At 47.3% G+C, this 61,461-nt stretch overlaps 2 protein-coding genes, 2 long non-coding RNA genes and 1 other non-coding gene across 8 annotated transcripts in view; 3 read left to right on the top strand and 2 right to left on the bottom strand.

Annotated features, from left to right (window-relative positions):
* Positions 1-6,421: 6,421 nt before the first annotated feature.
* Positions 6,422-8,295, bottom strand: LOC140418448 (uncharacterized). Its single transcript, XM_072501923.1, has 2 exons — positions 8,243-8,295; positions 6,422-7,945 (listed from the first exon to the last, which is right to left on the bottom strand). The coding sequence occupies exon 2, from the start codon at positions 7,638-7,640 to the stop codon at positions 6,570-6,572; it is 1,071 nt and encodes a 356-aa protein (XP_072358024.1). The 5' UTR covers positions 7,641-7,945; positions 8,243-8,295; the 3' UTR covers positions 6,422-6,569.
* A 141-nt stretch (positions 8,296-8,436) lies between these two features.
* Positions 8,437-32,459, top strand: LOC140418447 (uncharacterized). Of its 3 annotated transcripts, XR_011945046.1 has the most exons (5): positions 8,437-8,815; positions 20,637-20,743; positions 21,226-21,349; positions 24,246-25,025; positions 30,406-32,459. It is a non-coding gene; the product is annotated as an uncharacterized lncRNA (long non-coding RNA). The 3 variants fall into 3 exon arrangements; XR_011945044.1 differs by lacking the exon at positions 30,406-32,459 and having other exon boundaries at positions 8,440-8,815; positions 24,246-29,618; XR_011945045.1 differs by lacking the exons at positions 21,226-21,349; positions 30,406-32,459 and having other exon boundaries at positions 8,445-8,815; positions 24,246-29,618.
* Positions 18,514-18,586, bottom strand: trnak-cuu (transfer RNA lysine (anticodon CUU)). The gene has a single exon. It is a non-coding gene; the product is annotated as a tRNA-Lys (tRNA).
* A 5,425-nt stretch (positions 32,460-37,884) lies between the features above and the next one.
* Positions 37,885-40,680, top strand: LOC140418445 (uncharacterized). Its single transcript, XM_072501921.1, has 2 exons — positions 37,885-38,033; positions 39,658-40,680. Exons 1-2 carry the CDS (start codon positions 37,970-37,972, stop codon positions 40,557-40,559), a joined length of 966 nt encoding a protein of 321 aa, XP_072358022.1. The 5' UTR covers positions 37,885-37,969; the 3' UTR covers positions 40,560-40,680.
* Positions 40,681-51,314: 10,634 nt separating this feature from the next.
* Positions 51,315-61,461, top strand: part of LOC140418446 (uncharacterized) — an 11,784-nt gene continuing 1,637 nt past the window's right edge. The window contains exons 1-2 of one of the 2 annotated variants that reach the window (XR_011945043.1): positions 51,315-52,491; positions 60,148-61,461. The exon at positions 60,148-61,461 is cut by the window's right edge and continues 1,637 nt beyond it. This is a non-coding gene — a long non-coding RNA (uncharacterized lncRNA). Of the gene's footprint in view, positions 52,492-56,235; positions 57,337-60,147 lie in introns of those variants that run through there. The other variant, XR_011945042.1, reaches the window with a different exon arrangement.

Genomic DNA, 61,461 nt, shown 5'->3' with positions numbered 1-61,461 from the left:
TTCGACAGGGTGGGGCACGAGTATTTGCTCGGGACTTTGCGAGCTTTCAGGTTCGGACGCACTTTGTTGCCCTTATCCGATTACTGTACGCTGCCTCGGAGTGTCTGATTAAGGTTAACGGGTCCCTGACGGTGCCCCTTCGCTTTGGGAGAGGAGTGCATCATGGCTGCGCCTTGTCCGGCCAGTTTTATTCTATTTGCGTGGAGCCTTTCCTGCGCCTCCTGCGGAGGAGGTTGTCGGAGCTGATTCTGCATGAACCGGGCATTGGGGTGGTCCTTTCGGCTTATGCTGAGGACGTGCTCCTTATGTTCACTGATCCTGGTGACCTGCGGAGGATGCGAGAGTGCCTGTGTACTTTGCCGCGTCTTCTGCTGGGATTAACTGGGCTAAATGTTCCGGACTCCTGGTCGGTCCATGGCAAATGGACCCCCTCCCAGAGGAGCTCAGGCCCTTCAGCTGGAGCCGGACCAACATCCTCTACCTGGGAGTCCATCTTTGCCTGGCAGAGGAAGCCTGGCCGGTGAACTGGCAGGAGTTGGAGACCGAGGTCACCGCTCGCATGGGACGCTGGACAGGACTGCTCCGAGTGCTGTCCCACAGGGGTCGAGTTCTCGTCATAAACCAGCTGGTTGCCTCCATGTTGTGGTACCGGCTGGTCACTTTGACTCCTCCCCCTGACTTTGTCACACGCATCCAGAGAATTCTGATTCGGTTCTTCTGGAACAGTGGATTGCACTGGGTCGCTGCGGAGGTGTTGCATCTCCTGATTGCGGAGGGCAGTTTGGCGCTGGTGTGCCTTCGCACCCAGGGAGCGACTTTCCGCCTTCAGAGTCTGCAGCGTTACCTGTACGTTGAGCCTCCTCCACGATGGTGTGCCCTGGCGACGTATTTCTTCTGCCAGGTGTATGGCCTGAACTACCATGTGTAGCTCCTGTTCGTTGACCAGCTAAGTTTTCAGAGTTCTTTGTTGGCACTGCCCATCTTGCACCAGGACCTTCTCAAAGTCTGGAACATGGTCACCATGCACCGCAGCTCTCCCCCGTTAGGAGTAGTGGCTAACGTAAGGGAGCCGCTGTTCAGGAATCCGCACCTCCGCCAATATCCATTCTGGTGACTGGCAGAGCGGAGGGCTGTGGATGCCGGGGTGACCAGGATTGGGACGTGCTGGGTGGTGGAGGTGTGGGCTGGATAATGCCCTACAAGCTCGCCGAGCACAGAGCAGTGTCCGTCCAGCGCGCGGCCAAAGGCATCCGAGGCCTCAAATCAGTCGTGCTTGGCCCCATGGGCACACTTGGACTCGAGACGGCGCAGTTGTGCAGTGGCATCCCGTCTGGGCGGATGCCAGCTTGGATGGAATTCTACACTTGTCCCAGGCACCGGGACCCGCCCCCCCCTCCGCAGGCGCCGGTGCCCCACAATCCCAGCCGCCTTGCGAAAATACCCTCCTTTTCGCACCGCGCGGAGGGGTTTCCTGTATGGCCTGCAATTGCACAATTTCCACCTCCTTGCCCTCACCCGCCATCCGGACACGCCTTGGCATGCCTTGTTGTCATCCGGCGGTGGAGGTCCCTCTACGGACGCATACTCCCCATAAAACATAGGGACCTGGGGTGGAGGGTGTTGCACAGGGCAGTGCCGTTCAACCGGAGTATATCCTGCATCCGCCACTTAGTCTGGTGTGATACGCGGTGTGAAAACTAAGTAAAGTTAAGCCACCACACGGCCTCCCCAGAGACCTCACACTTCTGTGGCCTGGTGGAGACCATGGGCCGTGTATGTTGTCTGTCCTAGGCTGCACTTCCTTTTTGCTTTCCTTACAATGTTGTTGTTGGAATTTTGTTTGCACTTCAGCCCCACGCTCCTGATCTACGGACGTCCGGTGCGGAGGGGGGCGGGGAAGGCGGAGGACCTCCTTGTGAACCTGCTCCTGGGCCTGGCCAAACTTGCCATTAATAGGTCCAAGCAGCGGCGACCAAGAGGGTCATCCGACCTGACTGTCTGACCTTCTTCCGCAGCCTTGTTCGCCGCCGGGTGTCCCTGGAGCATGCGGTGTCCATGGGCACGCTCGAGGCCTTCCGTGCTCGGTGGGCGCCCCAGGGGTTGGGCTGCCTTATAGACCCTGATTTCGGCACTTTGATTTGACGGGTTTTGTTAAGTTTCCGTTTCCTTTCCAGTTCTTTTTGGGCTGTGCTCCATTCGTTGTTTGGGAGCAGCCCCCTTTGTTTTGTCCATAAGTTAATTTTTGTTCCTTTACATAGTTTTCACACAGTGTATCACGCCAGATTAAGTGGCGGATGCTGTGTGGTGATAAACGCAGCAGGTTATCACTCACAAATCTCAAAAAACAAAAAATAAAAAAGTTATAATTATCTGCCCTTCTCATATGAAATTGTTAAACCCTGTAAAACCACAGGGTCTCAGACAATAATAGTGGAGATGAGGCCCAGAGGAGAAACAGCAAAGGATTCATTCACTTTGAGAGTAACAAACACAGTGTCTGTTCCAATAATAAGAGGCAGGCTGTAGTGTGAGAGTGAACACATCATTGGATCCAATATAATGATAATACAGTCAGTATCTAGAGAACCATAACTAAAGTTTGGTTTTCACAGTGAGTTAGTCATGGTTTGTTGACAACATAACACAATCTGCTTCTGGTGTCTGTTACTCTACCACTGTTAGACCATAACCTTTAAAAAAAAAAATTAGAGTACCCAATTCATTTTTTTCCAATTAAGGGGAAATTTAGTGTGGTCAATCCACCTACCCTGCACATCTTTGTGTTGTGGGGTGAGACCCATGCAGACACGGAGAATGTGCAAACTCCACACGGACAGTGACCCTGGGCCGGGATCGAACCCGGGACCTTGGCACCGTGAGACAGCAGTGCTAAGCACTGTGCCACCGTGCTGCCCCCTTTATTAGACAATAACCTGCCTTTTATTCCAATTCTGGTGTATGTTACCACTGCAGGTCCTGGGCTGACTGGAGTCTGGTATAACAATCAGAGTGTGGTTCCAGTGTCTCTGAGGTAATTTCAACTGCAGATAATCTGATGTTAATGGAGACAAAAGGCCCAATAAACATCAAATTGTAATAGGAGGACAAGGTGAAAGGAAGCAATGATATTTTGAGGTTTCTGTGTTGTGGTGAGTGTCGCTGGGAGGTGTGGGATAAAACAGGAATGGAAACGTGTGACTGACTCCACCTGACTGAGAGCTGTTATACCCAAGGAGACAGCAATGAGGACATGGGGAACTCCAGAGATTTCTGATATCTGAGGTACATCTGTTAGAGGAACTGAACATTTTCAGATCCTTCTCATAGTTCTCGAGTTACACAGTCACACAGGAAATGTATCTGACAGCTCATCAAAACCAAAGTTTTAATCTTCTCTTTGAGATACTTTGTGATTAAAAAGGTCAAATGTTAAAACATCAGTTTGAGCAAAATTCAGAATGTCACAAAGATGAGTGAACTGTCCAATTAACCCCATTCACCATAACTCTGCCAATTTACCCTCTGCAAATGTTTATCCAATTCCCTTTGAAAGTTACTGTGAAATCTGCTTCCAGCAGCCGGTCGGTGTGAATTCCAGATCACATCACATCACTGTGTAAAAACAATTCTCCTCATCACCCACTTGGGTTCTGTTGTCAAATACCTTAAATCTCTGTGTCCTCTGGTTACAAACCCTCCTGCTCTTGGGAAACAGTTTCTCCCCATCGACACTATCACAAATCCTTCCTCATTTTAAACACCTCTATTACATCTCCTCTTCACCTTCCCTGATATCAGAGGGACAATCCCGGTTTACCCTGCACTGAAGAGTCACAAGGCAGCTCGAAGCATAGTGGTTAGTACAATTGCGTCACGGCTCCAGGGTCCCAGGTTCGATTCCCGGCTTGGGTCACTGTCTGTGTGGAGTCTGCACGTTCTCCCGGTGCGTGCGTGGGTTTCCTCCGGGTACTCCGGTTTCCTCCCACAGTCCAAAGATGTGCAGGTTAGGTGGATTGGCCATGCTAAATTTCCCTTAGTGTTGGGTGGGGTTACTGGGTTATGGGGATAGGGTGGAGGTGTGGGCTTGGGAAGGGTGGTCTTTCCAAGAGCCGGTGCAGACTCGATGGGCTGAATGGACTCCTGCACTGTAAATTCTATGATTTCTAAGGACTCAAAATGTTAACTCTGTTTCTCTCTGTACCGATGCTGCCAGAACTGCTGAGTTTTTCCGACAGACAAAAGAAGGAAAAAAAAGTTTTTTCCAACATTTCATGTTTTTCTCCCTCTTTTTCTTTCTTCAATCTATCACAAACACTTCATGATTTGAACACCTCAATTGAATAGGAACAGACAAAGATCAAGAGAGATACAGAGGAAAGGAGAGAGACTGACTGAGAGATGAACTGAGAGATTTAAAAAAACAGAAAGATGAGGTGGCGAGAGATAAAAACTGAGAAATGGAGGAAACAAGTAACACAGAAAGAATGATATAAAATATAAGGGAGCAGGTTATCAGTTCTCAGCTACAGAGAGCAGAGGGAACTCAGTGACTGATTCACAGACACAGCCGGTTCTGTCCGGGAATGGAGACTCTGAATGGAAATAACCGGCTCATTTGTAAATGTCACCACAATGTGATCTGTGTGACTCTGCCCTGACTCTGTGGGCAGATAGAGGCCACACTGACAGATGTTCTCACCAGATTGTGGTCCCTGGATTTATTTTCTGCTCAGAAGTGAGATGTGCGGTTTGGAACCGGCAGCACAAAAACAGGAAGTTGTGTTACCTGAGAATGAAACAGCAGGCATCAGTTTCATGTTATCACAGTGAACAGTCTTTCTGCCTATGAGGGTGAACTCACTCTGACAGCATCAAGAACACCCACACAGATTGCTGCTGGTCTCAGCATTACAGTCACCTCACTTCCCATTTTAAACATCAAAATATGAGGTTATTTAATTTTTTTACATATTCACTGAATTGGAAGATGGACTGAGGATTATCACTGGGAGAAATAAGGGGACATTATACAAAATTACATTTTCCTCAAAGAGGGTTATTAGAAAATAGGAGATATAAAGTGAGTCAGGGCCAATCAGAGGGAGAGAGAGAGAAAGTGAGAGGTGGAGAGAGAAAGGATGGAGTCTCCATTAATGAGATGTTCACTCAGAAAACAGAGTGGTTCAGTGTGTTCGGTGCTTCTTCAGAGAGAGATAATGAGAGAAATGTTTAGTGAATTTAGGCGCTCTGTGAAATAGAAAGGTTAAAGGAGTGAGTGTCAGAGAGAAAGACAGAGAGAGGTGGGAGGTATGTGAAATGAGTGCGTGTGAGAGCGGAGAGAGGTTAAGTGAGAATCTGAGAGAGAAGAGAATGAGAGACAGGAGAGCAGGTTCACATACCCGAGGATCACTGAGAACGATCAGAATAAGGAGACAACCCAGAAAACGGCCAATAGGAATCTTCAGCTGAAAACACCACACATTCTTAAAGGGACAGTCGGAGCTCTGACACTGTTCAGCTCCCAGTTAAAGGGGCAGGCACAGCTTCGCCCTTTTCTCTGTTATGTTTATGATTGTTAAAGGCTGGTAGGGGTGAGGTTTATTTAAAAGGACAGAATGTGGGAAGCACAGATCAGTGAAACTGGGAATTCTTGGACACAAGCTGCAGCTCCTTCTTTATCTGGGAATGAAACTATTGTCTAATTCTCCCTGCTGTTACCAGGTTCCTGTGATGACCTCCTGCTGGTTTTTAATGCAAACGTCAACCAATCTATTTTAAGTAGGTTTCAATTCAATGAATTCATTGTGACTGTCACACAAACACATTAAAATGTTTGAGACGATTCCGATGCATTTTCAGCCTGGAAACTGAAACCAGCTGCTTTACATTCAATCGGGAACATCAGTTTTACACCAATCGCTGATTTGACAGCACAGTGGGCTAAACAGCAGGCTTGTAATGCAGATCAAGGCTAGCAGCGCGGGTTTAATTCCCGTACCGGCCTCCTCGAATAGGCGCTGGAATGCAGCGACTAGGGGCTTTTCACAGGAACTTCATTGAAGCCTACATGTATAAGCAATTATTATTATTACATTTCCAGCATTCACCATTGTTCTTCCCGACTCTGAACACAGTTGTAAAGAAGACTGCTGTTCCATGTCTAGGGGTTCTGAGATTTGGAGGAGAGCGGATGGAACATATTTCTTACACATCTCAGGATTAAGTCCACACGGGGACTTTGCTGACAGTGAAGAGTGATGAGAAAGACCAAAGTGTCATTTGTTCCTCCCAGTGTGAGCCTGGAGGACTGTGTCCAGGCTGAAGTTCTGTTCCTGCCAAATGATCCTCCCCCAGATTGTCCTTTCGCAGCTCCAGACAGGTGATGTTCAACACTCAGGTGGGAAAGACAAAAATCTGCAACAACGTTTCAAACACATTTATTCAGAATAATAAACCTCATCAGCAGATTAAGACTGTCAGAGTGAACATTATTCAGTGCTGGACATGATTAACAGCATCAATCAGGGTATAATCTAAACCTTGTAGTCGCTTGTGAAATCGCTGGTGTGTTAACAGGTGGGATGAGTGAGTAAACCCCTTTTCTTAGACATTGCAGTTGAATGGCCGCTCCCAGTGTGAACTCGATGATGTTTCAGAAGATAAGATAAATGAGAAAATTCCTTCCCACATATGGAGCAAGTGAACGGCCTCTCCCCACTGTGAACTCTCTGGTGTGTCAGCAGGTTGGATGACTGACTGAATCCCTTCCCACACATAGAGCAGGTGAACGGCCTCTCCCCAGTGTGAATTCGCTGGTGATTCAATAGGTTGGATGAACGAGTGAATCCCTTCCCACACACTGAGCAAGTGAACGGCCTCTCCTCACTGTGAACCTGCTGATGTGTCAGAAGGTTGTATGAACGTGTGAATCCCTTCCCACATTCAGAGCAGGTGAACGGTCTATCCCCTGTATGAAGTTGCTGGTGTATCAGAAGGTTGGATGAATTAATGAATCCTTTCCCACAGTCAGAGCAGGTGAATGGCCTCTCCCCAGTGTGAATTCTCTGGTGGCTCAGTAGGGCAGATGGACGGCTGAATCCTTTCCCACACACAGAGCAGGTGAATGGTCTCTCCCCAGTGTGAGCGTATTGGTGTGTTAGTAAATCCTTTTTGTTTTTAAAGCTCTTCTCACAGTCAGGACAGTTAAAAAATTTGTTATCAGTGTGAACAAGTTGATGTGTCTGCAGGTGGGATGACTGAATGAATCTTTTCCCACACAAGGAGCACGAAAACGGTCTCTCCCCAGTGTGAATACGTTGATGTGTCAGCAGATCCTTTTTACATTTAAAACTCTTCTCACAGTCAGGACATGTAAACGGTCTTTTATCAGTGTGAACAAGTTGATGAGTCACAATGTGGGATGACCGAGTGAATCCCTTCCCACACACAGGGCAGGTGAATGGCCTCTCCTCAGTGTGAACTCGCTGGTGTGTCAGAAGGTTGTATGAATGGGTGAATCCCTTCCCACAAATGGAGCAGAGGAACGGTCTCTCCCCAGTGTGACTGCGACGATGAACTTCCAGTTGTGATGGGTAACTGAATACCTTCCCACAGTCCGCACATTTCCACAGTTTCTCCATGGTGAGGGGTCTTTATGTCTCTCCCGGTTGAAGCTTTGTCCACACACAAACATGCGTTTAATGTCTCCCTGCCGTGAATGATGTGATACTTTTTTTGAGGTTGTGTAACTGGTTAAAACTCTCTCCACAGTCAGTGGACTGGAAAACTCTCATTGGGGGTGGGTCTCGGTGCTTTTGCAGTCACACTTCTCCTTCCAAATTCAAAGCCTGATGATATTCAGCTCTCAATGAATTGAGTGACTGTCAGATTTCGATGTGATGTTTGGTTTGAATTTTCTGTCGGCCAATCCTCCACTTCCAATATCCTGTAAAAGGAGTTTACAACAGTCATCACTGTCAATCCAGGGTATAAATTCTGAACAGACAATTCTAGTTTCTCTGGAACATTTTTCCCTCTCTTGTTCCCCCAAAGCTGTAAATCCCCGTCCCACACACTCTCCCTCCTCCCTGGGCTGAAATCCAAACCCATCTCACCATTTCTTTCCTCCACTCCCAGTTTTCTCCCTCCCTCTCCTCTGCCTGGGTTCAGTTCTCCAGCTCCTGTCTGCAGACTGACACTAAAACCAATGGGTCTTATTGGGGGCGGGGGGTTGGGTTCTCACCATTGTCCCCGCTCGCGACGGCTCTCACTCAGCCTCTGGAAGCCGCACTCACTGTCACTGCGGCTGCGCTCAGCCCGGAGCAGCACCGCGCATGCTCCGCACAGAGAGGCGACTTCCGGGGCGCGTTCTGGCTCCTGTGACGAAAATAGGGCGTATTCATTCTCGCCCGGCATTGCGGGTAGTCTTACCCGCCATTATTTCATTACGTTCCTCAGGGTGAGAAATTGGTTCCGGCACTTTTCATACAGTTCGGTGTTTGTACCGAATGGGGCGGCCGCATCGGTGCTCTTCTCTCTGATCGGCCCCTGTTAACGGCTGTCATCTGTTTAGGGGGCGATATGCCACAGGGCGCCTGCGCGGCCGCCATCTTTCTCAGGTGCAGCAGAGCGCATGTGCGGCCGTCGTTCACCCGGAAGCCGGAAGAGAGAATCTTGTGAATTTCTCTCCTGGATTGAGAGTGGAGTTTCTTTGGAAACTCCTTTAGAAAGAGGAGGATTTACTCACGGGAACTTCAAACCAAACATCACATCATCATCATCACTCAATTCATCAGGACCTGAATATCATTGGGAGGTAAAATGGTTTGTCTGTTCTGTCCGTGGATAAAGATTTCAGAGTGACTGGGAAATTTTAAATGACCATTCCAGGGTAAATTTGAGACTAATTATACATCACATTGGGGAAGTTAAATAATTTGCTGTTGTACTCTTATGTATGCAGGTACATTTTGAAATTACCGAATTAGCATACTTGGCAGGTCAACTGGGCAAACTGCTGACCTTCTTAGTAGTGAGAGTTACGATCCGGGATTTTGTTAGGTTTGTTGTTCCTGTTGCATTTCATTCCGCTCATCGTGTTTACAAAGTAGGTATTCGTAGAACATAGAACATTACAGCGCAGTACAGGCCCTTCGGCCCTCGATGTTGCGCCGACCTGTGAATCCACTCTAAAGCCCATCTACACTATTCCCTTATCATCCATATGTCTATCCAATGACCATTTGAATGCCCTTAGTATTGGCGAGTCCACTACTGTTGCAGGCAGGGCATTCCACGCCCTTACTACTCTGAGTAAAGAACCTACCTCTGACATCTGTCCTATATCTATCTCCCCTCAATTTAAAGCTATGTCCCCTCATGTGAGACATCACCATCCGAAGAAAAAGGCTCTCTCTGTCCACCCTATCCAATCCTCTGATCATCTTGTGTGCCTCAATTAAGTCACCTCTTAACCTTCTTCTCTCTAACGGAAACAGCTTCAAGTCCCTCAGCCTTTCCTCATAAGATCTTCCCTCCATACCAGGCAACATTCTGGTAAATCTCCTCTGCACCCTTTCCATTGCTTCCACATCCTTCCTATAATGCGGCGACCAGAATTGCACACAATACTCCAAATGCGGCCGCCCCAGAGTTTTGTACAGCTGCAACATGACCTCATGGCTCTGAAACTCAATCCCTCTACCATTAAAAGCTAACACACCGTATGCCTTCTTAACAACCCTCTCAACCTAGGTGGCAACTTTCAGGGATCTATGTACATGGACACCGAGATCGCTCTGCTCATCCACACTGCCAAGAATTTTACCATTAGCCCAATACTCTGTCTTCCTGTTATTCCTTCCAAAATGAATCACCTCACACTTTTCTGCATTAAACTCCATTTGCCACCCCTCAGCTCAGTGCTGCAGGTTACCTATGTCCCTCTGTAACTTGTAACATCCTTCCGCACGGTCCACAACTACACCGACTTTAGTGTCATCTGCAAATTTACTCACCCATCCTTCTACGCCCTCTTCACAGGTCATTTATAAAAGTGACAAACAGCAGTGGCCCCAAAACAGATCCTGATGGTACACCACTAGTAACTGGACTCCAGTCTGAAGAGTTCCCACCAACCACCATCCTTTGTCTTCTTCCAGCTAGCCGATTTCTAATCCAAACTGCTAAATCACCCTGAATCCCATGCCACCATATTTTCTGCAGTAGCCTACCATGGGGAACCTTATCAAACGCTTTACTGAAATCCATGTATACCACATCAACTGCTTTTCCCTCATCCACCTGTTTGGTCACCTTCTCAAAGAACTTAATAAGGTTTGTGAGGCACGACCTACCCTTCACAAAACCTTGTTGACTATCTCTAATCAAATTATTCCTTTCCAGATGATTATACATCCAATCTCTTATAAACCTGAGATACCCTCAATTATGACTCCGGAGAGGAGTTTGATAATACAAAGGCTTTAATTACCAGAGAACCAGACAGCTGCCGAGAAGTGTGCTCACTGCACGCTGCCTACTGAACATAACCTTATATACAGCTTCCTGGGGGCAGAGGTGGAGTCCCCCAGGGTTCCAAACCCGGTCTTAAAGGGGCCTACGCATTAAAGGTACATGTGTATACAGATATCATTCATCACAATCACCCCCTGTTTAAAAAAAATGCATAGTTCATCGGGGGTGAAGTGGAATGAAAAGTTCAGTCTTTTGGGTGGCCTGATTGCCCGTGTCGACCTTCTCAGCTCCGGCGGTGGTGCGACAGATACGGTCGTCCTCGGTGGTGGTATATCCGGGAGCACGGTTGTCTGAGCCTTTTCCCGCGTTGGAGCAGGGGGGGTATCCGCGGTGTCTAGGGTGATTGGTGCCGGCGCCGGCTGGGGGAGGGGAGGGGGGGGCGCTGTCGGAGTCGACTGCTGGTGCTGGGAGGGGAGCATCGGTGGAAGGGGGGGGCGAACCAGCGGGTGCCAGGTCTCGCAGGGAAACGGTGTCCTGCCTGCCATCGAGGTGCTCGACGTAGGCGTATTGAGGGTTTGCGTGTAGTAGTTGGACCCTCTCGACCAGTGGATCTGTCTTATGGCTCCTCGCGTGCCTCCGGAGTAGAACTGGCCCCGGAGTCGTCAGCCAACGTGGAAGCGAGACCCCAGAGGTGGACCTCCTGGGGAAGACAAACAAACGGTTGTGAGGGGTCTCGTTTGTGGCCATACAGAGGAGCGAGTGTAATGGAGTGTAGGGCATCGGGTAGGACCTCCTGCCAGCAGGCGATTGGGAGACTTCTTGACCATAGGGCTAGAAGAACAGCCTTCCAAACTGTCACGTTCTCCCTCTACACCTGCCCGTTTCCCCGCGGGTTATAGCTGGTCGTTCTGCTCGAGGCAATGCCCTTGTTTAGCAGATCTCGATGCAGCTCATCGCTCATGAACGATGTACCCCGGTCGCTGTGGATATAAGCGGGGAAACCAAACAGCGTGAAGATGCTGTGCAGTGCCTTGATTACGGAGGCCGAGGTCATATCGGGGCGGGGGACAGCGAAGGGGAAGCGGGAGAATTAATCGATGACAGTGAGGAAATAACTGTTGCGGTTGGTGGAAGGGAAGGGCCCTTTGAAGTCCACGCTTAATTGCTCAAAGGGCCCAGAGACTCGGTGAGCCTTGTCTGGCCGATAAAAGTGCGGTCTGCACTTCGCACAGATCTGGCAAGCCATGGTCATGGCCTTGACCTCCTTGGTGGAGTAAGGCAGGCTGCGGGACTTGATGAAATGGGCAAGCCGGGTGACCCCCGGGTGGCAGAGGTCATCGTGGATGGCCCGCGGACGGTCTTTCTGCGCGTTGGCGCATCTGTGGCGGGACAGGGCATCTGGGGACTCGTTGAGCTTTCCCGGATGATATGTAATATCGTACGTGTAGGTGGAGAGTTCGATCCTGCACCTCAGAATGTTATCATTCTTTATTTTGCCCCGTTATACGTTATCGAACATAAAGGCGACCGACCGTTGGTCGGTGACGAGGTCGAACCTCCTACTGGCTCGGTAGTGCCTCCAGTGCCGCACGGCCTCCACTATGGCTTGTGCCTCCTTCCCGACTGCAGAGTGTCGAATTTCCGAGGCGGTGAGCGTTCGGGAGAAGAACACTACAGGTCTGCCCGCCTGGTTGAGGGTAGCAGCCAGAGCGACGTCTGATGCGTCGCTTTCTACCTGGAAGGGAATAGTTTTGTCCACCGCGTGCATGGCGGCCTTGATGATATTGGCCTTGATACGACTGAAAGCTGACTGAGCCTCAGCCGTCAGGGGAAAAACCGTGGTCTTAATGAGTGGACGGGCTTTGTCCGCATATCTGGGGACCCACTGGGCATAATAGGAAAAGAGCCCCAGGCAACGTTTGAGTGCCTTGAGGCTACGGGGGAGGGGAAGTTCCTTCAGGGGGCGCATGCGGCCGGGGTCTGGCCCTCGGACCCCATTTTCCACGACATAGCCGAGGGTGGCTAGCTGGGTTGTGTGGAACACGCATTTCTCTTCATTGTATGTCAGATTGAGGGCCCGGGCGATCTGGAGGAACTTCCTCAGGTTTTCGTCATGGTCCTGCTGATCATGGCCACAGATGGTGACGTTGTCCAAGTACGAGTATGTAGCCCGTAAGCCGTACTGGTCCACCATTTGATCCATTGCCCTTTGTAAAACGGAGACTCCGTTTGTGACACCAAGAGGGACCCCGAGGAAGTGGAAGAGCCGACCGGCTGCTTCGAAGGCTGTATAGGGGCCGTCCTCTGGGCGGATAGGGAGTTGATGATCGGCCGATTTTAGGTCGACTGTGGAGAATACGCGATACTGGGCGACTTGGTTCACCATTTCTGCAATGCGGGGAAGTGGGTACGCATCGAGTTGCGTAACGCGGTTTATGGTCTGGCTGTAGTCCACCACCATACATTGTTTTTCTCCGGAGCGGACTACCAGTACTTGTGCCCTCCAAGAGCTGTTGCTAGCCTCTATGACCCCTTTTAGTAGCCGCTGAACCTCTGACTTGATGAAAGTCATGTCTTGGGAACTGTACCGTCGACTCCTGGTGGCGACGGGCTTACAGTCAGGGGTGAGGTCCGCGAAGAGGGGGGGGGTTGCAACTGTGAATGTCGCCAGGCTACATACCGTGAGCATGGGCAGGGGTCCGCCGAACTTCAGGGTCAGGCTTCGGTGGCTGCACTGAAAGTCCAGACCGAGCAGCAGGGCGGCGCAGAGGTGAGGGAGGGCATAAAGTTTAAAACGGGCGTATTTGGCGCCTTGGATAGCGAGGTTCGCGAAACAATACTCAGTGATTTGGACCGAATGAGACCCAGATGCGAGGGCGATAGTTTGGGAGGTGGGATTAGGTGCGCAGGGAGCAGCGTCTTACCGTGTCTGGATGGATAAAACTCTCCGTGCTCCCGGAGTCAAAAAGGCAAGGGGTGTCGCGGCCGTTGATTTGAACCTGCATCATTGAGTTTCGCAGGTGCTTTGGCCAAGATTGATAGAGCGTGATCGCTCCTAGTTGCGGGCAGTCAGAGTCCTCGGTTGAATCGGACTTGCAAAATGGCCGCCGCCGTCGGTCGCATGTTTTGAGTTTTGAAGATGGCTGCCGCCAAGATGGCCACCCCATGACTCGCACGAGTCCTACGGTGCGTCGGAAGTAGGCGTGTCTAGCCACCGCGCGGCCGCGTTGCGGGGCCTGTGGTCCCGGGAGTTCGATTTCTGGGTCCGATGAGACCTTTGGGCCCAGCCAGGCAGACCTTTGCGAAGTGCCCCTTCTTTCCGCATTCGCCGCAGATAGCGGAGCGGGCCGGGCAATGCTGGCGTGAGTGCTGGCCTTGCCCACAGAAATGGCATTGGGGGCCCCCCGGTGTGAGCGGGTCGCCACGCGGCGCAGGCCTGAAGCGTGGCCGAGTCTGGAGGGGTTCGCAAGTTCCGCGGAGTACGTGCAGAGATTTTGGTGGGCCGCTTCCAGGGAAGAGGCGAGCGTTACCGTGCCTTGGAGTTCCTTCGCTCCGTCTTCTAGGAGCCACTGCCGGATGTACGTGGATCGGATACCGGACATGAAAGCATCACGAATATGGAAGTTCATGTGGACTTTTGCCGTCACCTCTTTATGGTCGCAGTTCCTGGCGAGCTCGTTTCCCCAGAGCCCTGGCAGCAGGGCGAGAGCAAATGTCTGCCGTTTCGTACGTCGTAGCTTTCTCGATCACGGAGGATAGTGGGTGGCCCACCAGGGCATGTAGTAAGCTCAGCTTGCGAGGTCCGTCAACTTCAGTCTCTGAGGAATTCAGACAGGCCTCAAAGCACCGGAGCAGTTTTTAAAAATTTCAGTGGCTTCCGGCGACCGAGCGTCCAAATTGAGCTTCTATGGCTTTAGACCGCTGTCCATCTTGATGTAATCTGGTAATTAAATTGAGATACCCTCAATTACGACTCGGGAGAGGAGTTTGATAATACAAAGGCTTTAATTACCAGAAAACCAGACAGCTGCCGAGAAGTGTGCTCACTGCACGCTGCCTACTGAACGTAACCTTACATACAGCTTCCTGGGGGCGGAGCCGGAGTCCCCCAGGGTTCCAAACCCGGTCTTAAAGGGGCCTACGCATTAAAGGTACATGTGTATACAGATATCATTCATCACAAAACCTTTCCAAGACTTTGCCCTCAACAGAAGTAAGGCTCACTGGTCTATTGTTACCAGGGTTGTCTCTACTCCCCTTCTTGAACAAGGGGACAACATTTGCTATCCACGAATCTTCTGCCACTATTCCTGCAGACAAAGATGACTTGAAGATCAAAGCCAAAGGCTCATCAATCTCCTCCCTAGCTTCCCAGAGAATCCTAGGATAAATCCCATCCGGCCCAGGGGACTTATCTATTTTCACACTTTCCAGAATTGTTAACATCTCCTCCTTAAGAACCTCAAGTCTTTCTAGTCTAGTAGCTTGAATCTCCGTATTCTCCTCGACAACATTGTCTTTTTCCTGTGTGAATACTGCCGAAAATTATTCATTTAGCACCTCTCCTATCTCCTCGGACTCCACGCACAACTTCCCACTACTGTCCTTGACTGGCCCTACTCTTACCCTAGTCATTCTTTTATTCCTGACATATCTATAGAAAGCTTTATGGTTATCCTTGATCCTACCTGCCAAAGACTTCTCATGTCCCCTCCTGGCTCTTCTTAGCTCTCTCTTTAAGTCCTTCCTAGCTAACTTGTAACTCTCGAGCGCCCTAACTGAACCTTCATGTCTCATCTTTACATAAGCCGCCTCCTTCCTCTTGACAAGTGTTTTGACTGCTTTAGTAAACCACGGTTCCCTCACTTGACCACTTCCTCCCTGCCTGACAGGTACATACATATCAAGGACACGCAGTAGCTGTTCCTTGAACAAGCTCCACATTTGAATTGTGCCCATCCCCTGCAGTTTTCCACTCCATCCCATGCATCCTAAGTCTTGTCTCATCGCATCATAATTGCCTTTCCCCCAGATATAACTCTTGCCCTGCGGCATATACCTATCCCTTTCCAGCACTAAAGTAAACGTAATCGAATTGTGGTCACTATCACCAAAGTGCTCACCTACCTCCAAATCTAACACCTGTCCTGGTTCATTACCCAGTACCAAATCCAATATGGCCTCGCCTCTCGTTGGCCTATCTACATGCTGTGTCAGGAAACCCTCCTGCACACATTGGACAAAAACTGACCCATCTAAAGTACTTGAACGATAGCGTTTCTAGTCAATATTTGGAAAGTTAAAGTCCCCCATAACAACTACCCTGTTGCTTTCGCTCCTATCCAGAATCATCTTTGCAATCCTTTCCTCTACATCTCTGGAACTTTTTGGAGGCCTATAGAAAACCCCTAACAGGGTGACCTCTCCTTTCCTGTTTCTAACCTCAGCCCATACTACCTCAGTAGACGAGTCCTCATCAAACGCCGTTTCTGCCACCGTAATACTGTCCTTGACTAACAATGCCACCCCTCCCCCTCTTTTACCACCTTCCCTGAGCTTACTGAAATATCTAAACCCCGGCACCTGCAACAACCATTCCTGTTCCTGCTCTATCCATGTCTCCGAAATGGCCACAACATCGAAGTCCCAGGTACCAACCCATGCAGCAAGTTCACCCACCTTATTCCGGATGCTCCTGGCATTGAAGGAGACACACTTTAAACCAGCTTCCTGCCTGCTGGTACACTCCTGCAACTTTGAAACCTTACTCATGACCTCACTACTCTCAACCTCCTGTAAACTGGAGCTACAATTCAGGTTCCCAATCCCCTGCTGAACTAGTTTAAACCCTCCCGAAGAACATTAGCAAATTTCTCCCCAGGATATTGGTACCCCTCTGGTCCAGGTGTAGACCATCTCGTTTGTAGAGGTCCCACCGACCCCAGAATGAGCCCCAATTATCCAGAAATCTGAAACCCTCCCTCCTGCACCATGCCTGTAGCCACGTGTTCAACTCCTCTCTCTCCCTATTCCTCGTCTCGCTTGCACGTGGCACGGGTAACAACCCAGAGATAATAACTCTGTTTGCCTTAGATCTAAGTTTCCATCCTAGCTCCCTGAATTCCTGCCTTACATCCCTATCCCTTTTCCTACCTATGTCGTTGGTACCTATGTGGACCACGACTTGGGGCTGCTCCCCCTCCCCCTTAAGGATCCCGAAAACACGATCCGAGACATCACGGACCCTGCCACCTGGGAGCCGACACAAATCACGAGTCTCTCTCGTTCCCACAGAATCTCCTATCTATCCCCCTAACTATGGAATCTCCAATGACTAATGCTCTATTCCTCTCCCCCCTTCCCTTCTGAGCAACAGGGGCAGACTCTGTGCCAGAGACCTCTACCCCATGGCTTACCCCTGGTACGTCTCCCCCCCCCCCCCCCCAACAGTATCCAAAGCGGTATACTTGTTACTAAGGGGAACGACCACAGGGGATCCCTGTACTGACTGCTTCTTCCCAGCCCCTCTCACCATCACCCATCTATCTTTATTCTTTGGAGTATCTACATCCCTGAAGCTTCTATCTCTAACCACCTCTGCCTCCCGAATAATACGAAGTTCATCCAGCTCCAGTTCCCTAACGTGGTTTCTGAGGAGCTGGAGATGAGTGCCCAGATGAAATCAGCAGGGACACTGACGGCATCCCTCACCTCAAACATTCTGCAGGAGGAACATTGCACTGCCTTCCCTGCCATCCCCTCTAGATAAAAAAAGAAAAAGAAAGAAAGTGCTTACCTGTTATTCACTCTGCCCCTTAGTTTAAAGGAGGTGGAAGGGTGGGGTCACTACAAGTGTAGTGTCTAGGGTTTAGAAACTGCCCAACTTAAATACAGGTAAAAATAAAACACTTAACCAGCACCCACTGCGCCCCACACAAAAACAGCAATCAGCTGTTATGGGCCTGCGCAAACAATTTAAATCTTTACTACTTACCCAGCAGTCACTCAGTCCTCACTCCGACTGGGTTCAGCTGGAAACTCCCTACAGTAAGTTTTTAAAAAAAAAAATTACTTCCCTTCTCAGGAAGCACTCACTCAGTGAAGGTCTACTGCCCTCTGCTGGATGCTTGCCTTCACTTGAACAGCTAGGGTCTCTTGCACAGGTACACCTTCAAGTTACAGTGACCACAATGCACGTATGTAAATTTCCCCCACAACAGCCAATCAGCAGCTCCACTCTACTGCCCTCTGCAGATTGTGGTCTGTAGATTTTTAAGTTATATCAATTCAAATGTCTATCTAAATACTTTTTAAATGTTATGAGGGTTTGTCCCATTATTTCAGGCAGCATGTCACAGATCCTCACCACCCTCTAAACCTCCTAGTCCTTCACTAAATCTCTGCCTCCTTTTATATGTATCCCTTAATCAAAGGGATTCGGACCTTCCTATCCAATCTATTTAGATCCCTCAGAAATTTTAAAAATATATAAATTTATATTTTTTTCCAATTGAGGGGCAATTTAATTTTGCCAAGCCTCCTACCCTGCACATATTTGGGTTGTGGGGGTGAAACCCACGCACACAATGGGAGAATGTGCAAACTCCTTACAGACTGTGACCCAGGGCCAGGATCGACCCCGCGTCCCCAGCACGCACGCACACAACCACTGTGCCACCATGATCCCCCAGAATTTTATACCTTTAGAATAATCTTTACTATTATCACAAGTAGGTTTACATTAACACTGCAATGAAGTTACTGTAAAAATCCCCGGAACCACAATCGAGCACCTATTCAGGTACACAGAGGGAGAAATCAGAATATCCAATTCACCTAACAAGCACGTCGATCGGGACTTGTGGGAGGGAACCCATACAGAGACTGGGAGAATGTGTAGACTCTGCGCAGACAGTGTCCCAAGTGGGAATTGAACCCCGGGACCCTGGCACTGTGAAGCAACAGTGCTAGCCACTGTGCTACCGTGCCGTCCATAAAACAGTTGAGCTCAATGTTCTCAGATTAAAGAAGCTGAAGCGCCCAACGTGGGTCTTGAACCCACGGCCCTGGGATTAAGACTCCCATGCTCTGCCGACTGAGCCAGCCAGGCTGCTTTCCATAATTTCATTTTGGTCTCCCCTCAGCCTTTTCTGTTCCAAAGAAAACAGCCCCAGTTTATCCAAACTTTCCTCTGAGCAAACATTGTCAATTTCAGGTCAATGATCTTAAATCCCCTCTGTGCTCTCTCTGGTGCAATCTTCCTCTACAGGAATCTAGCTCTGGCCTAACTAGTCCTGTCCTGCCATTTATCATGTAATCCTTTGCCTTGTTTTCCCTCCAGCTTTCTTCCTCACTATCAAGTGTTCAATCATTTTTGTGTCACAGGTAAACTTCTTCCACATGTTCCTACATTTACTTTCAAATCAATGATGTAAACCAGGAGTGAAGGGCCCAGTACTGATTCCTTTGAAACCGGCACTGGAAACAGCCCTTTTATTTTCTCTATTCTTTATGGGATGTGAGTGTCACGGGCAAACCAGCTTGGTTGCCCATTTCTAATTGTCCTTAAACTGAGTGGCTTGCTAGGCAATTCAGAATTAACCACATTTCAGTGAGTTGGCCAAATCCGGTAACGCCGGTGCAGACTCGATGGGCCGAATGGTCTCCTTCTGCACTGTAGATTCTATGATTAATTCCGACCTTGGGTCACTGTCTCTGTGGAGTTTGCCTGCGCCTGCATAGATTTCCTTTCTGGGTGCTCTGGTTTCCTCCCACAGTCCAAAAATGTGCAGATTAGGTGGATTGGCTGTGCTAAATTGTCCCCTGCAAGTGTTACGTGGATAGGGTGGGGAATTCGCCATGGTAGCGTGCTCTTTCAGAGGGTTGCCACAGACTCGATGGGCCGAATGGCCTCCTGCTACACTGAGGGGATTCTATGATTCTCCATTGGACCCAATGATATATTCACTCACACACTGCAGCCTGACTCTTATTATTGGAACAGACACTGTGTTTGTTCCTCTCAAAGTGAGTGAACACTTTGCTGTTTCTCCTCTGGGCCCCATCTCCACTATTATTGTCTGATTGTCCCACTGAGACTCTCACTGTTATTATTGGACAATCAGCGAGTCAGCCTGAGCCTGTGGCCGCTCTCACCATCTGTAACCGTCACAATGTCCGGGTGATTGACGGCAGCTCTGGACCAATAGAAGGTGGAGGGGCAGGACTGGAGGACGAGAGCGCTGGTCCTCCAACCAATGAATGAGTGGCGGGGCCCGCTGCGATTGAAGCATGCGCTGTGTGGGTAATGGCAATGCAGAAGGGCTGTGTCTTCAGATCCGAAATTGGTGCGAGGCGATTAACAATATGGAGGGAGCGAGAGATCGTGGGGGTGGGCGGAAACGTCGTGTAAAGCTGTTGTAAGCCGCAAACCTCGGAAAAGAGTTTAAGATTGTTTATAAATATGAGAAATGCCAATAAAAAGTTTTTTTTTTTAAAAGGAAAAGAGTTTAAGGTACCCAGTTTGTACTGAGCGGAGCTACGGCTCCTCATGTTCGGCTCGGGTTAACGGCCGCCATCTTTATTGGATGTGCATCAGGGCGCACGCGCGTTTGTCATCTTTGTAGGGGGCGATGTTTCAGTGAGTGGGAGGAGCTTGTTCCTCATTGTTCAGAATGGAGGCAACTTGTCCATCAAACTGGATTAGTCTTTGAGTCCCAATGTCTTATTGATGATGCAAAGCGGTGGCAGAGATGGAAAGGAAGCCAATCCTGGTCTCTGGATGTCACTGTCTCATTGGATGTCCTGTCCCATGTGTCGAAAGCTCTGAGGCTCTGTTCAGTCACACAAAGACCCAGGGCAGAAACTCACAACCCTGAGTCAACATCACCCTAAAATCAGGGGACTGCTGATGATGAGGGCAGTGTGCAGCGGTGAGGGGGAGCGGGAGGGCATGAGCGGTCATCCTGGACCAGGGAGCAGGAGGAGAGAATGTGGTGAATTTCTATCCTGGACTGATAGTGATTAATTTTGGAAACTCCTTTTACAGGGATTAGTCGGGGTAGATTTACACACCGCAAATTCAAACCGGGAGAAATATTTATCTTTCCAGAATTTTATTTCTGGACTGACAGTGATGCCTTTGTAAACTTCTTTCACAGGGGCTTAGAAAGGGATTCGCAGACAGGAAACTCACAACCTATCCTCACATCAAATTCTGACAGCACCATTCGAGTTATCAGGACCTGGAGGTTATCAACCTTTGTGTGTAAGCATTGAGTTCAGATCATTATCACTCACTGTGTAAAATTTCTTCCTCATATCCCCCCTGTAGATCTTGCTCATAATCTTAAATCTGTGTCCCATAATCCTTTTACAATCTACTGATGGGAACAGATTTCTTTATCCTTTGCCGGGTTTGCTGTGGTCGTTTCCGGTGCCTGGGTCGTGCTGGGTGGTTCGTCCAGATTTCACTCCATTTTTCTGTGTTTATAGTGGCCGAATGGGCTTGTACCAGTCCATTTTTGGATCCAGTTCACAATTGAAGTTCGCTCCAAGAATTAATTGATGTGTATCCCGGTCTGAGATAGGTCCCAACAATTTAATTTTAAAATGACACATCGTCCCAGTTAGGGGCATAGACATTCACCAGCACCACCAATGTACCCGCCAGTAACCCACTGACCACCATGTATCTCCCATTAGTGTCCGCAATGACCCTAGTGACCCCTTTATTGATTAAAATTGCAGCATATCGAGCCCTTCCGTCAAAGCCCGAGTGAAACACTTGGCTCACCCCTCCGCATCTGGTCGGATCTCTAACCTGCAAGTGAGTCTCCTGCAAGAACACCACACCAGCATTTAGAATCTTCAGGTGAGTGAAAACCCTTGACCTTCACTGGTTCACCCAATTCCTTTACGGTCCAGGTGACCAGCCCTGAATTAGGGGATCACCCCCCCCGCCCCTCCCATCACGGTAGCATTGTGGATAGCACAATTGCTTCACAGCTCCAGGGTCCCAGGTTCGATTCGGCACTGTCTGTGCGGAGTCTGCACATCCTCCCCGTGGGTTTCCTCCGGGTGCTCCGGTTTCCTCCCACAGTCCAAAGATGTGCAGGTTAGGTGGAGTGGCCATGCTAAATTGCCCTTAGTGTCCAAAATTGTCCTTAGTGTTGGGTGGGGTTACTGGGTTGTGGGGATAGGGTGGAGGTGTTGACCTTGGGTAGGGTGCTCTTTCCAAGAGCCGGTGCAGACTTGATGGGCCGAATGACCTCCTTCTGCACTGTAAAATTCTATGAAAATCACGGAATCAGCCATTTCCACTGTGAGGGACTATCCAGCAAATCTTCAAAAAGTACAGGCATAGGGTCCACCCAAGATGACTGCCATACCCCTATCCTCAGAGTAAATCAAAAACAGTTCTATAGTCATCATCAGTGAGCTACCACATTCCCCCCATGCCCCCATTTCCCACCAACGCCCCAGCTAGACACACAAATTGAAATCAAACCCACTCCCCAGGCTCTGACCCAGAAGCTAAGCTTGCCGAACCAGCCAAAACTGGTTCACCGGCTGCAGCTTTACCCACCCCCCCTTCTCACTCTCATTCACCAGCTTACTGCTGCCGGGGCAGCTCTCTTAGGACACCAAGAAAAGCAAAACAACAATATTACCCACTTCGAGGGTAAAACATATTTCGGAATGCAGTCCCTTACTAGATCTAGTTTCCAACGGGCCCGTCTCTCTCTCTCCTCTCTCTCCCTCCTATCTCTCTTGCCCCATAAGTGGAAAAAAATAATTGGGTACTCTAGATTTATTTTAAAAAAGAAAATCTTTACCTACGGACAGAACAGACAAACATTTTGTCTTCCACATTCACAGGCCAATGATATTCAGGTCCTGATGAATGAAGTGACTTAAGTCTTGATGTGAAGTTTGATTTGAGTTTCCATCTGGTTAACCGAGGACCGGGGTTTGATCCCGGCCCGGGTCACTGCCCGTACAGAGTTTGCATATTCTCCCCGTGTCTGTGTGGGACTCACCCCTACAATCCAAAAAGATGTGCAGGTCGATGAATTGGCCTCGCAAAGATTACGCCTCAATTGGGGGAAAAATATTGGGTACTCTTTTTTTTAAAAAAACAACAACTTTTAATTAAAAATAAACAAAAGACATCACTGTCAATCCAGGGTAGAAATTCTAAACAGACAATTCTAGTTTCTCTTGAACATTTGTTCCTCTCTTGTTCCCCCAAAGCTGTAAATCCCCGTCCCACACACTCTCCCTCCTCCCTGGGCTGAAATCCAAACCCATCTCACCATCTGCACCATTTCTTTCCTCCACTCCCAGTTTTCTCCCTCCCTCTCCTCTGCCTGGGTTCAGTTCTCCAGCTCCTGTCTGCAGACTGACAATAAAATCAATGGGTGTTATTGGGGGGTTTGGGGTCTCCAGGGGGTGTTTGTGAATTCTTCCCTCCCGCCTGCCAGGGTTTCCTTCCTTGCCAGAGATCAGAGTCCTCATTGATGCTTTGAGCCCAACCTGGAACCACGCTAAATTGCCCCTTAATTGGGGAAAAGAATTACATGAAGGTTAGCGGCTGCACAAAGTGTTTCCATCTCCTCCCACCCATCTCCTTAACAGGTTGACGCATTTATTTGACTGACTAAAAGGATGGTCTCTGGCAGCACAGTGGTTAGCACTGCTGCCTCACAACACCAAGGACCCGGTTCGATCCTGGCCCCAGGTCACTGTCTGTGCGGAGTTTGCACATTCTCCCCGTGTTTGTGTGGGTCTCAGCTCCACAACCCAAAGATGTGCAGGGTAGGTGGAATGGCGACGCTAAATTGCACCTTAATTGCAAAAAAAAAATTGGTTATTCTAAATTTATTTCAAAAAAGGGTTGTCTCTTTCCTCATGTTCACAATTAAAGGGGTGGGTTCCCCAGGAGATGGCTGGCATTTCAGGGCAATTAAATTAATAATGGACAGGGATATGTCCAGTGTTGTTACATGGTACAGATTAGATATATTATTTACCGTTGTGTAATAAAGTAAATGTAATATTTTTCACTTTGTAATATAAGACTGTAGCTACGTTATAGATTTCCAGTCGTCTCTTCCCTCAGGGGGTTGTTAGTCTTTGGATTTCTCTTCCATAGGGACCAGTTGTATCTGGGGGTCATTGAATATATTGAAGCACAAGTTTGACAGATATTTTATTGACAATGGAGTTAAGGGTTATGGGGAACAGGTAGGAAAATAGAGAGAAAGCTGAGATGAGGAGGGATTTCTTCACTCGAGGATGTGGTGAAGCTTTGGAATTCTCTACCCCAGAGGAATGTGCAGCCTCAGTCATCAGGTATGTTCAAGACAAATATTGCTAGGATTCTAGATATTGAAGATATCGAGGGATATGGGGACCATGTGGGAAAATGGTGCTGAAGTAGATCGGCCAAGGATCTCAATGAATGGTTGAGTAGACTTGGTGGGCCGAATGGCCTACTCTTGCTCCTATTATAATCTCTGTGTCCTGGTCAGGAAGCAGTGAGCTGAGCTCTGATCTGTCAATCAACATGAATCAGCACCTGCAGGAGAGTTGGGAGGGTGAATATTAGATACAGCAGAGTGAGAATGGAGTGAGATTGTGCGGGATGGAGATTTACAGCTTTTGGAGAACAATAGAGGAAATTACATTTCATACGAACTAGAATTGTCTGTTCTGAGTTTCTATCCTGTACTAACAATGATGACTTTTGCTAATTGTTTTCAAAGGATATTGGAAGAGGAGGAATTATAGACAGAAATCTCAAAGGTCACGTCTCGATGTGACAAACTCAATCGATTCCTCCTGAACTGAATATCCTCAGCGAGAAGGCAAAATATTTGTCCGATCTGTTGGCTTCAAAAGATTTTAAACGTGAGTGTGACTGGAAAAGCACCGAGACCCACAGAACACACACCCGAGTGAGAGTGTTCCATTGAACTGACTGTGGAAAGAGCTTTAACTAGTTACACAGCCTGAAAAAACATCGCACCATTCACAGTGAGGAGAGACAGTGCACATGTTCTGTGTGTGGACAAGGCTTCCACTGATTGTTCAATCTGGAGAGACACCAGGAGACCCAAAACATGGAGAAACCGTGGAAATGTGGGGACTGTGGGAAGGGATTCAGAGTCCCATCTCGGCTGGAGTCTCATCGACGCAGTCACACTGGGGAGAGGCCATTCACCTGCTCTGTGTGTGGGAAGGGATTTGCTCAGTTATCCACCCTCCAGTCACACCAGCGAGTTCACACTGAAGAGAGGCCATTCACCTGCTCTCAGTGTGGGAAGGGATTCAGTGATTCAGCCGCCCTGCAGAGACACCAGCGAATTCACACTGGCGAGCGGCCGTTCATCTGTTCTGTGTGTGGGAAGGGATTCAGTGATTCATCCAACCTGCGGGAACATCAGCGAATTCACACTGGGGAGAGGCCATTCACCTGCTCCCTCTGTGGGAAGGGATTCACACATTCATCCAATCTGCAGAAACATCAGCGAGTTCACACTGGGGTGAGACCATTCCCCTGCTCCCTCTGTGGGAAGGGATTCACACAGCTATCCAGCATGCAGAAACATCAGCGAGTTCACACTGGGGAGAGGCCATTCACCTGCTGTCAGTGTGGGAAGGGATTCACACAGTTATCCAGTCTGCAGAGACATCAGCGAGTTCACACTGGGGAGAAGCCATTCACCTGCTCCCTCTGTGGGAATGGATTCACACAGTTATCCATCCTGCAGACACACCAGCGAGTTCACACTGGGGAGAGGCCATTCACCTGCTCTTAGTGTGGGAAGGGATGACATAGAAAATAGGAGCAGGAAGAGGCCATTTGTCCCTTCGCGCCTGCTCTGCCATTCATTATGATCATGGCTTATCATCCAACTCTTTTCACAGCAACTTCATTGCAGTGTGAATGCAAGCCTACTTGTGACAATAAAGATTATTCTTCTTAAGATGTGCAGCGTAGGTGAAATGGCCACGCTAAATTGCCTCTTAATTGGAAAAAAGAATTGGGTATTTTAAATTTTTAAAAAAATCATTAATCTGTCTTCTGAACATCTGGGCTCCTAGCACCGATCCCTGCAGTACCCCACTAGTCAGTGCCTGCCACTTTGAAAAAGACCATTAATTCCTACTCTTTGTTTCCTGTCTGCCAACCAGTTTCTTGTGCATCTCAATGCACTACCCGTAATCCCGTGTGCTTTAATTTTACACACTAATCTCTTGTGAGTGATTTTGTCAAACGCCACCTGAAAGTCCAAATATACCACATCCACTTGCTCCCCCTTGTCAACTCTACCAGTTACACCCTCAAAGAATTCCAGTCAATTTCGTCAAGCATGATTTCCCCTTCATAAATCCATGCTGACTCTGTCCGATCCTGCCACTGGTTTCTAAGTGCTTTGCTATAAAATCTTTGATAATGGATTCTAGAATTTTTCCCACTGCTGATGTCAGGCTTACTGATCTATAATTCCCTGTTTTCTCTCTCATTTTAAATAGTGGTGTTACATAAGCCACCCTCCAATCTGCAGGAACTGCTTCAGAGTCTATAGAAGGTGACACCAATGCATCCATTATTTCTAGAGCCACTTCCCTCAGTACTTTGGGATGCAGATTATCAGGCCCTGGGGATTTATCGGCCTTCAATCCCATAAATTTCCCCAACACCATTTCTTTACTAATATTGATCTCCTTCAGTTCCTCCCTCTCACTAAATCCTGCGTTCCCCAACATTTCTGGTATCTGATTTGTGCCCTCATTTGTGAAGACAGAACCAAATTATGTATTTATTTGCTCACCCATTTCTTTGTCCCCTATTATACATTCCACTGTTTCTGGCTGAAAGGAACCTAAATGTGTCTTCACCAATCTTTTTCTCTTCATGTACCCATAGGAACTTTTACAATCAGCCTAATTTCCTGTATTCGGCCATTCCCAACATCACCACTGCAGTTTTGGGGTCTCTTTACTAATTTATTTCCCCCTTAGTGTTTCTGAGCTCTACCCATACAGATTCCACATTGTCGGAGCTAATATCCTTCCTCACTATTGCATTAATTTCCTCTTTAACCAGCACTGCCTCACCACTTCCTTTTCCTTTTTGTCTGTCCTTCCTAAATACTGAATATATTCAATTCCCATCCCTGGTCATCCTGCAGCCATGTCTCCATAATCCCGATTATCTCACACCCGTTTATGTCTATTTGCGCGATTCACTCGGTTATGCCATCTGCAGTCACACCAGGGAGTTCATACTGGGAGAGGCCGTTCACCTGCTCTCAATGTGCAAAGGGATTTTGTAATTCATCGCACTCCCTGAGACACCAACAAGTTCACAACTGATTACAGGGATTGGATTCTGCTGTTATTGTTTCTGTTCTCAATTACATCCAGGACTGCAGTTTGTTCATTCTGTTGGTCAATGGGGATGGTCAGAGGGTTTCTTTCTGCTGGACTGGCCGGTCTCACAACTTCGCCTCTAGTGGGCTGATTCTCTCTGAGCCTTCTTGCGAATATCTGGTTGCACATTTCATAGATCATAGAATTTACAGTGCAGAAGGAGGCCATTCGGCCCATCGAGTCGAGTCTGCACCGGCTCTTGGAAAGAGCACCCTACCCAAGGTCCACAGCTCCACCCTATCCCCAGAACCCAGTAACCCCACCCAACTCTAAGGGCAATTTTGGACACTATGGGCAATTTAGTATGACCAATCCACCTAACCCGCACATCTTTGGACTGTGGGAGGAAACCCAAGCACCCGGAGGAAACCCACGCGCACACTGGGAGGATGTGCAGACTCCGCACAGACAGTGACCCAAGTCAGGAATCGAACCTGGGACCCTGGAGCTGTAAAGCAATTGTGCTAACCATAATGCTACCGTGCTGCCCTTTCACAAGGGGTGAAAGGGGGTTTGGAGGTTGGAAGATGTTTCATTGCCATTTCTGTTTAGAAACCCCAAAAAGCATGCCACATTGCCATGACGATGGGCTATGGTGGTTACATGGTTCTTTTTTTTTTAATGTAGAGTACCCAATTCATTTTTTCCAATTAAGGGGCAATTTAGCGTGGCCAATCCACCTAGCCTGCACATCTTTGGGTTGTAGGGGTGAACCCACGCAAATACGAGGAGAATGTGCAAACTCCACACAGACAATGACCCAGAGCTGGGATTGAACCTGGGACCTCGGCTCCGTGAGGCAGCAGGGCTAACCCACTGCGCCACCGTGATGCCCGATGGTTCTTTTGTTTAAGTTATCTTGATGCTTCTCACAGAATATCAGGGTCTGAGGGGCATGTTGTCTGAGGTGCACTGGGAAACTACATTAAATAGTATGGTGGGAGACAGGCAATCACTAATATTTAAGGAATTATTACAGATTTACACGGGGATCGGTTAGCTCAGTTGGCTGGATGGCTGGTTTGTGCTGCGTGACACCAACAGCACACGTTAAATTCCCATACCGGCTGAGATTATCCATGGTCGGTGTCAGTATTTATATTCCACATGATCCTCCACCCACCCCTCTATATTTCCCCCATCAGCATCTCCTATTCTTTCTCCCTCATGTATGTATCTAGGTTTCCGTTCAATGTATTCATGCTGTTCACCTCAACCACTCGCTGTGGAGTGAGTTCCACATTCTCACCACTCGCTGGGTAAAGAGGTTTCTGCTGAAAGTCCTATTGGATTATTGAATCCCTTCATAATCTTAAAGATAACATCAGGTCACCCATCAGTCTTCTCTTTTCCAGAAAAAAGCAGCCCCAGCCTTTCCTGAGTGTTAAATGCTCTCAGTTCTGTATATTATGAATCTTGCACTTTATCCAATGCCTTTATTTCCTTTTTCTAAATGGAGATCACCAATGTTGACAGTGCTCCCAGTGTAGTCTAACCCTGGTTCTAAACAAGTTGAACATTTCGTCCGTACTTTTCAATTCTATCCCTCTAGAATGGAACCCTATAGATGAACCCCACACTTTATGAAGGATGTGAAGTTCTTAGAGGGGGTGTAGAGGACATTTACAATAAAAATAATGTCACAAGTAGGCTTACATTAACGCTCTATTGAAGTTACTGTGAAAATCCCCTAGTTGCCACACTCCGGAGCCTGTTCTGGTTCACCGAGAGAGAATTCAGAATGTCCAATTCACCTAACCACATCTTTCGGGACTTGTGGGAGAAAATTGGAGCACCCGGAGGAAACTCACCCAAACACGGGGACACTCAGACTCCGCACCGACAGTGACCCAAACCGGGAATCGAACCTGTGTAGAAGCCAGGTATTTCTAATACAACTAGTATAGGTAAAAGATAGCTGTTTAAACATAAATATTTAGCCCCAGTTTTAAATACCCATTTAAAAATGAGAATTTCAGCACCCATAACCTCAGGTCATCTCAAAACATATAGCTTCAATAGATACATGAAACAGCATAATTCCATCATAGATTAAAACAGCACAGTTGCAAGACAATTTGACACTATGCTTGTGCTGCTGTCAAGGACAAGGGCTGAATTCCATGGCAACGAGGTGACAAGACTCCAGTAACTAAAGCTCTATAGTTCTCTTTTCAGGCCATTAGTGATTACAGCGTGAACCACATTCCATAGCTTATAAGGCCGAAACATTTTAATGGATAAAACATTGAATCAAATATATATTTGATTCCAGCTTTCTCGACATGAAGTCTCCATTGTTACATTAGCCAAGCTAGCTTAATTAGATGATTTAAGACAGATATGGAAGGGTATAACTGAAACGTTTCCCCCCGCCATTTTAGTCTGTCTGTCTGTCTTTGTAGTGATGTAGTGTTTTAGTGTGTTTCTGTAGTAGTGTTTAGTGTGTTTTTGGAGTGTAGTTTTGGAGAGTGTTTTTGAAGTCTTGACGTTTAGTTTTAGTTTAGCTCTCTCTCTCTCTTTTTCATGCTTCATTTCCAGACTTTGACCTTTTAAAAGTTACTTTCGAGCTGTCTGCCTAAGCAAGAAGATAATGTCTTGATTCTCTGAAAGCTTCAAATTGTCTACGAATTGCCTTTTAAATGACTTTCAAATTGTAATCAATAGAAGAAAAATAAAACAATTTTTTTTAACTTACATTTCTGCTGAGTCCCAGTAATCGCAAAGTGCTACTGGTAACCGAATAGTAGGAATACTATAAATTCCTTCAACTTTACACAGTCGAATAATACTAGGAATCTAACAACTTGTCGTAGTTCGGCAGGATAAGATCCTTCAAATAAGAATCTTTCAACCTGGGACCCTGGAACTGTCAAGCAACAGTGCTAACCATCGTGCTAGAATGGCACCAGAGAGAAGGGACTCCAGTCAGTTTGAGAGACTGGAGCAGCTGAATTTCTCTCCTGAGATCACAGCATCTGGAGGGTGGGGAATGGGGCCATGAAATGAAATGATATGAAAATTGCTTATTGTCACAAGTAGGCTTCAACGAAGTTACTGTGAAAAGCCCCTAGTCGCCACATTCCGGCGCCTGTTCGGGGAGGCTGGTATGGGAATTGAACCGTGCTGCTGGCCTGCTTGGTCTGCTTTAAAAGCCAGCGATTTAGCCCAGTGTGCTAAACCAGCCCTTTGAGAACATGTCGGCTCTCTGTGGAGCAAGCCAGTCTGTCCATTGCCCCGTTCTATCCCCAAATCCCTGTCGGTTATTTCTCTCCGTGCCTGTCCAATTTCTTATTGAAATCCTTCCGTCATCTCTGCATCTCCTCCCCTCATAGGCAGTAGGTTCCAGGTTGTTACCACTCCCTTTCCTTGTACACAAGGCTGCTCGAGCACAGAGGAGTCTATTTGGCCCATTTTTCCCGTGCCAGCTCTTTGTACAGTGACCCATTTAACCCCGTAGTTCGACTATTTTGTTTTCTTTTTCAGAATGTACCAAATTCCCTTTTGGAAGTTGCAGTCCAATGAGATTCTGGCACCATGTATGGACAGTGCATTCCAAATCACAACAACTCGCCGTGCTTTACAATAAATAATTGTGCCTATGGTGTGTCTGGAGTTTAACAGAGTATTCGAAATGGTGTCAATGAAGTGGTTATTACACAAAATTAAGACTCAACCTTCATCAATAAATTGGTGAGGACACCAAGTGTAATATATCCTCGTTTGTGGACAATTAGAACAAATGTACATTTCTATGAAACTTCTCACTTCCACTGGACCTCCTAAAGTGTTTTAAAGCCAATGGAGTTGTCGTCTTTAAAATCTTTCCTACTTTGAGACTGTGAAGAAAACAACTTTACAACTCTGTTTCGATAAAAATAACTTTGTCTTTATTGACCAAAGTCTGCAGGCAGTATGGCTACAGTTTGAAGAGAGAGAGAGCAGTTAAAGCAAAACTGCTCATTCCTTCTCAAGCTCGCAAAGACATGGAGAAAACGTTCAATATTTATACAAAAGCTGTATCATTTTACAAAAACAGACCTTGTTCACAAATGTAATCAGTAGTGAGAGATCAGTAGTAAGGAATCAATACAGTCATAACTTCTGACCAAACATGTTGTCATGGAAAGACCCTGACTCGGCTTATTTGCAGTATTTTGTCTTTAGAGGGTTTAAGACGTGGTCCTATTTTGCTTTTACCTCTGCCCTCATGATGCCTTGACACAGATGGACCTAGGTCATGAGGAGGTTGTGTTATTAGGACATTCCTAGATCGTGACTTTGTTATCAGGTTTTACTAGGCACTATTTTCCCTCTTCTGGCCTTGTATGATACGATTATGTGGATTCTTAGCTTTGTCTAGTTTGTCAGGGTCTGGTCTTGGCAATAGCTGACACAGCTTTCTTATACATGGTTACATAAGTTGGCTATTTTTCCCACCATGCTATTGCTGAGTTTGTACACTTTCACAGAGTACTTTTGAAACATATTCACTGTTGTAATGTAGGAAGCTGGAAGTGCGCATGTGTACTCACATTTAGTTTTAAAATTGTTATTTTCATTATAAAAAATAAATTTAGAGTACCCAATTCAGTTTTTCCAATTTAGCGTGGCCAATCCACCTACCCTGCACATCATTGTGATGTGGGGGTGAGACCAACAAAACCACGGGAAGAATGTGCAAACTCCACACGGCAGTGACGCAGGGTGGGGATCGAACCTAGGACCTCGGTGCCGTGAGGCAGCAGTGCTAACCATTGTGCCACCTTGTTGCCCGTAAATTATTATTTTCAAAGTGTATTCACAGGCCTTAGTAATAAGGTCAAGGAAGCCATTTTATACCTCTAACATGTGCTTTCTGCAGCCATTTCGCCTTCTGTACCTTTTCTATATTAACTATGTATTGATTTCATCGCAAAAAAAAATAATGAAATTCAAGTTTATTCAAAAGTGAATATTGATTATGATTAGTGAATTGTTGTATTGGGTAATTATACTGCAAAGATTAGATCTTTATTTTTAAAAATAACACGATCAACCAAAATGTTTCGAGAAACTGCAGAGCTATCAGAATTTGTTTGAAAAAATAAATTACTTGATAATTTCGAGAAGTTACGAGATGTGGTGATAATAATAGTAATCACTTATTATCACAAGTAGGCTTCAATGAAGTTACTGTGAAAAGCCCCTAGACGCCACATTCCGGCACCTGTTCAGGGAGGCTGGTACGGGAATTGAACTCACGCTGCTGGCCTTGTTCTGCATTACAAGCCAGCTGTTTAGCCCACTGTGCTAAGCCAGCCCCTGATAAGCCTGTATATAATATTACATGTACTCAGCAGTGTGACCTCCCACCAGTAGTTGGCATCAGTCAGGTGACACTGGCTACCAGCAGAAGGTTGTCAGGCGTACACAAAACCAGTCGCACATAAGGGTAGTTCCAAGAGAGTCTAATGTAGCTCTGTGATAACAGTCTGTGTAGCATTCTGATTGTTACCTTACCACGTGTACATTAATAAATCATCGTTCTGGCTAATTCACCAGCAGTTCAGTAGAATCATTGCAAGACAAGATCACAGAACACAACACGAGACACCATATTCTGCCAAGAATATGTGCGCTAGGCATTGGAATGGTATTGTTACTGGGTGAGTAAACCGGAGACCCAGGTTAATGCTCTGGGGATCAGGGATCGAATCTGCCTATGACAGATGCTGAAATTGAATAAAAGTCTTGAATTAAAAGTCTAATGATAACACTCTTGATTGTTGTGAAAACTCACCTGGTTCACTAAAATCCTTCAAGAAATCCGCTCTCCTTATGTGGCCTGGCCTACACGTGACTCCAGATCCACAGCAATGTTGTGGTTGATTTGTAAGTGCCCTCTGAAATAGCCTCACAAGACACGCAGTTCAAGGGCAATTGGAATGAACAGAAAATGCTGGCCCCGCCAGTGACCCGCACCTCCCAGAAATGAATAATTTTTAAGAAGGCTCATTGTTCAATCTTAAGGCGAGTAAGAAACTGTCTCTTTGATTGGAATTGATTTATTGTCACGTGTACCGTGGTACAGTGAAAAGTATTGTTCTGTGTACAGTCCAGACAGATCGTTCCATACATGAAAAAACAAAGTGCGGATCTTGGCAGTTTGCTCAGTTCACAAAATCTACGTCTACAAAGCCATTAAATTCTTAAGATTTTAATCAGCCTCCGAAACATATCCAGACAGCTCATATAGACAGACACAAACGATACTGTAACTGAATTAGAGGAAATGGCAGAGATTTAACTGAACCACATTTTTGAAAAATTCGGCCTTAATGACAGAGAAACAGGAAAAGCCACTCAGGGAGATGAGGAAATCCAGGCTCAGTACGGATTTGCTGTCACCCCTCCTTTCTTATACATGAACGGGATTTAGGCTGCATAATGTTTCACACCAAAACACAGAGGGGTCAAATCTAAGCAACACACAATTCACTTCCATTTAACTATATTTGACTTTGTTTAAAAGCTGACTGTGGTCAAACTGAACAAAGATTCATGCGACTTCTGTTACCCAGTGAAACGCTTTCTTTTCTTGGTCAGTCATGTTTGCAATTTAATTCAATGGTGTATATTTCAGAGTTTATTCAGGGTGAAGATTCGAGATCTATTCAATTCAAAATGAAGTCATATATAACAAATAAATATACTGATGTTCAACATAGAATAATTAAACAAATATTGAGTAAAATTTATGGAAATTTTCTACAGGATGATAAGAATGATGCATTAATGATTCAACAGAGAGCATTGTCCCATTAGATATTTGCTGAACAAATGCTAAAGTTCAATATCTTATGGTCTTACAAGTTGAGACCATTGGGTACTGTGCTTCCAGCTGTTTCTGTAGCATGGAGGTTATCACATTCACCTAACGCGCAAAAGGTGCCTGGTCCGAAACTGGCAGAAGCATTTAATGCTTCTCATTTAGGATGTGGAGATGCCAGCGTTGGACTGGGGTGGGCACAGTAAGAAGTCTTACAACACCAGGTTAAAGTCCAACAGGTTTGTTTAGAATCACTAGCTTTCGGAGTGCAGCTCCTTCCTCAGGTGAATGAAGATGTAGGTTCCACAAACACATATGTAGAAAAATTCAATGATGCCAAATGGTACTTTGAATACGAGTCTTTGCGGGTAATTAAGTCTTTACAGGTCCAGACGGTGCAATAAGAGAGAGGGATAATCACAGGTTAAAGAGGTGTGAATTGTCTCAAGCCAGGACAGTTGGTAGGATTTCGCAAGCACATGTAATGTAACATGAATCCAGGGTCCCAGTTGAGGCCGGACTCATGTATGTTGTGCTTGGCTATCAGTTTCTGTTCGGCCATTCTGTGTTGTTGCACGTCCTGAAGGCCGAACGCTTACCCGAAGATCAGAGGCTGAATGCCCTTGACTGCTGAAGTGTTCCCCGACTGGAAGGGAACATTCCTGCCTGGCGATTGTTGCACAATGTCCATTCATTCGTGTTGCAGCATCTGCATGGCCTCGCCAATGTACCACGCCTCAGGGCATCCTTTGCTGCAGCGTATGAAGTACATAATGTTGGCCAAGTCGCACCATTACACGTGTTGGTGATACCCATGTTGATGATCTGGCACGTCTTGCAGAGGTTACCATGGCAGGGTTGTGTGGTGTCATGATAGCTATTCTGAATGCTGGGTAGTTTGCTGCAATCAATGGTCTGTTTGAGGTTGCGCAGTTGTTTAGAGGCAAGTAGTGTTGATGACCTTGGCAAGATGTTCGTTTTCATCGATGACGTGTTGAAGGCTGCGAAGAAGATGTCGTAGTTTCTCCGCTCCGGGGAATTCATCAGGTGAATGAGGCACCGGGAGTTTTTCCACAGACCCCAAGAGGCCTACAGCGAACCCAATGAGACAACCAATGAATCGGAACAGCAGACCGAGAGATCTGTGGGACTGGAAGATCCAGCCAGCAGGAAGGACTGGAAAACCTCACCCATTAAAACAATCCGATCAGCTGATTCTACAGCTCCTCTTCCACTAAACCACTCAGTAAAACTGCCTCGAAAGACCTTTCTTCCAAATTCTGAACTCACATCTTTCTCCTCGTTTCCTGCTGTCTCCCATCATGCTCTCTCAGCGCTCATCTTGTCTGTGAAACTTACCCTTTGCTCCTTTGACCCAATTCTCACTAAACTGTTTAACATCGAACTTCCACAATCATATAATTTACAGTGCAGAACAGGTCATTCGGCACATCAAGGCTGCACTGGCCCTTGGAAAGAGCACCCTTCTCAAGCTGACACCTCCACCCTATGCCCATAACCCAATAACCCCACTTAACCCTTTTGGACACAAAGAGCAATTTAGCATGGCCACTCCACCAAACCTGCACATCTTTGGACTGGGGGAAAACCGAGCACCCGGAGTAAACCCACGCAGACACGAGGAGAATGTGCAGACTCCGCACAGACAGTGACCCAAGCGGGAATCGAACCTGGGACAGTGGAGCTGTGAAACAACTGTGCTAACCACTGTGCTACTGTGCAGCTCCTGATTTATTGGATTCAAGTTCAAATACAAGCCACGATGAAGCATCTGCCTTGGTGGGGTTTGAACCTGCATTCTCAGAGAATTGTGCTGGGTCTCAGGATTACTCATCCAGTGACAATACCATTACACCATCACCTCCCCAGTCAAGCACTTTGCAGAGCTCGTCCGGCATATGAAGCCGGGACCTCTCCAATTTTGGAAACCCCCTCAGCGAAAATCATACCCCACGGTTTCGACGGTATCTCCATGGAGTTAGTGTCTTTGTCCGTTTCCTCTTTGACAATCAAGTGAAGCTTGGTCCTCACACAGAACATGTGTATGGTTTCTCCCCTTAGTGAATGGTGTTTTTTTCAGGCTGTAACTGGTTAAAGCTCTTTCCACAGTCAGTTCACTGGAACACTCTCACTCGGGTGCGTGTGTGTCTCGGTGCTTTTCCAGTCACACTGATGTTTTAAATATTTTCCCACAAACAGAACAAACATTTTTCTTTCCACATTTATAGTCAGGATATTCAGGTCCTGATCAATTGAGTGACACTGTCGGATCTTAATGTGATATTTTGTTTGTGTTTCCTGTCTGAAAATCTTCTCCTAATGCCCTGGAAAAGGAGCTTACAAAGGCCACACTATCAGTACAGGATAGAAATTCAGAACAGACAATTCCAGTTTCTGGGGAACATTTTGTTTCTCTCTTCTGTCCCCAAAGCTGTAAATTCCCGTCCCACACACTCTCCTCCCTGGGCTGAAATCCAAATAAAGTATTTGATCATTATTTCTGTATCCTTTTACCAAAGTTATATAATTAGAGGTAAGAATATGCTTTATAAGTCACTTCATTCATGACTTGTGACAGACATTAATCTGAATCACCCTGACTGAGCAATTAGAATAACAGAGGTGAACCTTGTGTCCAGAACTGACTGTGTGGAGATTTGATGAGCAATCGCAAAGGTCGTTCCTCGAAATCTTCCAGGGTTTCCTTTGTTCTTCCTCTCCCTCTCGAACTAAGTTATACCGGATATCAGACTTAGGGCCCATTCTGGTTCTCTTCCTGCTGACTAAATAACTTCAATCAAATATGGAGAAGACTGAATCCACTGTTTGGTCCCTGTTCCAATCTCCATTCCTGACATACCAACTCTATTCCTCTCCCTGGCAACAATCTGAGACTTAGCCAGTCTCTTTGTAAACTTGATTTCATACTTGATCCAATATGAGCTTCTGACCTCATAGAATTTAGTGCAGAAGGTGGTCATTCGGCCCATCGAGTCTGCACCGGCCCTTGGAAAGAGCTCCCTAGCTCAGCCCACACCTCCACCTATCCCTGTAACCCCCCCTAACCTTTTTACATACTAAGGCAATTTACCATCGTCACCTCACGATTTGACAATTCCATTGCACACCTGGCTGCTCTCCCACATTCTACCTCTGGAAACTTAAAGCAATCCAAAAGTCTGCTCCCCATGTCTTAATTCACAGCAATTTCCTTTCCCCTATGATCCCTGTGCTCCGAGACTTGCATTCTCTCCCAGTCAATTCTCACCCTTGTTTTCAAATCCCTCCATGGCCTCATCTCTCCCTGTGTCTGTCATCTCCTCCAGCCCCACAAACCCCTGAGATATCTGCACAGCTCTGATCCTGGACTCTTGCACACCCCCGATTCTAATTACTCCGCCACGGTTTTAAGTTCCCTCGGCCCCAAGCACTGAATTCCCTCCCTAAATCTCCCCATCTCCACCTCACTCACCTCCTTTCAGACTCTTTAAAACTCACCTCTTTGTCCAAGTTTTTGGTCACCTGTCCTAATATCTCCTTTTGTGTCTGGGTGTCTCACTTTGTTTTATAATGTTCCTGTGAAGTTGACTGGGATAATTTATGATGTTAAAGGTGTTATATAAATATAAGTTGTTGTTGTTGACTGTAACCCTGACCTCCTGTTTTACAATATCCCATTGGTTTCACAACAAACTCTATCTCTGATGTTTTGCCCCCTGCGGGTTTGCAGCCTCTATAAAGACGGTGGCCGTTAACTCAGGCCTGTCACCGGGAGCAGGCCGCAGCTGTCCCCCCGCTCGATGCAAACCCGGGCCCGGAAACTTCTTATTGGGGTTTGGCGCCTCCACCGGGTTTCAGTGAATCCTCCGGGCCGAGTCCAGCATCGGCACTGCGCATGCTCCAGCGCACAATGCCCTGGGAATGATTGACGACAGCTTTCGTCCAATAGGAAAAGAGGGGCGTGCCTGGGCGACTGGGCGGGGCGGCTGGTCCTCCAACCAATCGGAGTGAATGAAGGGCGGGGCGGTGCCCGGTCTCCCACGTGACTACGAGCATGCGCAGTGCCGATGATAGCTCAGGATTCAGGTGGTCGGGTGGAAATCCTTCGCCGGTCAGATCCCGCTCGGTGACTCATGAGGGAGGAATGGGGCCGGCGGATGGTTCGGGAGGCTTCACAAACACTCCGTGTCGGCCCCAAACCCCGAATACGAAGCTCGGATGCAGCAGTTGAACCGGCGAAAGCTGCTCGGGCTTTTCCCCGAGACAGGCCCGGGTGGACGAAGTACGCGGCGGAGCGCATGCGTAGTGAGCGAGAGCCCCGGGTTTTGCTCGTAGGGAGTGAGCTCAGATTTACCTGAGGGATATCTGTACCCGCCGGGGTTAAATTACAAAGCTAGATTGCACAAAAGAGTCAGAGACATGATGACACAGAGAATAGCATTCGGCCCATTGAGTCCATGCTAGCTCTCTGGGGCAATCCAGTCAGTGCCATTCTCCTGCTCGATCCCTGTATGCTCACAGATTTATTTCCCTCAGATGTCTATCCAATTTCCTTTGAAATCAAATGATTTATGTGTCTATTTTCAAACTCCCTCATAGGCAGCAAGTATCAGGTCATTGCCGCTCGCTGTGTAAAAGCATATCTCATATCACCTCATATGTCCTGTACCTTTTACATACAAACTCGGAACAGGCCATTTGGCCCCTCGAGCCTGCTCACCATTCAATAAGATTGCGGCTGATCTCATTTTAACCTCAACTCCACATTCCTGCCTACCCCGATAACCTTTCACCCCTTTGCTCATCAAGAATCTATCCAGCTCTGCCTTAAAAATATTCAAGGACTCTGCTTCCACTGCCTTTTAAGGACGTGATTTCCAAAGTCTTACAACCCTCAAGAGAATAAAAAGTCCTCATCTCCATCTGAAATGGGTGACTCCTTATTTTGAAACAGTGAAGCCCTCATTCTCGATTCTCCCACAAGAGGAAACATCCTCTCCACATCCAACTTGTCAACCCTCAGGATCTGATATAATACAATCCAGGTTTTACCCAAAACTTTAAATCTGTGTCCCAAGTGCTTCTACGTAAATGGAAACAGAGTTTCTTTGTCCACCTGATGGAAACCTGGCATAATCTTGTGTACCTGAATCAAATCTCCCCTCAACCTCCTTTGCTGGAACCATTCTGGTAAATTTCCTCTGCACCTTCTCCAAGAACCTTCACATTCTTCCTGAAGAGTGGTGACCAGAGCTTTATAAAGATTCATAGAATATAATTAGTACCATAGAATTCCTTCAGTGCAAAAGTGGGCCATTCGGCCCATCGGGTCTGCTCTCATTCTCTGAAAGGTCACCCTGCCTAGGCCCACACCCCCACCCTCTCCCTGTAACCCCATAGGTCCACCTAATCTGCACATCCCTGGACACTAACGGGCAATTTATCTAGACCAATCCACCTAACTTGCCCTTCTTTGGACTGTTGGAGGAAACCTGGGCATCGGGTGGGAACCCACACAGACATGGGGAGAAAGTGCAAACTCCACACAGACTGTCACCAAGGCCGGAATTGAACCCGGGTCCCCGGCACTGTGAGGCAGCAGTGCTAATCACTGTGTCACCAGAAGCATAGTTTCAGGATCAGTATTTCTATTTATGAAGCTCAAGGTCGAATATACTTTGCCAACTACTCTCTTAATATGTCTTGTAGATATACAAAATCCCTCTTCACCTCTTTCTCTCGCCTCCCAAAGAGGTCAATTGGGTTTTATAACAATCCTGCCATTTTCATGGTCACTTTTTCCCAGAGCCGGCCCCACAAGTGACCAGATTCATTCAGCTCAATTTCAAATCTGCCTTTGTGTTTTTGTGGGTTCTCTCACTCCCTATTTTCTGTTTTTAAATCAGTTTCACAGGTGTTAGAAGGGGACGCTTCAAAGTCCGGAAACTCAAACCAAACATCACATCAGGATCTGACAAGAGTCCTCTATTTATCATATCCTGAATATCAGCGGATTTCGAACATGGAAGGAAAAAGCATCATTCACAGTGGGGAGAAACCGTTCTTGATTTGTGTGTGTGGACGAGGATTCGCTCTGTCATCAGGCCTCACAAGCAACAAATGCAGTCACACCGAGGAGAAACCGTGGAAATGTCCGGACTGTGGGAAAGGATTCACTGTCCCATCCAAGCTGGAAACACATCAACGCAGTCACACTGGAGAGAGACCATTCACCTGCTCAGAGTATAGGGAGGGATTCACTCAGTCATCCACTTTTTCCACACACCAGCGAGTTCACACTGGGGAGAGGCCATTCACCTGCTCAGAGTGTGGGAAGAGATTTACTTTTTCAGTCCACCTGCTGAGTCACCAGCGAATTCACACTGATGAGAGACCGTTTCATTGTCCAGACTGCGGGAAGTGCTATAAACGTTCTGGGGAACTGATTCGCCATCAACGTGTTCACACTGACGAGAGACCGTTCAGGTGCTCTCACTGCGGGACTGGGTTCAGGCAATCATCTGACCTCACTGTACATCAGCGAAGTCACACTGGGGAGGCACCATTTGCCTGCTCCCAGTGTGGGAAGGGATTCACGCGATCATCTAACCTGCAGAGGCACCAGCGAATTCACACTGGAGAGAGGCCATTCACCTGCTCCAAGTGTGGGAAGGGATTCACGCAATCATCTGACCTGCAGAGGCACCAGCGAATTCACACTGGAGAGAGGCCATTCACCTGCTCCAAGTGTGGGAATGTATTCACCACTTCATCCCATCTCCTGAGACACCAACAAGGCCACAAGTAACTGCAGTGATTGGATTTTGCTGTTCCTCACATTCAGGACTGAACCATGTTAATTTGGGTCTCTGCTCATTTACAGGGGCTAATATTCTGGTAAGAAGTCAAATAAATTAATTTGTGTTAAACGTGCAGTGTTGCAACATTTTAATATCTCTGACACAAGTTAGTTCCTTTTGAAGTACTCTCGCTCTCCCCTGTCTCTTCCATCCTCACCGCCAACAAGAAGTGCGAGGAGCTTTAGGAGCTTCTTTGTGAATGAGATTGAGTAAATCCGATCAGCCGCCTCTGCTGCTTCCCTCCCTTCCACGAGCCCACCGGACCAAACTGTCTCTAAATTTCATCCTTTCCCGAGCCCTGAACCCACATCTTTCTCCAGTTTCTCTCCCATCTCCCCTCATGCCCTCTCAGAGCTCATCTTGTCCATGAGACCAGCTCCTGCTCCATCGACCCTATTCCCACTGAGCTACTGATCAGCCAACTGTCCATGGATATTGTCAACATTTCTCTCTCTTCAGGTACTGAGCCTCTGCCTTCAAATCTGCCGTCATCACCCCCTCCTCAATAAAACAAATCCTTGACCCTGCCATCCTGACAAATTACTGTCCCATCCCTCTCCTCTCCAAACTATTTGATCATGTTGTCACCTCCCAAATCCTTGCCCATCTTCCCCAGAACTCCCATGTTTGAATCCCTTCAATCAGGTCTCTGCCTGTCACAGTAGTGAAATACAGGAGACAAACCAAATCTTTCTCAGAGAGAAGACAGGCAATCCGGGAGCTTGGATGCAAGGGTGGCACGGTAGCACAGTGGGTAGCACTGTTGCTTCACAGCGCCAGGGTCCTGGGTTTGATTCCTGGCTTGGGTCACTGTCTGTGCGGAGTCTGCACGTTTTCCCCGTGTCTGCGTGGGTTTCTTCCGGGTGCTCCGGTTTCCTCCCACAGTCCAAAGATGTGCAGGTTAGGTGGATTGACTATGCTGTATTGCCCTTCGTGTCCAGAAATGCTCGGTGGGGTTACGGGGATAAGGTGGAGGTGTGGGCTGAAGTAGGATGCTCTTTCGAAGGGCTGGTGCAGACCTGATGGGCCATTTGGCCTCCTTCTGCACTGTAAATTCTCTGATTCTATGAGGTGAGATTATCCTTTCTGAGCTCCAGCCAGGCGATGTTAAACACTCAGGCGGGAAAGACAAAAATGTACAACGTGTTTAAAACAGCTGATTTATTTCACCAATATCGAGAATGTTAACTCCAGTCCCTTACAGAGGTTATTATTTCAATCTAAACCCCTTGGTCATTGATCTCTCTAGTCATAGAATTAGAATCATACATTATTGAATTTCCAATGCAGAAGGAGGCCATTCGGCCCATCGAGTCTGCACCAGCCCTTAACCCCACTTAAGCCCACATCTCCACCTGTTCCCACAACCCAGTAACCCCACCTAACCTTTTTGGACACTAGGGCAATTTAGCATGGCCAATCCACCTAACCTGCACATCTAATCATCGCCCCTTGAAATTCACTGGCATTACAATTGCCGAATACCCCACTATCAACATCCTGGGGGTGCTATTGATCAGAAACTGAACTGGACAAACCACATTAATACTACCAGGCTACCAGGGCAGGTCAAAGGCTAGGAATCCTAAGGCGAGTAACTCACCTCCTGAGGCGAGTAACTCACCTCCTGACCCCCCCCCCCCCCCGGCCCCCAAAGCCTGTCCATCATCTGCAAGGCACAAGTCAGGCGTGGAATGGAATACTCTCCATTTGCCTGGATGAATGCAGCTCCAACAGCACTCAAGAGGCTCAACATCATCCAGACAAATCGGCTTGCTTGATTGCTCCTCCGTCCACAAACATCAACCATCCATCACCGACAAACAGTGGCAGCCGTGTGTACCATCTACAAGATGCATTGCAGTAACTCACCAATGTTCCTTAGCACCTTCCAAATCCATGACCACTATCATCTAGAAGGCCAAGAGCAGCTGATCACTGGGAACCCCACCACCTGGAGGCTCCCTCCAAGTCACTCACCACCCTGACTGGGAAATATATCACCGTTCCTTTGCTGTCTCTGGGACAAAATCCTGGAACTCCCTCCCTAAAGCACAGTGGGTGTACCTACACCTGAAGGACTGCAGCGGTTCAAGAAGTAAACTCCCCACCACCTTCTGAAGGGCATTGAGAGATGGGCAATAAAAGCTGGCCTAACCAGTGAAACTCACGTCCCATAAATAAATTCAAAAAATCTACAGCTTTCTTTCTCACTGCCAAAAGGAGGACCGTAAATGACTTAATCCTGTCCCCATGTTAAAGTCTAAAGCATTGATAGAGAACTCAAGAAGCATGGAATCATGTCCTGGGAAATCTAGAATCCCACTGGAAATACTCCACCAATCACAAACATACCTCTCGACCACTGCCCTTTGCTTCCTGCTGCTCCAGCTGATTCACCTCCTGCACTTGTGATTGTTCTGGACATGAGAAGTATCCTGGTTTTCCCACGTGGAACAGACAGGAATCCCAGCCAGGTCTTTAGTTATTTGATTTGTTGACTTAAGCAAAATAAACTTAAGATTAAAATAAATACAGATTCATCAGCTTCTCACCAATCAGCTTCTTCCATTGAGCTGAAGTCACCTTTTATCAGGAATTAACTGAAATGTTTTTGTTCATTGTTTTAAAAAATAAATTTAAAGTACCCAATTCATTTTTTCCAATTAAGGGGCAATTTAGCGTGGCCAATTCACCTACCAGCACATCTTTGGGTTGTGGGGGTAAAACATACGCAGACACAGGGAGAATATACAAACTCCACACGGACAGTGACCCGGGGCTTGCATCGAAACCAGGTCCTCAGCACCTTCAGGCAGCAGTGCTAATCAATGTTTTTGTTGACTGTTAATATCTAAACCTCTCAAATGGTTAATGACTGAAAAATTCAGACGTCTTCACTCTTACAATGCGAACTTCATCTTTAACCTCTAGATGTGATTAATGGACCACGAACTGTAATTCTATGAACAATGATCAGATTGATTTCAGTTTTGTGATAACTAATGAATCGTCTCACTTTATAATTGATGAATGCAGTGACTAGGATGTGCTCTCCACAGGACTGGGATGCCCTGTCATGCCTTTATTTATTCAGCTATTAACTGACTGAAGCAACAATAAACTTCAGGTTAAAATAAATAAAGCAGTTATATTCCAGGCCTCGTCCAAGAAAGGATTCTTGGCTGCCTGATCGATCTATCCAGCTACCTGTGGATAGGGACTCCAATGCTCTCCAGTTCTTAGTCTCATCGTATTTATAGTTCATTCCCTTGTCTTGTTTTCACTCTGAAATTAATTATCTCTCACCGTTTGTGGCACAGTGGTTAACACTGTTACTTCAAAGCGCCAGGGTCCCAGGATCGATTCCCAGCTTGGATGTAATGCAGAACAAGGCCAGCAGCGCAGGTTCAATTCCCGTACTAGCTTACCCCAACAGGCACCAGAATGTGGCGACTTGGGGCTTTTCACAGTAACTTCATACTTGTGACAATAAAAGATTATTATTATGCCTGTGCGGAGTCTACACGTTCTCTCCGTGTCTGCCTGGATTTCCTCCGGGTACTCCGGTTTCCTCCCTCAAGTCCTAAAAGATGTGCTTGTTAGGTGAATCGGACATTCTGAATTCTCCCTCTGTGTACCTGAAAAAGCGCTGCAGTTTAAAAAAGATTGAATTCCATTTGCAATTGTTTTGCCCATCTGACCAGTCCACTGATAACTTCCTGCAGTCCATGGCTTTCTCCCGCAATGTCAACCATACGTAGAATTGTTGTCTCATCTGCAAATGTCATAATCATTCATATATACCAGAAAATTGTGGAGCCCCACTGGGAACAGGCGTCCAGACATCATTGATTCACAGCAGCAATAACAGCAGAATCCATCCCCTGCTGTCGCCTGTGAACTTGCTGATGTCTCAGCAGGTTGTTTGACTGAGCGAATCCCCTCCCACACACACAGCAGGTGTACGGCCTCTTCCCACTGTGAACTATGTGTCAGCAGATTCCATTTACTTTTAAATCCCTTCTCGCAATCAGAGCATTTGAAAGGTCTCTGATCAGTGTGAATAAGTTGGTGTGTAGTCAGGTGGGATGACTGAGTGAATTTCTTGTCACACACGGGGCAAGTGTATGGTCTCTGTCCAGTGTGAACTCACTGATGTATCAGAAGGTCGGATAAATCAATGAATTCCTGCCCCCACACACGGCAGGAGAACGGTCTCTCCCCAGTGTGAACTCGATGGTGTCTCAGAAGGTGGGCTAACCGAGTGAATCCCTTCCCACACGGAGCAGTGAACAGCCTCTCCCCAGTGTGAGTGTGTTGGTGTTTCAGAAGATCCCTTTTACATTTAAATGTTTTCTCACATTCAGAACAATTAAAAGGTCTCTTATCAGTGTGAACAAATTACTCTGACTGGAGGTTCGATGCACAAGTCTATCTCTTCCCACACACGGAGCAGGTGAACGGCCTCTCCTCAGTGTGAGTGTGTTGATGTATCAATAAATAATTTTTTCTTTTAAAGGTCTTCTCACACTCAGAACAATTAAATAGTCTCTGATCAGTGTGAACACATTGATGTGTCCGGAGGCTCGATGACTGAGTGAATCCTTTCCCACAAATGGCGCAGGTGAATGGCCTTTCCCCAGTGTGAGTGCGTTGATGTAACAGTAAATTATTTCTGCTTTTAAAGTTCTTTTCACAGTCAGCACATTTAAATGGTCTCTGGTCAAAGTGGACCTGATGGTGAGTTCGGAGCTTTGATAAAGTATTAAATCCCGTACCAGCCTCCCTGAACAGGCGCCGGAATGTGGCGACCCGGGGCTTTTCACAGTAACTTCATTTGAAGCCTACTTGTGACAAGCAATTTTCATTTTCATTTTTCAAATCCCTTCCCACATTCCAGACAGGTGAAAGGCATCTCACCACTGTGAACATGCTGGTGTGTGATGAGGTGTGATAACTGAGTGAATCCCTTCCCACACATGGAGCAGGTGAATGGCGTTCCCCCGTGTGAATACATTGATGATTTTTCAATTCAGACGGGTTATTGAATCCCGTCCCACAGTCCCCACATTTCCACGGTTTCTCCATGGTTATCAGGTGCAGGTGAGATGCAGATTTGAGGTCACTACCAGATCAGCCATGATGTTATCAAATGGTGCAACAGTCTCACAGGGCTGAATGTCCAATTGCTGCTTCATGATTTCTATTGTGCAAATGTCCTTTTGTCTCTTCAGCTTGGATTCAGTTTATTGTGGGCAAATTCTCCACTTCTATCCCCTAGTAAAAGTAGTTTACAAAAGTCATCAATGTCAATCCAGGATAGAAATTCTGAAAGAGACAATTCTAGGTTCTCTGGAACATTTTTTTCCTCTCTTGTTCCCCCAAAGCTGTAAATCCCTGTCCCACACACTCTCCCTCCTCCCTGGGCTGAAATCCAAACCCATCTCAGCATCTACACCATTTCTTTCCTCCACTCCCAGTTTTGTCCCACCATCTCCTGTGCCTGAGTTCAGTTCTCCAGCTCCTGTCTGCAGTCTGACAATAAAATCAATGGGCCTTATTGGGGTTTGGGGCCTCCAGGGGGTGTTTGTGAATCGTCCCCGCCCACCTGTCACGGTTTCCTCCCTTGCCAGAGATCAGAGTCCTCATTGATTTGAGTGCAAAGTGTAAGCTCTTATTTCTTGTCCCCCTCCCCCATCCTCTGATGTGAACCATCCTCCAGTGTCTGAAGCAGGATGGTGCCCGTTAACCTGGGCCTGTTCCCGGGAGGGAGGGAGAAGCTCCGCAGCTGCAAACCAGGGAGCTGACAATGATTGTGAAGGGTTTGCTCCAGCTCCCAATGTCCGGGGACTGATTGACGGCAGGTTTGGACCAATAGGGAAACGGGGTGGGGCTGAAGGAACGAAGGTGAGCGGCTGGCCCTCCACCCAACCAGAGTGAATGGGAGGTGGGGCTCTCGCTCCGTACGCATGCGCCCTGCGTCACACTTCGTCCACCCGAGCCTGTGGGGAAAAGCCCGAGCAGCTTCCGCCGGTTCAACTGCTGTATCAGAGCTTCGATTTCAGGGTTAGGGGACCTGCACGGGGTTTTTATGAAGCCGCCCGACACATCCGCCGGCTCTATCCCTCCCTCACGACTTACCCGGCGGTATCAGATCGACTGGGAATTTCCAAACAACCGCCTCAACCGGAGCTACTCCAGGCACTGCGCATGCTCCAGCTCGCCATGCCCAGGGAGTGATTGACGGCAGCTCTGGGTCAATTGGAATAAGGGGCGGTACTGGAGGACCGAGCGGGAGCAGCTGGTCCTCCAACTAATCGGAGTGAATGAGGGGCAGGGCTGAGCACGGATCTCCCTCATTGGCTGAAACTCTGCATCATTTTGAAAGCTGATTTGTCTCAACTCCAGGAGAAAACTGGACCTTTCTGTTTGTGGCTTTAAACAGATTATTCATGTTGTTCCAGGAAAGTGGGGCCTGTGGAATATCAGGTTGGACACAGCACACCGTCAGCCTGCGGTTTCACGCTGGGTAAAGAATTTGCAAACAAGGCAAGAGAATAAACAATTAATGGTAGGACCCTAGAGGATCAGAGGGACCTTGGTGGGCATATCCATAGGTCCCTGAAGACCGGAGGCCAGATAGAAAGGGTGATTAAAAAGTAATATGGATGGCAGCACGGTGGCTCAGTGGCAGCACTGCAGTCTCACGGGCATAGATTTCAGGTAATGGCAGGAGGTTTATAAGAGACGCAAAGAAAAACATTTTCACCCAAAGGGTGGTGGGAATCTGGAACTCACTGCCTGAAAGTGTGGTAGAGACGGCAACCTTCACAACATTTAAGAAGTATTTAGGTGAGCATTTGAAATGCCATTGCATGGAAGGCTACGGACTGAGTGCTGGAAAATGGGATTCGAGTAAATAGGTGCTTGATAGCTGGTGGAGACTCGATGGGTTAAAGCGCCTCTTTCACTCTCTGACTCTAATCGTACCATTCAAATCACTCAATAGAATTCTCAGGAACCACGTTGGAGAGGAAGGTTGCTTACACCTAATGATAAGCAGCACTCGCACAAGCAGCAAAACACGTAACTTTGGTCAGACAAGATTTTCCCATTTGAAATCCATTTGATTATTCATTGTTATGTTTATCTTTTCCAGATTTTAAAAATTCCCTCCTTTACTCAGGATTTGATTATTTACTAATGTGAAGCTAATTGTTTCATAATTTCCTGGGCATGTTCTGTCCACCATTTTAAATATAGGAATTACATTACTGAGCTGCCAGTCTTTTAGAACTGATCCTTTTTAATGAATTATTAAATATGAGCAGTAATGTCTCTCCCTGCAAATCTTTTAAAATGCGTGGATGTAATCCATTTGGATCAGGGGTTTTATCCCCTTTGAGTTTGATTAGTGTAATCAATAATCACCTCGCCATTCAATGTCCTGTTGACCTGTTCTACCTTCCTGGGAAACAATGATGCAAAGTAATGATTTAATATTTCTGATATTTCTATATCGTTCCTAGAGGTATTATCCTGTCTGAACCTGAATGCTCCCTAATGCTTCACAGCGGCAGGGTCCCAGGTTCGATTCCCGGCTTGGGTCACTGTCTGTGCGGAGTCTGCACGTTCTCCCTGTGTCTCTGTGGGTACCTCCGGGTGCTCCGGTTTCCTCCCACAAGTCCGAAAGACGTGCTGTTAGGCAATTTGGACAGTATGAATTCTCCCTTAGTGTACCCGAACAGGCGCCAAAATGTGGTGATGAGGGGCATTTCACAGTAACTTCATTGCAGTGTTAATGTAAGCCTCTATGTGACAATAAAGATTATTATTATTTACTTTCCTCCTAACATTAACTGGCTGGAGTTTAATCTTCAAGATATATGTTGGTTTTTGTGATGGTAGGGTCCCTTTTTAAAAGCCATCATCTGTGATATTATCCTTCGATTTAAGGACTCCCAAAGAAACTGGTGAACAATAAAATTATGAATTTTACTTCAGTCCTAAATTGTTTTTGTAAAAAAACTCTGCAATTCCTCTGATTAACATCTCCAATTAGAAAATGCTGATCAATCCTCACTGACAATCCTTACTGACTGACACATTCTTCACAGTGACACCTCCATTACGAAAGTAAATTATCAAAGAAAATATAACAGGTCAATATTTTACAAGACCATCAATAAAATAATAATAAGAATCTTTATTGTCATAATTAGGCATACATTAACACTGCAATGAAGTTACTGTGAAAATCCCCTAGTCACCACACTCCGGCGCATGTTCAGGTGAATGTTCAATTCACCTAACAAGCACGTCTTTAGGGGAGAACGTACAGACTGCACAGGCAGTGACCCAAGCGGGAATCGAACCCGGGACCACTGTGCTACCATTCCGCCCTAATGATGCTGTTTGATGCGCACATTGCCACAATAGTGACCGATTGGCAGCAACCTCTTCCCAGTCATTACAATCAATGTTTATTACATAAGTGGAGAATGAACAGGAGAGGAGTAAATTCAGAGACAGGCAAGGCAGCACCCAGTTATTAGCCTTGACCAGATCAGCTTTTTCAGCATTGTTTCTCCAGAGTTATTGAAGCTCTCGAATGTCTCGCAGGAAGGAATCACAGGTTTAGGTGCTGATGGATATCCTGGTGCATCCTCAGCCACCAATAGTAATTATATATAAAATCGAGGATTTTAAGTTTGCAGATGGAAAATTGTTGGTGTAGTAACTAGCGAGGAGAAAAGCCTTAAATCACGGGATGATACAGATGGGCTGGTCATCTGGGGGCAGAATTGTCGCAAATGGAATTTAACCAGGAAATGTGGTAGCTCTTGCACAAAGTCAGTACAGATATGATAGAACATAGAAAAATACAGCACAGAACAGGCCCTTCGGCCCACGATGTTGTGCCAAACCTTTGTCCTAGATTAATCATAGATTTTCATAGAATTTACAGTGCAGAAGGAGGCCATTCGGCCCATTGAGTCTGCACCGGCTCTTGGAAAGAGCACCCTACTCAAGGTCAACACCTCCACTCTATCCCCATAACCCAGTAACTCCACCCAACACTGAGGTCAATTTTGGACACTAAGGGCAATTTATCATGGCCAATCCATCCAACCTGCACATCTTTGGACTGGGAGGAAACCGGAGCACCAAGAGGAAACCCATGCACACACGGGGAAAATGTGCAGACTCCGCACAGACAGTGACCCAAGCTGGAATCGAACCTGGGGTCCTGGAGCTGTCCACAATGCTACCGTGCTGCCCTTAAGAATAAATTAATCTACACAATTTCATTCTACTGTAATCGATGTACCTATCCAATAGCTGCTTGAAGGTCCCTAATTTTGCCGACTCAACTACTTCCACAGGCAGTGCATTCCATGCCCCCACTACTCTCTGGGTAAAGAACCTACCTCTGATATCCCCCCTATATCTTCCACCATTCACCTTAAATTTATGTCTCCTTGTAATGGTTTGTTCCACCCGGGGGAAAAGTCTCTGACTGTCTACTCTAACTATTCCCCTGATCATCTGATAAACCTCTATCAAGTCGCCCCTCATCCTTCTCCGTTCTGAGAAAAGGCCTAGCACCCTCAACCTTTCCTCATAAGACCTACTCTCCATTCCAGGCAACATCCTGGTAAATCTACTTTGCACCTTTTCCAAAGCTTCCACGTCCTTCCTAAAATGAGGCGACCAGAACTGTACACAGTACTCCAAATGTGGCCTTACCAAGGTTTTGTACAGCTGCATCATCACCTCACGGCTCTTAAATTCAATCCCTCTGTTAATGAGCGCTAGCACACCGTAGGCCTTCTTCACAGCTCTATCCACTTGAGTGGCAACTTTCAAAGATCTATGAACATAGACCCCAAGATCTCTCTGCTCCTCCACATTGCCAAGAATCCTACCATCAACCCTGTATTCCGCATTTATATTTGTCCTTCCAAAATGGACAAACTCACACTTTGTTCCGAGTGACTTCCATCTGTGCTGGATCATTCTAGAAAACACTGAACATTCAGTATGACGAGCAAGAGGGAAGAAAATGCAGGAATTACTGATTCTGGAATTGAACCCAGCAAGAGTTTGCATCTTCTGGGGAGGCGAGAGGAAGGACCCATTGGGGATAAAAACCTTTAAGTTCTGCATTGTTCCACAGGAGAGCAGCATTTGATCAATTTGTGAAATGGAGAATAGCAGAATACCCATTGACAATAAATTGTTTGATTATTTTCGCAATTGCTGACCACGTTATTTTGTATTAACTGTTTCAATGGTGCGGCTATTACCCAACATTCCCTGCGTCTGTGAATGTGCCCTATTCATTCCACGGAGCCCAGTGCGCAGATGCAATGCTGGTTTGTATCTGGAGCATGCGCAGTGTCACTTTACTAGGAGGTCTGCGACTGCGGGAGCGGCTGTTTCGGGCGCTGAGGCGGAAGGAGGAATGGAGCCGGGAGTCGGGGTGGGGAGGGAGTGAAGGCTTCATAAACACCCTCTGCTGGTCACAAACCCGGAAAAAGACCCTGCAAATCCCGCGTTTGCAGCTGCAGAACTTTTATCCGGTATCAGGCCCAGTTCCACGGCCGCCATCTTTGTTTAGCGGCGCGGCTGAGGGGCCATCTTGATGACGTAACAGAGGCGGTGCTTCAGTATTCCGGTGACCAGAAGAGAAAATCATTGTCTCGATGATTGACAGCCCCCCCCCCCCCCCCCCCCCCGAGCGCGGGGAGGTGCTACTGGCATGTGTGGCAATCGGAAGAACAGAAGAATAATATCAGAATTAGCAGCAGGAGTAGGCCATTCGGCCTATTGACACTGCTCTGCCATTCAATAAACGCAAAGACGAACTCAGCTTTGAGTATATTCAGTGACCCAGCGCCACTGCTCTCTGGGAAAGAGAATTCCACAAACTCAGCTTTGACAAAGAGTCATCCAGGCTCAAAACGTTAGCTCCCTTTTCTCTCCACAGATACTATCAGACCTGCTGAGATTGTCCAGTATTTTCTGTTTTTGTTTCAGATTCCAGCATCCGCAGTAATTTGCTTTTATCCACAGACTGATGACCCTCTGAGGGAAGACATTTCTCCTTATCTCAGTGTCAAATTGGAGAATTCTTATCTTTAAACTGTCCCCCTTAGTTCTTGAATCCCCACGTGGGAAAATATTCTTTCATCAAAACCCCTCAGAATCTTAGATGTTTCAGTAAGATCACCTCTCATTCTTCTAAACTCCATTGGGTACAGACCAATCAGGCTCAATCTTGCTCCATAAAACAAACTCTCCCATCCCAGGAATCAGACTAGTGAAACTTCACTGAACTGCCTCCAAAGCAAGTAAAACCCTCATTAAATAATCCTGGGACATGAGCACTGCTGTCTCACGGCACCGAGGTCCCAGGTTCGATCCTGGTTCTGAGTCACTGTCCGTGTGGAGTTTGCACATTCTCCCCGTGTTTGCATGGGTTTCACCTCCACAACCCAAAGATGTTCAGGGTAGGTGGATTGGCCACGCTAAACTGTCCCTTAATTGGAAAAAATGAAATGGGTACTCTGAATTTAAAAAAAAAAAATAATCCTGGGACTGGCAACAAGGGGAGAGAATGTTTGGAACTTCTATCCTGGACTCGAAGAGTGATGGATTTTGGAAAGTCCTTTTACCGGGGGTTAGGGGAGGATTTACACCCAGCAACTCAAACCAAGATAAATGTTTGTCTGATCTTAATTTCTAACCTCGACTAACATTTCTGACCATTGTAATTTCCTTTGACAGCTGCTTCCAAAGCTTCTGATATCTTTCCAGCCGAAGGTTGCAGCAGGAGATTGTAAACTTGAAAACACTGAAATTGCGACAGAGGTGAGTATTATTATTATTATTATTTTTTATGATAAATTTAGACTACCCAATTATTTGTTTCCAATTAAGGGGCAATTTAGCATGGCCAATCCGAAGCTGGCACTCCCAGTGCAGACTTTGGTGTTATGAGGTTGTTGCCGTGGTGGAGAGTGGCTGTTGCTGCTGTCTCTCTCTCTCTCTCTCTCTCTCTCTATTGCTGCTGCTCAGTTTTCTGCCTGTGTCCAGTGCTGGTTGCTGCCTGGAGGAAGGAGAGGGGAGAGAAGGACGGAGAGAGGAGAGAAGGACAACAACAAGGAGGTAACTTCAAAAACAAGATGGGAGTAAAGCCCTTTGGACTGCTTGTTTGCTGGGCCTCTCCCGGGTTGAGTGCCCGGCCCAGTCTTCCCAACTGATAACATCTACCTTCAGCAAGGACAAAATCCTCCTTATTCTAACCAGTGTGCTTGTTCCAGGGCAGAGGGATCGAGTGGGCAGTGTGTTTGCTGAGCCCCCTCCTGGACTCCCACACACCAGCAGGGAGGAGGTGGATTCTATTGGGTGGTCGTTCCAGGGTTGCAGCACAGACTGTGTTTTTGCTGAGTCCTACTTGGGCCGAAGACCTCGTGAACCAGCGCCACTTACCTCCTTGTGAACCTGCTCTGGGCCTGGTGAAGCGCGTCATTTGTAGGTCCAGGCAGCGGGCGACCGAGGGGGTCATCCGGTCAGACTATTTACTCCTTTTCCACAGCTACATTCGCAGCTGGGTGCCCTAGAAAGGGAGCACACAGTGTCCCTGGGCACCATCAAAGCCTTCCATGCCTGCTGGGTACCGCAGGGGTTGGGGCGCTTTATTGACCCCTTTAAATGCACTCCTATCAGATGTTTTTAAGTTTCTGCTGGTCTTTGTTACGTTCGGGCAGTGCCCCTAACTGGAGCGGCCCTTTTTGCTTTGTCCCTAAGTTTGTTTCCTTTGTTCTATTTTGTTGGTGGACCTCAAAAGAGTGGCCAATCCACCTGGCCTGCACATCTTTGGGTTGTGGGGGTGAGACCCATGGAGACACGGGAGAATGTGCAAACTCCACACGGCAGTGACCCAGGGCCAGGATTGAACTTGGGTCCTCAGCACCGTGAGGCAGCAGTGCTAAGCACTGCCACCGTGCCACCCTTTGTCATGATGTTTCCATTCCTATTTTATCACACACCTCCCAGTGACACTCATTGTAACACAGAAACTTCAAAATATCATTGCTACCTTGCATCTTGCCCTCCTATTATTGTCTGATGATAACAGTAACAGAGTAACACACACCAAAATTGGAATATCAGAGGTTGTTGTCTAATAATAATAGTAACACACATCAGATTTGGAATAACAGGCAGGGTATTGTCTAATCATGACAGAGTTACGGGGGTGGCTCGGTAGTTAGCACTGTTGCCTCAAGCACCAGGTACCTGGGTTTGATTCCGACCTTGGGTCACTGTCTGTGTGGAGTTTGCACATTCTTCCCGTGGCTGCGTAGATTTCCTCCCACAGTCCAAAGATGTGCAGGTTAGGTGGATTGGCTGTGCTAAATTGTCCCTGGGTGGGGTTACAGGGTTAGTGTGGGGGATTGGTCATGGTAGGATGCTCTTTCAGAGGGTCAGTGCAGACTCGATGGGCCAAATGGCCTCCTTCAGCACTGTAGGGAATCTATGATTCTACACTGGATCCAATGATGTGTTCACTCACACACTGCAGCCTGACTTATTGGAACAGACACTATGTTTGTTCCTCTCAAAGTGAGTGAATCCTTTGCTGTTTATCCTCTGGGCCCCATCTCCACTATTATTGTCTGATTGTCCCACTGAGACTCTCACTGTTATTATTGGACAATCAGCGAGTCAGCCTGAGCCTGTGGCCGCTTTCATCATTTCACCGCTTTCTGTAACCGTCACAATAGCCCGACATCAGCCGATTCGTAAGCACACTTGCTACTGGTGCCTGATACAGCAACCGTACCCAATCAATGAAGCCCTGACCAAACCCGAGCCTTCCGAACTCCTCCCACAAATAATTCCACTCCACCCGACAAAAGGCCTTCTCCCTCTGAGGGCATCATGATAACGTTTAAGAGCCTTCTAACATTAGCCGTGAGTTCCTAGCCCTTTCCAAATCCCGTCTGGTCTTCCCCTACCACCCCCGGGACACAGTCCTCTATCCTTGTGGCCAATATCTTAGCCAGCAGTTTGGCATCCAATTCAATAGGGTGATTGGTCTGTATGACCCGCATTGCTCAGGGTCCTTCTCCCGTTTCAGAATCAATGAGATCGAGGCCTGCGACATTGTTGGAGGAAGGACCCTTGCCTCATTAAATGCCCTCACCAGCAGTGGGCCCAATATCTCCGAGAACTTCTTGTAGAATTCCACCGGGTAGCCGTCCGGCCCCAGGGCCTTGCCCAACTGCATGACCTCCAGCCCCTCCATTATTTCCTCAATTTCAATTGGGGCTCCCAGCCCTTCCACCAGTTCTTCCTCCACCCTCGGGAACCTCAACTGGCCCAAGAACTGCCTCATCAGCTCCACCCCAGCCGGGGGTTCCGACTCGTATAACTTGCTATAAATGTCCTTAAACACCTCATTCACCCCCACTGGGTCCAGGGCCGCATTCCCACCTCTGTTCTTTACTCTCCCTATCTCCCTGGCTGCCTCCCTTTTCCTCAGCTGGTGCGCTAACATTCTGTTGGCCTTTTCCCCAAACTCATACACCGCTCCCCTTGCCTTCCTCAGTTGCTCCACTGCTTTCCCTGTAGATAACAGCCCAACTTCATCTGTAACCTCTGCCGCTCCTTCAATAACCCCCCGTCCGGGGATTCCGCATATCTCCTATCCACCTGAAGTATCTTCCTAACCAACCTATCCCTCCCTGCTCCTTCCACCTTTTCTCTACGGGCCCGTATCAAAATTAATTCCCCTCTAACCGCTGTCTTCAGAGCTTCCCACACCGCTGCTGCCGAGACTTCCCCTGTATCATTTATTTCCAGATTGTTCTGGATGGACTTGCTCACCCGCCCACAGACCTCCTCATCTGCGAATAGTCCCACATCCAACCTCCATAACGGACGCTGCCCTCTCTCCATACTAACCCGTAGATCCACCCAATGTGTGGCTGATCCTACAGAGCAGAAGGAGGCCATTCGGCCCATCGAGTCTGCACTGATTCTCTGAAAGGACACCCTGCCTAGGCCCACACCCCTACCCTGTCCCTGTGACCCCATAGCCCCACCTAACCTACACATCCCTGGACATTAAGGGGCAATTTATCAAGGCCAATCCAAGTAACTTGTTCTTCTTTGGATTGTTGGAGGAAACCGAGCACCGGGTGGAAACCCACGCAGACACGGGGAGACAGTGCATACTCTACACAGACAGTCACCATGGCCGGAATTGAACCCGGGCCCCTGGCGCTGTGAGGCAGCAGTGCTAATCACTGTGCCACCAGAAGCATAGTTTCTTTATCAATATTACTGTTTATGAAGCTCAAGATCGAATTTGTTTTGCCAACTACTCTCTTATTATGTCTTGTCGATATACAAAATCCCTCTTCAGCTCTTTCTCTCTCCTCCCAAAGAGGCCAGTTGGGTTTTGATGACAACCCAGCAGTTTTCCTGGTCATTTGTTTCCAGTGCTGGCCCCACAAGTGACCAGATTCATTCAGCTCATTTTCACAACCTGCTTTTGTGTTTTTGTGGGTTCTCTCTCACTCCCTATTTTCTGTTTCCAATCAGTTTCTCCGGGTGTTCAAAGGTGAGGCTTCCAAGTCCGGAAACTCAAACCAAGCATCACATCAGGATCTGACCGAGTCCTCTATTTATCATATCCTGAATATAAGCGGATTTTGAACATGGAAGGAAAAAGCATCATTCACAGTGGGGAGAAACCGTACACGTGTTGTGTGTGTGGACGAGGATTCAGTCGATCATCAGGCCTCACAAGCCACAAATGTAGTCACACTGAGGAGAAACCGTGGAAATGTGGGGACTGTGGGAAAGGATTCACTTCCCCATCCAAGCTGGAAACTCATCGGCGCAGTCACACTGGGGATAGACCATTCACCTGCTCCAAGTGTGGGAAGGGATTTGCTCATTCATCGAACCTGCTGAGACACCAGCGACTTCACACTGGGGAGAAACCATTCACCTGCTCCGAGTGTGGGAAGGGATTCACTCAGTCATCTGCTCTGTCCACACATCAACGAGTTCACTCCAGGGAGAGACCATTTACCTGCTCAGTGTGTGGGAAGGGATTTACAGTTTCAGCCAACCTGCTGAGACACCAACAAGTTCACACTGATGAGAGACCATTTCAGTGTCCAGACTGCGAGAAGTGTTATAAAAGTTCTGGGGAACTGATGTGCCATCAACGTGTTCACACTGACGAGAGACCGTTTAGGTGCTCTAACTGTGGGACGGGGTTCAGACACTCATCTCAGCTCACTGTACATCAGCGAATTCACACTGGGGAGAGGCCATTCGCCTGTTTCAAGTGTAGGAAGGGATTCACTCAGTTATCTGCCCTTCAGAATCATCAGCGAATTCACACTGGGGAAAGACCGTTTACCTGCTCTCAGTGTGGAAAGGGATTCACCACTTCATACCACCTGCTGAGACACCAACGAGGTCACAAGTAACCACAGTGATTGGATTTTACTGTTACTCACATTCAGGACTGAACCATGTTCATTTGGGTCTCTTTCTCTTTATGACAAACTCCAGCCCATTTACAGGAGCTAATATTCTGCGTAAAAGTCAAATAAATTAGATTTGTGTTAGATATGCAGTGTGCTGAAACGTTTTAATATCTGACACAAGTTACTTCCTTTTGAAGTACTCTCGCTCTCCCCTGTCTCTTCCTTCCTCACCTCCAACAAGACGTGTGAGGAGCTTGTGGAGCTTCTTTGTGACTGAGATTGAGTAAATCCGATCAGCTGCCTCTGCTGCTTCCCTCCCTTCCATGAGCCCACCGGACCAAACTGTCTCTAAATTTCATCCTTTCCCGAGCACTGAACCCACATCTTTCTCTAGTTTCTCTCCCATCTCCCCTCATGCCTTCTCAGAGCTCATCTTGTCCATGAGACCAGCTCCTGCTCCATCGACTCTATTCCCACTGAGCTACTGATCAGCCAACTACCCTGTGTCCATGGATATTGTCAACATTTCTCTCTCTTCAGGTACTGTCCCTCTGTCCTTCAAATCTGCCATCATCACCCCTTCCTCAATAAAACAAACCCTTGACCCTACCATCCTTACAAATTACTGCCCCATCTTCAGCCTCCCTCGCCTCTCCAAACTCTTTGAACATGTTGTCACCTCCCAAATCCTTGCCCACCTTTCCCAGAACTCCCATGTTTGAATCTTTCAAACAGGTCTCTGCCCTGTCACAGTAATGAAATATGTTCATACGACCAGAAGACAAGGGTGGCAGCACTGTCATTATCGAGAGACAACAATACCTTCTGGAGACAGACAGACAACTAAACAACACAAATCACAACACACAGCTATCTAGACCCATACACCCGAGACAGGAAGAAGAATTGGAGACGGACTGGAAGAACTCAAAGACTCCAGACACATTAACCAAAAACAACAGGTAGAACTAAGGAAGTTCTACCTGCTCCCTAAAATACCCAAACACATGGACAGTATGAGGGAAATAGCACCAGACAAACCCATCAGATCAAACTGAGAGAGAAAATCCGACAGAATTATAGAATTTACAGTGCAGAAGGAGGCCATTTGGGCCATCGAGCCTGCACCGACCCTTGGAAAGAGCACCCTACTTCAGTCTATGCCTCCACCCTGTCCCCGTAACCCAACTAACCTTTTTTTGGATACTGAGGGGCAATTTAGCATAGCCAATCCACTTAACCTGCACATCTTTGGATGGTGGAGAAAACTGGAGCACCCAGAAGGAACACACAGACTGTGGGAACACACAGACTGTGCAAACTCCACACAGTCACCTAAGGCTGGAATTGAACCCAGGTCAGGGGATCAGGGGTTATGGGGAGAAGACAGGAGAATGGGGATGAGAAAATATGAGCCATGATTGAATGGCGGAGCAGATTCGATGGGCCAAGTGGCCTAATTCTCCTCCTATGTCTTATGGTCTTATAGGTCGCTGGCGCTATGATGCAGCAGTGCTAACCACTGTGCCACATCTGTGGCGAGAGAAACAGAGTTAATGTTTGTTGTTGCTTGTTGTAACAGTTCTGTAGAACAGTCAATGGAATCTTAAAAAGTCCATTGAAGTGAAAAGAAGTAGAAAGAAAGTGTTAGAGGTTTGACACAGGAAGAAGGTTTAATCTGTGTGAAGCTCAATCTACATTCGCAAAGTTTGCAGTCTGATTGTCCATCCGGTCCACCAAATCTTCCCATTGGTTAACACCACTCAGACAGGAAATGAGGTTTTGGAACCCGCTCCTACGTGGCCAATGGGAAGAACTCAAAATGATGCAGAGTCTCAGTACGAAGTCTTACAACACCAGGTTAAAGTCCAACAGGTTTGTTTCGATGTCACCAGCTTTCGGAGCGCTGCTCCTTCCTCAGGTGAATGAAGACGTCTGTTCCAGAAACACATATATAGACAAATTCAAAGATGCCACACAATGCTTGGAATGCGAGGTGATTAAATCTTTACAGATCCAGAGATGGGGTAACCCCAGGTTAAAGAGGTGTGAATTGTACCAAGCCAGGACGGTTGGTAGGATTTTGCAGGCCAGATGGTGGGGGATGAATGTAATGCGACATGAATCCGAGGTCCCGGTTGAGGCCGCACTCATGTGTGCGGAACTTGGCTATAAGTTTCTGCTCGGCGATTCTGCGTTGTCGAGAGTCTCAGTCAATGAGGTAGATCGGGATCAGCCCCGCCCCTCATTCACTCAAATTGGTTGGAGGATCAGCCACTCCCGCTAGGTCCTCCAACACCGCCCCCTCTTCCTATTGGTCTGCAGCTGCCGTCAATCACACCCAGGGCATTGTGATGCGGAGCATGCGCAGTGTGGCTGCTGGACATGGATTTCGGCGCTTGTTTGTCCTGGAGAAGCGAAGTCGGCGTCAGGCGGTGGGTGGGAGGATTTGGAAACACTTTGTGGATCCGCAAACCCTTCACAATCATTGTCAGCTCCCTGGTTTGCAGCTACGGGGTTTCTCCCTCCCTCCCGGGAACAGGCCCAGGTTAATGGGCACCATCCTGCTTCAGACACTGGAGGATGGTTCACATCACAGGACAGGGGAGGGGGACAAGAAATATGTGCTCACACTTTGCACTCAAATCAATGAGGACTCTGATCTCTGGCAAGGAAGGAAACCCTGTCAGGTGGGCGGGGAGGATTCACGAACACCCGCTGGAGGCCCCAAACCCCCAATAAGACCCATTGATTTTATTATCAGTCTGCAGACAGGACCTGGCGAACTGAACCCAGGCAGAGGAGAGGGAGGGAGAAAACGGAGTGGAGGAAAGAAATGGTGCAGATGGTGAGATGGGTTTGGATTTCAGCCCAGGGAGTGTGTGGGGGACGGGGATTTACAGCTTTGGGGGAACAAGAGAGGAAAAGATGTTCCAGATAAACTAGAATTGTCTGTTCAGAATTTATATCCTGGACTGACAGTGATGACCTTTGTAAACTCTTTTTACAGGATATTGGAAGTGGAGGATTGGCCGACAGAAAACTCAAAACAAACTTCACATCGAGCTCTCACAGAATCACTCAATCCATTACAACCTCAACATCATCAAAATTTGAACGTGGAAGGTGAAATGTTTGTCTGTTCTGTCTCTGGGAAAAGATTTCAAGCATCAGTGACTGGAAAAGCGGCGAGACGCACATAACACCCGGGTGTGAGTGTTCCTGTGAAGTGACTGTGGAAAGAGCTTTAACCAGGTACGCAGTCTGAAAAAACATCACCATTCACAGTGGGGAGAAACTGTACACGTGTCTGTGTGTCTTCGAAGCTTCAACTGATCTCCAACCTGGAGAGACACACGGACACGAGTACCATGGAGAAACCATGGAAATGTGAAGATTGTGGTAAAGTATTCAATTATCCATCCTTGCTGGAAAACCACCGACGCATTCACACTGGAGAGAAACCATTTACTTGCTCTGTGTGTGGAAAGGGATTTACTCAGTTATCCTGCTTCCAGTCACACCAACAGACCCACACCGAAGAGAGGCCGTTCAGCTGCACCTCCTGTGGAAAGAGGTTCAGGTCTTCATCCAACCTCACTGCTCACCAGCGAGTTCACACTGGGGAGAGACCATTCAGCTGCTCTGTATGTGGGAAGGGATTCACTCGGTCCTCCCATCTGCTGGAACACCAGCAAACACACAGCGAGGAGAGGCCGTTCAGCTGCACCACTTGTGGAAAGAGGTTCAGGTCTTCACCCAATCTCATTGCACATCAACGGGTTCACTCTGGGAAGAAACCATTCACCTGCTCTGTGTGTGGTAAGGAATACACTCCCCCATCGAACCTGCTGATACACCAGCGAACTCACACAGGGGAGAGGCGTACGGAATTATTTTTTTCCAATTAAGGGGCAATTTACTGTGGCCAATTCACCTACCCTGCACAGATTTTTGGATTGTGGGGGTGAGACCCACGCAGACACGGGGAGAATGTGCCAACTCCAGATGGACAGTGACCCGGGGCCGGGATCGAACCCGGGTCCTCGGCGTCATGAGGCAGCAGTGCTAGCCACTGTGCCATCATGCTGCGCCCAACGTGTTACCTTTTAATGGTTTAAAAATATTTTGAATTTACCATTTAAAGTGATCATTCTGTCAGATAGTTAAATCTTGTATAACCTGATTTAATTGAAAGTTGGGGATTTATTGCAAACAATCTGTACCCATAAGTCAACTTCAAAATGTAAATGTTACCTGGATTTGGTGTCTCGGCGTAAGCCGCACCTGGATTTGGTGTCTCGGTGTAAGTGGTCCCTGGATT

The sequence above is a fragment of the Scyliorhinus torazame genome, chromosome 5 (assembly GCF_047496885.1).
Source record: "Scyliorhinus torazame isolate Kashiwa2021f chromosome 5, sScyTor2.1, whole genome shotgun sequence".
In the NCBI taxonomy this organism is placed as follows: domain Eukaryota; kingdom Metazoa; phylum Chordata; class Chondrichthyes; order Carcharhiniformes; family Scyliorhinidae; genus Scyliorhinus; species Scyliorhinus torazame.
This window is presented reverse-complemented; position numbering and strand designations above follow the sequence as displayed.

Excerpts from the sequence above, each read along its gene's own strand:
- LOC140418448 (XM_072501923.1), bottom strand. The coding sequence starts at position 7,640 with ATGGAGAAACTGTGGAAATGTGCGGACTGTGGGAAGGTATTCAGTTAC.
- LOC140418445 (XM_072501921.1), top strand. The coding sequence starts at position 37,970 with ATGCAGCAGTTGAACCGGCGAAAGCTGCTCGGGCTTTTCCCCGAGACA. Across the intron at positions 38,034-39,657 it reads GACAGGCCCGGGTGGACGAA|TTTCACAGGTGTTAGAAGGG; the intron begins GTACGCGGCGGA and ends TTTTTAAATCAG.